This window comes from Lathyrus oleraceus, chromosome 2, assembly GCF_024323335.1.
Source record: "Lathyrus oleraceus cultivar Zhongwan6 chromosome 2, CAAS_Psat_ZW6_1.0, whole genome shotgun sequence".
In the NCBI taxonomy this organism is placed as follows: domain Eukaryota; kingdom Viridiplantae; phylum Streptophyta; class Magnoliopsida; order Fabales; family Fabaceae; genus Lathyrus; species Lathyrus oleraceus.
Genome location: NC_066580.1, coordinates 237,563,838 through 237,635,926, shown reverse-complemented (window position 1 = coordinate 237,635,926; position 72,089 = coordinate 237,563,838). Strand labels below are relative to the sequence as shown.

The 72,089-nt window shown below is 35.8% G+C and overlaps 2 protein-coding genes across 5 annotated transcripts; both read left to right on the top strand.

Moving 5' to 3' along the window:
* Positions 1–27,744: 27,744 nt before the first annotated feature.
* On the top strand, positions 27,745–46,535 carry LOC127122728 (uncharacterized). The gene is made up of 5 exons (XM_051053022.1): positions 27,745–27,922; positions 28,072–29,213; positions 29,466–29,916; positions 30,173–30,261; positions 46,041–46,535. The coding sequence occupies exons 1-5, from the start codon at positions 27,745–27,747 to the stop codon at positions 46,533–46,535; spliced, it is 2,355 nt and encodes a 784-aa protein (XP_050908979.1).
* Positions 46,536–58,768: 12,233 nt separating this feature from the next.
* LOC127119008 (CRS2-associated factor 2, mitochondrial) lies at positions 58,769–62,525 on the top strand. Of its 4 annotated transcripts, none has more exons than XR_007802543.1 (4): positions 58,769–59,809; positions 59,891–60,018; positions 61,221–61,448; positions 61,831–62,525. XR_007802543.1 is itself a non-coding variant. In XM_051049218.1 (3 exons), the coding sequence occupies exons 1-3, from the start codon at positions 59,044–59,046 to the stop codon at positions 61,311–61,313; spliced, it is 987 nt and encodes a 328-aa protein (XP_050905175.1). In that variant the 5' UTR covers positions 58,769–59,043; the 3' UTR covers positions 61,314–61,520. The 4 variants fall into 4 exon arrangements, 2 of the variants coding, with proteins under 2 accessions (XP_050905175.1, XP_050905176.1); XR_007802544.1 differs by lacking the exon at positions 61,831–62,525 and adding an exon at positions 61,561–61,622; XM_051049218.1 differs by lacking the exon at positions 61,831–62,525 and having other exon boundaries at positions 61,221–61,520.
* Positions 62,526–72,089: the final 9,564 nt, after the last annotated feature.

Genomic DNA, 72,089 nt, shown 5'->3' with positions numbered 1-72,089 from the left:
TTCTCAATGAAGATGTGTTATACAAGAGAAATTTCGACATGGTTCTTCTCAGATGCGTGGATAGACACGAAGCAGACATGTTAATGCAAGAAGTTCATGAAGGATCCTTTGGTACTCATGCCAATGGACATGCAATGGCTAAAAAGATATTTAGGGATGGTTACTATTGGCTGACAATGGAATCTGATTGCTGTAAATATGTGAAGAAGTGTCATAAATGTCAGATTTATGCGGATAAGATTCATGTGCCTCCGGTGCTTCTCAATGTTATTTCATCCCCCTGGCCTTTTGTGGGGAATTCATATGATTGGTATGGTTTAGCCTAAAGCTTTGAAAAGACATTGTTTCATTCTGGTAGTTATTGATTACTTCACCAAGTGGGTTGAAGTAGCATCATATGCTAATATGACCAAGCAGGTTATGGTTTGATTTATCAATAATCGGATTATTTGCCGATACGGTATTCCAAGTAAGATCATTACTGATAATGGGTCAAACTTGAATAACAAGATGATGAAAGAACTTTGTGATGACTTCAATATTGAACATCATAACTCTTTTCCCTAAAGACCTAAGATGAATGGGGATGTTGAAGCTGCGAGTAAGAATATTAAGAAGATTGATCGATAAAATAGCAAATGTACTATTTGCACCAATGTAGTAATAAAAAGGGAGTTATCCCGAGTCTCGATCTCGAGGACTGCGTAGCAAGTATCAATCTTTATAATAATTCAATTGAACAAAAGTTCATATGGGGTTTGATGATTGTTTTCACAAATAATAAGAAATAAAAATATAAAGCGTATAAAAACAGTTTAACCGATATGAGAAATGATGCTAGGGCCAGATGTATGAATTGCTTTGTATTACACTTCTTCCATATCATATAACATTTATGTTATCATAATTCAAAACCGTTTCTCAAGAGTTGTTTTCTCTAATTCCTTAGCCAAAAACCATTAACAGGCAATTTCAATCCTAATTCCTTAGTTATTCAAGTTGATGTTATGAAATACTTAGTTCATCAAGAATTAACAGTAACCACTATTTGATCCCCATTCCTAAGTGATTAAACGCGGGTTTTATTATACAACAAGTGATAAGGCGGTTTGTCCGACCTAAACCTTAACCAGAGATCAGAATTTCATTTGTCCGATAAAATTAAGTATTAAGCGCGTTGTATAATAATTTCAATTAAGAAAACATCAATGATTATACGAACATGGATAAAATATTCATACAATAGCAATTCAGGGACACCCCCTAGCATTGGGGGTTTTAGCCTCTCATAATATTCAAAGATAGTAGATTACAAATTAAAGACATTACAAGTTGTTGGTGATGAAGGTTGATCTTCAATTTCTTCCGATCTTGAAGATCTCTTCTCCTCTGAACACTTTGCAAGCTCCTTCTTCTTTCTGTGAACCTCTTCTTTTTACGATCCAAAATCCCTTTTCTTTGTGCCCAAATTCAAACTAAATAGCTTCCAAACAACTAAAAACATTGTGAAATGCCCAAACTGCCCTTTGGACGTCTAAAGGGGTTAAAACATGAAAAATCACCAAATGGGGCGAAATGGCCAACACGGGTCGTGTCAGGTGACACTGCTTCCCGTGTTGGCTCCACTGTAAGTCCAACATGCAATCCCTGCTGACACAGGCAGTGTCAGCTGACACGGGCACCCGTGTCAGCCCACTGTTTTTTGGGTTTTGGTTGGCTGGCTCTGCACATGCTGACACGGGCCATGTCAGCTGACACGGGCACCCGTGTCAGCCCCCTGTTTTGTCTATTTTTCGCTTTTCATTAAGTCTCTGACCTCCATTCTTCCGGGATGCAACTTTCGAACTTGTTATCTGACCTGGAAACCAAACAGTCTACACAGAAATGCATAAAATGCGACAAAAGGAGAAAAACTACTAATGCAACATAAAACAAGCGGAAATTCATAAAATGCAATAAACTAAAGAAATCACTAAAATAAAGATGTTACCGATTCATGAAGATTCAATGCTGGGTAGATGATGAAACTGAGTGTAAATGGTGACCGGTCACAACCCCAAACTTATCTCATTGCTTGTCCTCAAGTGATGCAAGAGACAACGCGGAGGTCAACCATGGATTCTATTATCTCCACAACACAGCTGATGTTATTCGCAACTTGGCTTTCTCCTTCCCGATTAAGCTTCTGGTTTACCCATTCGAACTTCTCCACTGCCTTATCATTTCAGAGAGTTCTTTTACCTACAAGCTTCTTCACACTACTCACCAAACCTCTCGAGGTTAAGGTGTTTAGCACTCAATATATCAAGGTATGCAATATCAACTCTTACTTTTTGAATAGATTCTACGTCAACTACACAAACACAATTCACACACTTTAAGGGGTCTTCAGGGTTGTAACAGGGCTTAGGTACGGTGGGAGAGTAGACAACAATATGGATTACAAATGGTTTTACAACTCGGCATTCATGTTGTTGTTTTTCCTTGTGCAAGAATTTTTATTGGGGTGTCGTCCAATCTTGACTCTTTTTCGCTCAAATTCACATTAATGCATGAGTCTATTTCTAAGGCAAGTGCTTGTTCTTCATTTATATATATATATATATATATATATATATATATATATATATATATATATATATATATATATATATATATATATATATATATATATATATATATTTCATTTCTTTTTCTCTTCTTTTTTTCGGTAGAAGCGGATGTTTCTACACAGTTTCCTTTTTCTCATCTTTCTTTTCCTTGCACTTGCCCTTTTTCAACATTTCTTCTACGGATTAATATCCCAAACTTATCTTTTTGCACAAATTTTACACTACAACAGTCATGTTGAGCGAGGGTAGGAAGTGTATGGCTTATGGTTAACATGATGGTTTACACAAACAAAGGGGTACAAGCTCAACGGGGTTAGCAACGGATGAAAACAACATTATGGGTGGCTAGAAAGGCTCAAAGAATGAAAACAAACAACGTGCCTCAGTGTGCGTTTTTGTATCGTGTTGTATCAGTAGAACTTACGAAAAATTAGAGAGATAAAGTCATACCTGAATGTGCTCTTTTTGTGTTTGGTTAAGCTGAAATCTCACCATATTGGATAAGCTTGTAGGCTCCAAACATTCTTTGTGACAGACAGCTTCTTTATCAGCTTGGGCTTACCTTCTTCTCTTTCGGTCTAGATTTTCCAAGTTGCGTCCAACCTTTTGTTTCTCAGCTGTATCACCTTCCCGGTTGCCTCGGGAGAAAATTCGGGGTTGCCTCTTTCACTCACTGCCCACTAGTCTATCATTTCTCCAACATAATCAACTTTCATCTGTAACTTAAAGAAAAAAGAAATAGAAACAACCACACAATGACAAACAAAGTAACACAACATACACCACAAAAATAAAAATAAAATATAAAGTAATTAAAACCTCCCCACACTTGAACCAAACATTGTCCACAATGTTTAAAGTCAAGATAAGAGGGGTACTTACAGCTTTTACTGTGGAGGTGGTGGCGGGTACGGATAATGCAACATCATGCGTTGCATCATCGCGTTCATCTCATCCAAAATCGTCCCTTTACGGTGTTGTTCGACTCCAAACCTGGTGAGCTCCTCACCTTGCCTGGATTGCTCCGTGCGAAGGTGGCCTATCTCATCCTGAATCCAACCCCATTGGTCTTGCGGGATGGAGTAGGATCCGGAGGCTTGAGTCAGTTCTGGCGGTTGCTGGTAAAAAGGCTCCTCGGTGCTCGATGCACCTTCCATCGGTTCATCTGCAGGCAAAGAGTCAAACAAATCTTTGTCCCCATCTTCCAGGTCGGGACAGTCATAGAGCCAGTTAGCTTTGTTAGTGATACTGATGAAATCGTAAGCAGGTAAATCAAGAACATGGACTTTTTGGCACATAAGAGAGTAATAGTCTTGTTTTACCATAATCATGCCTTGTTGGATCAAGGCGGCCATGTCCAGTTTGTTTTCACCTGGCACCTGTAGAGAGTCGGCGAGAGCAACACCAAATCCAAAATGGTCGGCAATCTGAGTAATCATGTCGCCAACAGAAATGTCGCCTGAAGTAGCGCGACCAACTCTCCCTAAGTAGTCAGCTGCAAATGCTGCTACGTTGATTTGAGTCTGGGATGCCATATTGTATAGGAAGAACAGCTCCCTTTAGTGGCAACACCGGTGTTGTCTCCGTGACCAAACATGGTGTATGCCAATGCCTTTTGTGCGTACCTGAAACACCGGTTATGGATACCCGATGCCTTTGCCCCTTTGGAAACATATTTAGTGTTATCTGTTATGGCGGTCCAAAATTCCGCCGGGACAAACGTATCGGGCACCGCTCCAGGGCCTACGATTGGGAGTTTTAAGATCCTCCCTAACTCCTCCACAGTCAATTCCATATCAGTATTAAATAATCGAAATTGCAACGTACCGTAATATTCTTTTTCCGTTCCATTCCACCTGTTTTTTAGCTTAAATTCAATGGTGCTCATGAATTCAAGCATAATGCGCGCGAAAGTAGGCGCTTCCAGCTGCATGAATTCTAGCATCCCTAAGGTGTGGAACATAAGGTGTACCTCAGCTTGCAATCTCAGTTCCTGCAGAGTGTCATTACACATATACCTCGTGGGGGTTAATTTCCTTTTTAAATGAACCGCATACCTTTTCTGGTGCTCCAGGTTCTCGAACACAATGTCGTGCTCGTTTGGGGTTCTCCTCGCCCTTTGTCGTGGACGGGATGATTCCGCCGCATTTTTGCTTTTTTCGACTCGGCGAAACATATTGTACCTACACACAACAAAAAGAAACAAGAATTTGAAAAGAGAGATTAGGTGAAAATATTACCGTAGGAGTGTTAAGGGTGGAGAATGGTGAAATTTTTGTGAAGACGGATGGAGAATCGATGGAGATATGCGGTGAAAGGAGATAGCTTTGAGTGAGAATAATGGAGGTTTTAGGTATTTTTGAGAGAAAGAAAGATGAAGATGAAAGAGTATGAAGGATATATGGTAAATGAGGAGAGAAGTGGGGATAAGGTGTATTTATAGGGTGAATTTCGTAGGTGGGACCCTCCTCCAACGGTCAAATTTTCAAAAAAAAATCACCACTGCGCGAGCTGACACGGCCGTGTCAGCGCAACACTACCCCGTGACATGGGCCGTGTCATTCACAAACGCGCTTAAAACCAGCTTATTTTACCCAGGGGCTGACACGGGCGGCCGTGTCAGGCCCCTGTTTTCTCCTTTTTCTTGGTTTCTTTTCTTGTTCTGTGCACGGCTTTAGCTTCCGACTTTTCAGAGATTTGTTGCGACCACTACCTTTAACTCCTCTATCAAATATTATTAAACCAGCGAGTAAATAACACACAACCAAACAAAGAGAATGATTAGATACAAAAGCGTGGGTTGCCTCCCACGTAGCGCTTCGTTTAACATCGCTTGGCTTGATGGTTGCGCATCTTATCAGACAAGATGAACAACATCAATTTGGCCCACAGCTTGCCCCACATTGTACGGCTTCAATCTCTAGCCATTCACTTTTAAAATGTCTCCATTGGAAGGATTTTTTATTTCAACTGCTCCATGGGGATATACCTTGTGCACCACAAACGGACCCGACCATTTCGATCTCAATTTTCCAGAGAACAACTTCATCCTTGAATTGAACAATAGTACCATCTGTCCTTCCCAGAATTCCTTCCTTTGGATTCTTCTGTCATGCCATTTATTCGTTTGATCTTTGTAGATCTTTGCATTTTCATATGCCAGGTTCCTAAATTCTTCCAAATCATGGAGTTGAAGGATTCGGGATTCTCCCGCTTTCACAAGATCCAAGTTAAGGAATTTGGAAGCCCACAAAGCTTTGTGTTCAAGTTCCAAGGGTAGATGACATGCCTTACCATATACCAATTGATACGGGGACATACCAATCGGTGTTTTGAAAGCAGTACGATATGCCCAAAGCGCATCATCAAGCTTACTCGCCCAATCCTTGCGAGAAGCATTAACCGTCTTGTCTAGGATTTGTTTCAACTGCCTATTTGACACTTCAACTTGACCACTTATTTGCGGGTGGTATGGAGTGGCTATCCGATGTTTCACAATGTATTTCAAGAGTAGCTTCTCCATTAGGTGATTTAAGAAGTGCGTTCCTTCATCACTAATAAGAGCTCTTGGCACTCCAAACCTGACAAATATGTTTTCTTTCAGGAACTTGACCACCACCTTTGCATCATTTGTTGGTAGAGCAATTGCTTCTACCCACTTGGATACATAATCCACTGCCACAAAAATGTAATTCTTTCCAAATGAAGGTGGAAACGGTCCCATAAAATTAATACCCCACACATCAAAGAGTTCAACTTCCAGCATGGGGTTTTGCGGCATCTGATTTCTTTTCGAGATGCTTCCTATCCTTTGGCATTTATCGCACTGTTTGATCACTTGTTGAGCATCTTTGAAGAGTGTCGGCCAGTACAAGCCTGACTGGAGGACTTTGGTAGCGGTTCTATCACCACTAAAGTGTCCACCATAGTCCGAATCGTGACAAGCTTTCAGCACATCCCTCTGTTCTTCTTCTGGAACACATCTTCTGACCAACCTGTCTACTCCCTTCTTGTACAAGAAGGGGTCGTCCCACAAATAGAACCTGCAATCATGAACAAACTTTTTCTTACGGTTAGAGTCAAATTCACTCGGGATCACACCGCCTACTAGATAGTTCACGTAGTCTGCAAACCAAGGCATTCCAATAACAACAAGGATGTGTTCATCAGCAAACTCATCCTTTATTGGACGCTTTTCCTCATTCTCTTCTATTAGCGACATCCGGGAGAGGTGATCTGCCACAGTATTTTCGCACCCTCTTTTGTCCTAGATTTCCACATCAAACTCTTGGAGGAGCAGGATCCATCGCAACAGTCTTGGCTTCGAGTCTTGCTTAGCAAACAAATACTTCAAAGCAGCATGGTCAGTATAAACAATGACTCTAGAACCCAACAGATATTCCCTGAATTTATCAAAGGCATAGACCATAGCTAGCAACTCCTTTTCGGTAGTCGCATAATTCATCTGTGCAGGGTTCAACACATGACTGACGTAATATATGACATGCAGAAGCTTATCTCTATGTTGCCCAAGAACTGCTCCCACTGCGATGTCACTCGCATCGCACATGATCTCAAAAGGTAGAGACCAATCAGGAGCAATGACAATAGGTGCCATCACCAATTTATTTTTTATCGTTTCAAAAGCAACGACACACTCTTTATCAAAAATGAAAGCCTTGTCCTTAACCAACAGGGTAGTTAAGGGTTTAGCTATCTTGGAAAAATCTCTTATGAACCTGCGGTAGAAACCTGCATGTCCTAAAAAACTTCTTATACCTTTTTCGTTCACAGGAGGTGGTAGCTTTTCTATTACCTCAATCTTGGCTTGGTCCATTTTTATCCCTTTGTGAGAGATTTTGTGACCCAAGACTATTCCTTCTCGCACCATGAAGTGACATTTCTCCTAGTTGAGAATTAGATTAGTCTGTTGGCATCTTTCTAACACAAGGGAAAGGTTAGTTAAACAATTATCAAAATAAAAACCAAATACCGAAAAGTCATCCATGAAGACCTCCATATGCTTTTCGATTATGTCCGCAAAAATGGAGGTCATGCATCTTTGGAATGTGGCTGGAGCATTACATAACCTGAAAGGAATTCTTCTGTAGGCAAAAATACCATAGGGGCATGTAAAAGTTGTCTTCTCTTGATCTTCTGGTGCAACAGCTATCTGGTTGTATCCAGAGTATCCATCAAGGAAACAATAGTACTCATGACCTACCAACCTTTCCAACATCTGATCAATGAATGGTAACGTAAAATGGTCCTTTCTGGTTGCCAAATTCAACCTCCTGTAGTCGATGCACACACGCCAACCCGTGACCGTCCTAGTAGGGAGTAACTCATTTTTCTCATTCCTTATAACTGTAGTTCCCCCTTTCTTCGGGACCACATGAACCGGACTCACCCAAGAGCTATCGGATATGGGATAAATTAACCCAGCATCTAACAGTTTAACAACCTCTTTCCTAACCACTTCCTTCATCACGGGGTTTAATCTTCTTTGTGGTTGCACCACCGGTTTGTGACCATCCTTCATGAGAATTTTATGCATACACACCGTAGGGCTAATTCCCTTCAAATCTTCTATTGCCCATCCCATGGCACTTTTGTGTTTCTTCAAAACCTTGACAAGTTTGTCTTCTTGAGAAACCTCTAGATGAGAGCTTATAATAGTCAGGCATTTCCTTTCGGGGTCTAGAAAAACATACTTGAGATTGTCAGGTAACTGTTTCAGCTCAGCCACTTTCTTGGTCTCATCTTTCTTTTATTCAACTTGAGGTTCCCTTAAGTTTTCCCATCGGAGTGATCGGAATCCCTTAAAGGGCGGTTGTGTTGCCATCATAGTTAACACTTCCATCTCCTTGTCATCAACTTCTTGAGTGTCTTCAGATATTGAGAGACTTAGAACTCTCTCCAAGGGCAATTTTTGTTCACCTAGAGGATTTTCTTTTAGAACCATTTGATCAATAACCTCTATGTGTTGACTGGTGGCCACATCATCTTTGTATTTCATAGTGTTGCGCACATCAATTTTTAACTCTTCGTCATAAACTTTTAGAGTCATGGTGCCTTCTTCTATATCTATCAAACACCTCCCGGTCTCCAAAAATGGTCTACCAAGAATGAGCGGTATCTCTTCATCTTCCGGCATTTCTAAGATCACAAAGTCTATCGGAAACACTAACTTATCAATCTTCACAAGAACATCTTCGACCACTCCATAAAGTCTCTTCACAGAGTGGTCAGCAAATTGAAGTGTCATTCTGGTATCCTATACTTTTCCAATCCTCAGCCTCTTGTAGATGGATAACGGCATGAGGCTCACACTTTCCCCCAAGTCTATAAGGACCTTCTTGAAAGATCTATCCTCGATAGTGCAAGGGTTAGTTATCGAGCCTCGATCTTTTTTCTTTACCGGAATCTTCATACCCTACAAAATAGCACTGCAAGTTTCGGTTAGTACAATAGAGTCAGTGTCAGTGCTCCTCCTTTTTGAAATAATATCTTTCATGAATTTAGCATAAGAGGGAATTTGCTCAAGTGCCTCCAAGAACGGAATGTTGATTTCAAGCTTTTTGAACATCTCCAAGAATTTCTCGAAGTTCTTCTCATTTTTCTCTTTCTTCTTATTTCTTGTTGGGAAAGGGAGTTTGACAACCGGCTTTGATTCACTAACTTTTTCTTTAACCACAGGTTTAGATACCGTCACCTCTTCACTAACAACCTCATTTTATTTTATCTCCAAATCAACTTCAAGCAATTGGTCCTCTTGTTCATCATCTTTTTCAGAGACTTCTTTTGCCTTACCACTCCTTGTAGTTACCGCACTCACATTATTATGCTCTCTTGGATTTGTAATTGTAGCACTCGGTAATGCACCTGGTGTTTGCGAACCCGCGAGTTGTTGAGCAATCTGACTCATTTGCACTTCCAGATTTTTTATTGAAGCACCAATGTTTCTCAGATTACTTCTAGTCTCCTCTTGAAATTGTGAACTTTGAGCTGCCATTTTTTCAATGGCAATTTCCCAATCTGCTTTTCTTGGAACCTGTTGTTGAAATTGTTGTTGGCATGGGTGAAACTGCTGCTGCTGGTAAGGTTACTGTTGTTGTGGTCGATACTATTGTTGTGGTTGGCTTTGATACTGGGTGGGCACGTGCTTCTGAGCATTTCCTTGCTGGTCCTTCCAGGAAAAATTTGGTTGATTTTTCCATCCAGGATTATATGTATTTTAGTAAGGATTGTTCTGCTTCAGAAAATTAATCTCTTCTACCTGTTGAGCAGTTGCCACACAATGCATGGCGAAGTGAGGACCTCCACAAATTTCACAACTAATAGCTTGAATAGGTTGGACCGGTTGCACTTGTGCCACCGTTTGAGTGTCAAGAGTCATTTTCTTGAGTCTTCTCTCTACTTCAGCTGTTATTTGATCTTCCATCTTCACAACTTGATTTGCTAGTTTGAGATCAATGATACCTTCAGGTTGACTTACACTGCGGTCATAGAGTTCCAGATGCTCATTTGTTGCAATGGCTTCAATGATTTTCTTTATTCTAGTGGCTGTTGTAAAGTTTGTTGAGCCACCGGCAGCTGTGTCTATGAGTTGCTTAGTCTTCATTCTAAGTCCATTCATAATATTTTGCATATGTTCAGTTGCATCCATGTTATGAGTAGGACATGCAACCAACAATCGCTTGAACCTCTTGTAAGCGTCTCCGAGTGACTCTCCTTCCTTATGTTTAAAATTAACAATATCATATCTCTTACGGATATACACAGAAACAGGGAAGTACTCATTCAGAAATGTTGTCTCCATTTGTTGCCAAGCTGTTATGCTTCCCGCGGGTAAAGAGTAAAACCACTCTTCGGCATCTTCCGACAGTGTAAACGAGAACATCACCAACTTTTTAGCTTCCTCTGAGTGTCCCTCAATTTTCAACGATGTCGCCATGGTCAGAAATCTTTGTAAATGCTTGTTGGCATCTTCATTGATTTTTCTTAAGAACGGTCTCCTCTCGAATTGACGAATCGTTGACGGGTGCAGCTGAAAGTGATCAACATTTACCGGTTGGTTCATAATTGTTAACCTTCCAGTAGGAGCATTTGCACCCTCATAATCACCCAGAAGTCTTTCTGCAGGAGGTAGTGGGGCTTCAACCTGTGGTTCAACCATTGGTTCAGAAACAGCTTCGGAGTCTTCCGAATGAACTGAAACAGCTTCTTCTTTTTCAGACTCAAAAACAATAGGGGCTGATTCTGAAAGTTCCAGCCTAGCTTTTTGTCGTCTTGCACGCAATAATCTTTCAGGTTCTGCATCAAAAAGAAATTCAGCTGAGGCCTTACCTCGCATACACAGATTAGACAATTATTAGAATAAACAACAATACAGAAAATTTTTAGCTGTAGAGCAACAAAATTCCAATTGAATTATTTTTCAACTTATACTTTTGGCAGTCCCCGGCAACGGCGCCAAAAACTTGATCGGTAAAATAGCAAGTGTACTATTTGCACCAATGTAGTAATAAAAATGGAGTTATCCCGAGTATCGATCTCGAGGACTGCGTAGCAAGTATCAATCTTTATAATAATTCAATTGAACCAAAGTTCATATGGGGTTTGATGATTGTTTTCACAAATAATAAGAAATAAAAATATAAAGCGTATAAAAACAGTTTAACCAATATGAGAAATAATGCTAGGGCCAGATGTATGAATTGCTTTGTATTACACTTCTTCCATATCATATAACGTCTATGTTATCATAATTCAAAACCGTTTCTCAAGAGTTGTTTTCTCTAATTCCTTAGCCAAAAACCATTAACAGGCAATTTCAATCCTAATTCCTTAGTAATTCAAGTTGATGTTATGAAATACTTAGTTCATCAAGAATTAACAGTAACCACTGTTTGATCCTCATTCCTAAGTGATTAAATGCGGGTTTTATTATACAAGAAGTGATAAGGCGGTTTGTCCGACCTAAACCTTAACCAGAGACAGTAGATTACAGATTAAAGACATTACAAGTTGTTGGTGATGAAGGTTGATCTTCAATTTCTTCTGATCTTGAAGATCTCTTCTCCTCTGAACACTTTGCAAGCTCTTTCTTCTTTCTGTAAACTTCTTCTTTTTACGATCCAAAAGTCCCCTTTATCTGTGCCCAAATTCAAACTAAATAGCTTCCAAACAACTAAAAACATTGCGAAATGCCCAAACTTCCCTCCGGACGTCTAAAGGGGTTAAAACATGAAAAATCAGCAAATGGGGAGAAATGGCCAACACGGGCCGTGTCAGGTGACACTGTTGCCCGTGTTGGCTCCACTGTAAGTCCAACATGCAATCCCTGCTGACACAGGCCGTGTCAGCTGACACGGGCACCCGTGTCAGCCCACTATTTTCTGGGTTTTGGTTGGCTGGCTCGGCACATGCTGACACGGGCACCCGTGTCAGCCTCCTGTTTTGTCTATTTTTCGCTTTTCATTAAGTCTGTGACCTCCATTCTTCCAGGACGCAACTTTCGGACTTGTTATCTGACCTGGAAACCAAACAGTCTACACAGAAACGCATAAAATGCGACAAAAGGAGAAAAACTACTAATGCAACATAAAACAAGCGGAAATTCATAAAATGCAATAATCTAACACTAAAATAAAGAGCAAAATGTTACTAATTCATGAAGATTCAATGCTGGATAGATGATGAAACTGAGTGTAAATGGTGACCGATCAAAGATCATCTAGAAACTGGTTGTGACATATAAAGATTGGCATGATATGCTCTCATTTTCTTTGCATGGATATCGTACATCTATCCGCACTTTAACAGGGGCAACTCATTTATCTCTTGTGTATGGCATGGAAGCAGTATTTTGAGTTTAAGCCTGTTTCAATCCACTTTCTTGATTCCATTTGCTCTATCGGCATTCTCTAAAACTTCTGCAACAATTCCCAAGCTCTGAGACCTTCTGAATTGCTCCAACCAGTTCGAACTTCATCAACTTCTGATCACCATTTGAACAAGGTAGTTTTGAGCATCATTTGGATTCAAACAAGTTACCACAATGTAGTCTTTCATTCTCTGATGCTTTCCTCTAACTTATTTGGTGTTGATTGATCATGTTCATCTTTTAATTTTACTTTTTGTGTTTTGCTTGTTTCTGAAACTTCTTTGAAATCCCCTTTGCTTAGTTCACACAAATGAATTTGAAGCATAAGGTTGAATTCGGGATGAGAAGAGGATCACAATGGTGGTGGTCTCGTGTCTTGAAGTTACCAAATGATGAAACTCCGGTGAGAACTCACCGGAGTAATTCTCAGGTGGTCTGAGTTTAGACCAAACACGTTGGCATTTTGAAATGTTTTGATTGGTTAGATTCAAACCCGATCATGTGTTTGGCTTGCAACATGTTCCATCGTATTTCTCATCATTTAGAGTGTTGGATCTGCCACGTCAATTAATGAGGCGTAATCCAACGCTCCTGGTTTTTTCTGATTTTAATTATTTTTCTTTTATTATTTTAAATTGCTTTTTATTTAAAAAATTCGTAGTAATTTCATTTTTTATCCAAAATATCCCCAAATAATTTCTAAAATTCTCTTTTATTTTTCTTCATTTGATTTTAATGTTTTCACATTTTATTTATTGATTTTCTATTTTTCATGATTTTTGTCTTTTTTCCCTTGTTTTAATTGGTTTAAAAATACTTTTATGCATTTTTATATTCTGAAAATTTTCTTTTATGGTTCTTATTTTATTTCCAACCTTCCATAATTTTCTTGACCATTTATTTGGTGTTTTGAAGGACTTTGTGGATTTTCCATTTTATTTCTATTTTAAAAATACCTTTAATGCATTTTTATTTTATTTTATTGCATTTTAAATTTGTTTGACCTTGTGGACTTCTGTTGGCCTTGAATCATGATGATTTTGACTTCAAGTCTCATCAAACTCAATGGATATTAGGTGTTGATGGGATGAAAACCCTAATCCACCAAAATGGATGATTGATTTTGATGATGCCTTGATCAAATTTGTGGTTCAATTTGGGTGTGTCTTCTCTTATCCCCTTCTTCTTCGTCTCCTTCTTTTCCCTTTGATCAATTGGATGGATTGTCTCCATCTTGTTCATGATGTGTGGATTGGTGCTTGATAAACTTTCATCATTTCAAATCTAGCTTCTGAGTGATCATGAATCATTTAAGGTATTTTGGATTGATGCATAAGTTTTCCTAAGCATCATGAAATATGGATTGAAGTAATAGACCATCCTCCTAGCCTTTGTGCTTGATCATCCCCTTTATTTTTCTTTTCTTGTGTGGTATGGCTTTAGGAGGATGATTTACATATCATTTCTCTAGCATGTATTAACACAAACATTATTATTGACCGGCCTCAGATAGTTGTGACTTCTACATAAGTCCAATTACGATTGCTTAACATAGCGATAAATTTGTCCCAAAGGCAATGGAATTTTTATAAGTGAGATTGTAAGTCTCATATTCCTCATGGTATTGTGTGATAATATTGCTCCTTTTCCATTTATGAGAGCTAGTGGCATACTTGTTGATTTTTATCCAAGTTGGAGCCCTTCTCATAAATGATGTATATGCTCCTATTTTCAGGCTTGTGAGTGGATGGTTGAGTGTTCTCTAAAATGTGGCCAAAAAATCTTTTCATCTTTATTAACATCTTCTACTAACACCTTACTTGTATTAACTTTTACTTCAAAGTCATTTACCTTTATGCTTTTTATTTTATGCCATTTACTTTATACTTTATGTTTAGCATTTCATATCATATTGTTTGTGATTATGTCATTTGTTCTTTGTCCACTTGGACTTTACTTTTATATCTTTGTAAAGAAAACACTAATAAAGAAAAAAAAACTAGAAAAAAAACTTTGTTATCCTTATTTATGGACTTGTGGTTACTATCTTTGACATTTTGTGGAGTTATGGACTTAGAATTAGGATCTTGACCTTTGTTTTGGGACTTGTGACTTGAGACCCTGGAATTCATCTGATACCTTTGACTATGGATTTCTTTGTGAAGACTTGGCTTTGTTACTTTGGTTTCATCTGACACATGGATTACTATTTGCTTATTACTTGCTTGCTTCAAGCTTAATCCAAATGAGGGAGTTCTTGCTTGACTTATGTCATAAAGCTTGTTATCTCTTGGTTAGATATTTCTTCTTTAGCTTTTACTTTATGATTTAAGATAGTCTCTTCTTCTCCTCCCCTTCTTTGATTTTCAAAATCTTCCTTCTTTTTTAAAACCCTCTTGTTTTAAACTTGGACCTTTTTTTATTAAACCTTAAATTATATCAAGTAATTTTCAAAACTTTTTTCTTAATAAATGCCAATTCACATGAAGCATACTTAGACCAATTTCAAAATACTAAAAGGGTCTAACTCATTCAAACCATTTTGTGCCCTTGTGCGTTTTTTCTTTTAAACTTTTTTCTCAAGGCATTAGACATGAGTCATTTCCATAGTTGAGTTATAATTCTTCTATCTCCATAGTATTGATGATAATTCTTTTCCATCTGTGGGAGCTAGTGACATACTTGTTGATCCTTATCCAAGTTGGAGTCCTTATTGTGATGATGCAAAGTTCTCATACTTGTGGGTGACTAGTTGAGTATTCTCCTTAAAATAACAAAATCTCTTCTCATTAAAAATGAATCAAAACAAACTCTTTTGTTATTTTTACCATGAACTACGAGGTTTTGATCCTCCATTACACTTTGTTGGTACGTAGGCATGAGACTTTAAAAGTCTTGGCAAACATCAAAAATAAAGAAAGTGCTTCTTTTCCCATCCCTCAAATCTTTTGCAAACAACACCCTTTTTCAAGCTAAAATATGCACAAAATTCAAAAAGGTTCCCATGGATTGCCATGGATGTTTAGGGTGTCAATACTTTCCATTTGCATAACTAACCCCCGGACCTCTGTTCTCTTTTGTTAGTTTTGTTTTAAAACTTCCTCGGACTTTGTCCGTACTTTTTCCCTTTTCCTTTGGAAACAATAAAAGTGCGGTGGTGACTCTTGCTTTGCAAGTTAAGTTAATCAATATCTTAATCTCAAGTTTTTACTGCTACAGAATGATAGCACTACATTCCTCTATGAGCGCCATTATACAAATGTCATCACACTTTAGCTTATTTGACAAGATTTCCTTCAAGAGTTTGTCATAAGAGGGCATTTGAGATATAACTTCAGTGAAGGATATATTGATATGGGCTTTATAAGTAGCTCAATAAACTTCTTAAATTGTTCATCGATCTTTGATTTTTCGAGCCTTTGTGGGTACAGGATCGAGGGCTTATATGGAGGCGGAGCTACATATGGCTCTTCTTTTTCTTCATTAACTACCTCATTCATATGTGGTTTTGGCTCACTCTCTATTCCGGGTGGTACTGATTTGCTATCATTATCCTTTCCTTTATCGCTTTTGTCGGTAATGGTCTCTAGCTCTTTGTTGCTATGTAGCTTAACATTGTTTATGTGTCCCTTTGGGTCTGGTTCAGATTGCCTTGGAAAAATTCCAGATGGGGTAGAGGTAGATGCTTGTTGTTGGGATACTTGAGAAATTTGGGTTTCCAACATTTTATTGATAACCATGACGTCAACTTTAGACGCAAATTGCCTTAATACTTCATCAGTGTGAATGTTTTGGTCATTGAAGTCCTCGTTTTACCGGGTTTGGATTATAATAAGATTTTCCATCAACATCCAGAGTAGACATGGCAATATAACCCATACCCGCGGGTACCCGCCTGAACCCGCCCTGAATTTGACGGGGAAAACCCGCTTTGAGTGGGTTTGGGTTTGGGTTTTTCTCGATTTTAACATATGGGGACGGGGCGGGTAATGGGGGAGCGTATTACCCACCCCGAACCCACCCCGTTTATTATTATTATTATTATTATTATTATTATTATTATTATTATTATTATTATTATTATTATTTATTATTATTGATATTATTATAATTTAAGAAAACCATATTTATTTTTAAAAACTCATACATTATATTTTTAACCTTTCCACTTTCTCATTGCATTTATGGTTAGTTATATCAAATAAAATACTTTTAACATTCCAAAAAAAAACTTTAATGATTCAGTTATGTTATGTCTCTTCCACTATTTCAAAAATCTCACTATGAGAGTCATTGAATTTTTCTTTTCACGTTTCAATTAGAAGCCATTATTGACATCACCAATTCACCATCTTGAAATCCTCATCAATATTATTTTTACTGTAAGTTTTATTCTTCTTATTTTCTTATTTTTAATTCTAAATCTTAAATCTTTATTGTGGTTGTAGAAGAATTTTAATGTTGTAAGCAATACATTCTTCTTGATTTTTTAATATAGTGTTTAAAATCTTAAATATGAATTAGAAATATATGTATGAATTTTCAATATGAAGTGTAGTTCAGCAAAATTATTCATACTGTAATGCAAGGTCATAGGTGTATATAGCTCTTGAGAGTTGAGATATCATTACTTTCTATGTGTGTATGCTATAATCATCTCCCCATAACCATAAGTCCCTACACCAGACAGAAGCCACATATCAAATGATTTTATGTAATTACTTTTGTTTAGCTTTATACTACAAAAGTATACACCACAAAAACAATATCATATGACATTCTCTACTGTAGATTGTTTGTTTAATTTTTGGTTTTATTTAACTAAAAGCTTAATTTGTAGTTTAATGTCGTAGATTGTTTGTTTAATAAGTTAGTGTTGATATACATTGTATTTAATTGATTTTGTAATTTGAACAACTCAACAGAAGATAAACATGGAAAATATTGGTAACGTTGACCTACTTATTTCACAAGATAGTGCACACCAACTAGCTCCCGGTATGGAAGAAAGTTTCAACTCTTCGCTTAATTGCCTGACACCATCTAAGGAAACAGTTGAAATGCCTAATGATGAAACAATTGATAAAATTGATACATGTGATAATGTAGAGGCATTGGTAGAAAAAAGAAAGGAAAACTTAGGAGTAAGGCTTGGGATCATTTTATTAAGGTGAAAGTTAATGGCGAGGATAAGACTCAATGTAAATATTGTAAGAAACTTCTTGGTGGAAAATCAAGGAATGGAACGAAACACTTGCTTCAACATATGAAGACATGCATTCATCGCAAAATTCATGAGAACAAGACTACAAAAGGACAAACATTTATCATGCCAAAGATCTTGCAAGGAAAGCAAGAATTGGGAGTTGGTACTTATAATGCTGAAAAATCAAGGAAAAAGCTTGCATGTGCAATAATTATGCATGAGTATCCACTTTCAATTGTAGATCATATTGGTTTTCGATGATTTGTTGCTTCTCTATAACCATTATTTCATGTTCCTTGTAGAAATACTATTAGGAAGAAGATATTTAAAGTGTAGGAGTTTGAGAAGACAATAACTTCAAAGTTATTAGATAGTCTTCAAACAAGAGTGGTGATTACTTCAGACATGTGAATTTTAAGTGATAAAAAAAAGGGGTATATGGTTATTACTGCATATTATATTAATGGAGCTTGGAGTTTGCAGAGTTGCATCTTAAGATAATTACAATTTTTTATGTCTACTTTAAGCAAAAATATAATATGCTAACTTTATTTCTTTCATATTTTGAATTTTATTATGTGTTAGGTTCATTTATATTCCTTCTCCTCATTCAAGTGATAGATTTTGTGCTGCTTTAGTTAATTGTTTAATGGACAGGAATATCGATACAAAATTGAAATTCTGGTATCAGATATAAGATGTCGAAGGTAATGACACGACACTAATATCTGGTAATAAACAATGGATAAACAAAACAGAATGGTAAAGCGAATAACACAAGCAATTGTTAACCCAGTTCGGTGCAACTCACCTACGTCTGGGGGCTACCAAGCCAGGAAGGAAATTCACTAAAATAGAATTAGTTCAAAGACTCTCCGTACACTTCAACAAGTTACAGTCTTTATCACCTAATCTATACCCGTGCAACTTCTACCTAAGCACTCTTAGATATGAGAACCCACTCACTTCCCTTACAATCACACACCAGTGATTTTAAACAACAATCCCTTGTGAAAAGAAAATACTTTTCAATTACACACTCTTGATTTTACTTCACAGTTTCAATCAAGAAGACACACTCTTGATCTTGCTTCACAGCTTTGATCAAGAAGACACACACTCTTGCTTAACAGCTTTAGAGTGACAATTTACAACCACAAATCAGTCCAATTCAATCATCAATGGATGACTTGAATGACCTACAAGTCTTACGACTAAACAGACACAAACCCTAGCTCTCTCTCTATATTTTGCTCAGTCTTGGTTGTGTGTTCAAACAGGTTTTCTAAGTCCCTTTTTATAGAAGCATCCAGCTGGGCTTGGACATCTTGAAAACCCTAAATCTATTTTCCAATCAAATCTTTTTATAACAATTGTTTAGATCTCCTTGGAAAATAAGTAAATCTGGTTGTAATCCATGATTGAATGCGCTAGCTAGCCATATCTTCAATCATCCAAAGATTGCCATTAATTGTGCAATCACAAAACACCAGACATTCATACTGAATGTTCTGTGTACAGGATGTCATGACATTGGGTCTGACATCCTGGAAAAATCCTGCATAATCCAATAATTCCTTTTATTACTTCCAGCAGGTACAGCCATATCAGATGTCATGACCTTGTGTATGTCATCTGAAATAATCCTGCATGAACATGTCTTTCATTTAAGCTCCAGCAGGTACAACCAATATCAGAAACCATGGCATTGTATGTGGCATTCTGAAACAATCCTGCTTGCACATGTTCTTGAACTCCAGCAGGTACATAGGATATCTTATGTTAAGACATCACATATGACATCTTGTGAACACTCTTTGTTTTACCAAAATTGCTGCCAACACTTAGAATCAACAAACTCCCCCTTTGGCAAATTTTGGCTAAAACATATATCTGTCCTTTTTGTTCACAAGGTAAACTATCAGCAGTTAAACAACTTAACAGTAGTTTAATCAGCAGCAGAAGCAAAAACAATTACTATCTATGACTACTAGTAATACACACATGCACAAGGGTACTTCTCCTCCCCCTAAATCTATGCAACAAACAACAGAATTACTAGTTATGGATGCAACTAGTAAGACACACAAATACACAATGCACAAGGGTACTCCTTCTCCCCCTAGGGTACTCCTTCTCCCCCTAAATCTGTGCATACAACAAACATAACAGCTACTTATCTCCAGTACCTGTACCACCCAGAATGTCATATTGACATCTGCTTCAACATCAACACCTGTGCACCATATCAGACATCCTTTTTGACATTTGTAACAAACAGAATTACATTCTGTTTTAGCACCTGTGCACTCCTTTCAATAATAGTTGTCCTTCTGTCCAGCCACATCCAACTTCCACAACAGCTTCCATATCAAGCACTTCTCCCCCTTTTTAGTCAAAATTGACCAAAGGTGACCAATTAGACAAAATAAATGTCTATTAGCCTAGCAGAGAATGTTAGATTAGATGTTATAACATTAAGCATGTTAAAACAAAATATTCAGGAAGTACACGCCATCATTATACACAGCTGAAAGCTGAGATAATGAAAAAATTCAAGGAACTCATTAAGAGCCCTAAATATTACATAACAGGCATCAATAAGGACTGCCACAAAATACATAATCAAAAAAACAATCAAGACAACAGCCTTCCAAACAGCAGCCCAGCTACCACCACACCTCCCAGTTTTCAATTCAGGCAGGAACCATTAATCAGAAGAAGAAGTATCACCTTCACCTTCATCTTCATCTTCAGAACACTCAGAGCTTCCAGAGCTGCCACCGGATTGTGCTTTTCCATCTGAATCCTTACCAGCCTTCTCTAACTCTTCCTTTTCCAGGCTACAAATAAGAGCTTCCAAAGCTTCTTTTCTTGCCTTGGCCACCTTCATACCCTTCTCCAATTCCTTGCAGGTATCTTTCAATTGATCAATTAGGCTTCCTTGAGATGCAGGCTCTCTTCTGTCAGATGTCATAACAACATCATTTATATGACTTCCCTCAAACAGCTTATAATGAATGGATAGAGGGGTTTTTCTTCTGCTTGGTATGTCATTTGTATTGAGTATGCCTGGTTGTTGACTTAAGATAATACCACAAATAATGGATGGGAAGGCAATGGGTAACTTCACAGCATTTTTGGAGGCATGTTTGATGGTTTGGTCAAATAAAAACTTTCCAAAATCATAGTTTATCTTGGTTCCAATTGCATGAATAATTCTTCCAAGAACAATGGAGATGGTAGAGACATGATTAGTAGGAACCCAATTTGCTGAACCAATCTTGTGCAGAATGGCATATTTAACAGTGAGTTTACTAGCTGATAGATGTTTCCTACTAGGCCATTCCTTAACTTGGCCAGCTGTAATAATTCTACAGACCTCATTGTCCGTGGTCTCTAGATCTACTCCTCCATCAGTTCGTCTCCCTAGGAACTTATTGATGATGGTAGGTGAAAGTTTCACACACTTACCCCTTACAAAAACTTTGCAGACCTCCCTGTTGTTTTTTCCATAAATCTCCTCAGGGATGTTAACAATGAATTCTTTGACCAAGCCCTCATAGCACTGGGGCAGAGCAGTCACAGTTTTCATAAGACCATCAGCTTTAATTAACTCCATGACTTCCTTTACTTCACTTGCCTCTTTTCCCAATTCTCTTTCAACTGCTACCCTTCTTTGAGACACAAACTTCCATTTGGCAGCACCATCTTCTACGTGAAAAGAGATATTGTCAAGATGAACAGCAGCCACTTTGTTTAGAGACTTCTTTATAGACTTCCTTTTAACAGGGGGGATGTCTGAGACATTGTATTCGACATCCTCATCAGATTCAGAACTCTCACTTTCTTTCTTCTTCCTGACCTCTACTTTACTCCAAGATTTGGAGGGACCTATACCAGCAACCCTTTTCTCTTTCCTACCTGTCCTTATCTCAGCCATACTCTTCCTTTTTCTCAGTCTATTAGCTATACTTGTTTTCACAAGATTGACCAACGTGTCATCTTCTTCCTCAGACCTTTCTTCCTCAATGTCCTGAGCAGTATCAGGGGACATACTAGGTAAGTTTTTTCCAAGAGAACATAGTCCCTCAGCAGCTACTTCCTTTTCTGTTTTAGATGAGTTATCATCTTTCTCATCTTGGGTTTCCACCTCAGGAGAGGGGTCCCTTCTGGACAGAGGGGTAAAAATGTCCTTGACTCCATGCTCTTCATTCAGTATCCTAGTAACTAGGTTTCTTATGATGCGATCAGTAGAGTGCATGTCCTCTTTATCAGGCGATTTTTTAGGAGTGTTACCTTGCTTAACTCCAGCCATGGAAGGGGAGCCTGGAACGTCACCTGGTATCATACGCAGAGGAGTTACGTCCATCAAAAATTCATCTAAAAATTCCATGGAGGAAGTTCTAGTATGAAAGGGTTTTGAGCTAGATGTTGATGGATGTTGAGACATGTTGTTGAACTTTTGAGAAAACTTTCTTTGCCCTAGTAGAGGTTCTCTGAGTAGTTTGATGAAGATGGAAAGAATTGTGTTCAGGCAAAGTGTGCAAATGAAATAGATATTATTTCCAATACTAGGAGATGATTCATTATTAATGTGGCTTTTTCTTTTCATTGGGCAGACAATATTTTTGTTACCTTTTCCACTCCATATTAATTGCCATATTTTCTCAAGAAACCAAGCCCCTAATTTTCCCTTTTCATATTTCAGTTGGACATCATACAAATCCCTTGCAGTCTTGTTGGTTAGTTGCATTTCATGCTGTAGAACTATGAGTTTGTTTTCCACATATTTTCTACATGAGTGATGAAAGCAAATAATGTACTTGGTCCAGCTGTGCTGAATATGGTCATTGGACATAGGTGTACCATATAGGTTGTCATAATACAATGTCATAGCATCGAGTGTGACATTGTATATAATTATCAGTAATTTCATCCAACCTGGTTGAGCATTGTTGCTTTCATCTGATATCTTTTCTATCTCAATTTTCTTTGCACACATAGTCCCTTGTGTCTCAGTTCCAGCAAGGCTCTCACTACCTTCAGACTTCATACCACCAGTCATATGTTCAAGTGTTTGGGCCATCATGACCTTCTCTTCCTTGAGGTTCGGTCTTAGCTTTTGGTGTAACATCCTTGTCTGACATTTTTCCTTTCCCTTTAAGGTTCTTCTTTCAACTGTACTCATCTTAGAGGGGTCATCCATTTGAGAGCTCCACATGTAGCAGTTGTTTTTGGTCCTGATTCCTTTCATAATTACTTCACTGTCTTTGTTAACAATCATACATTCAGTTTTAGTGAAGATGATATTCAGACCTTGATCCCCTAGCTGACTGATGCTTATTAGATTTGAAGTTAAGCCCTTGACCAGTAGAATATTGTCAAGTTTAGGAGCTCCAGGACACTCAAGCTTGCCTATCCCCTTTATTTCACCTTTTTCTCCATCACCAAAGGTTACATAGCTTAAGTCATGAGGGTGAAGATCAGTTATCAAGTCTGAGTTTCCAGTCATGTGTCTAGAGCATCCACTATCAAAATACCACTCTTCTTTGTGAGCTGTTAGACTTGTAACATTAGTCTTAGGAACCCATTGCTTCTTGCTGATAGGCCTGTGTTGTTTGGGTCTGGGTTGATAGTGAGTCTGTTGATGAACAGGGGTAGGGTAACCATGCAGCTTATAGCAGAAGGGCCTTGAGTATCCAAATTTCCCATAATAATGACATCTCCATCTTTGATGTTTGCCTTTCTGCTGTTTTCTCTTCTGTTGGTGTGACATATGATGTGACATCTTAGGACTGCTCTTACTCTTGCTGTATTTAGGTTTAGCTTGAGGTTTGCAACCAGTGTAACTACTTTCAACCTTAGATTTATGGTATCCTATTCCAGATTTGGCTCCTGTGATTAGTCCAGATTGGAGAATCTTGTCTAAGGAGTCAGATCCATTGTTTAGCATCCTTACATACTTGGTTGTCTCTTCTAGTTTTGAGTTTAAGAGCATGACTTCAGTTTTTAGCTTGAAGATGGTTTCCACCTGTTCTGCCTTTTCATTCTCCAGTTGTACTATCTTCTGGCTCTCAACTTGTTGACTTTCATCTAGCTTGTCCTTCAGACCCACAACTTCTGTTTTCAATTTGGAGATGGTTTCCAAGTATTCTACCTTCTCATTTTCAAGTTGAGTTATTTCTTTCTTCTGGTTTAAAACCTGCTTGCTCATCTCTACACTTTTATGACACAGCTCTCTGTAGGTAGAGGCCAATTCCTCAAATGTAACTTCACCATCACTTGAGTCTTCATCAGATCCCCATCTTCCTGTCAAAGCAATCCCAAGATTTGCAGCCTCCTCTGTATCACTTTTATCTGACAAGGTGGCAACAAGACTCATCTTCTGCTTCTTGAGGTAGGTTCCACATTTTGTTCTAATGTGTTCATACCCATCACATTCATAGCACTTTACTTCTTTTCCTTCTTTGGGCTTCTCTTCTGGCCTTACTCGTCTTCCATTGTTGATGTCAGATGAGATGTTCTTGACATTTGTCTTGGATCTTACATCCATTTTCTTTAACAATCTGTTAAACTGTCTCCCTAGCATTGCAACTTCATTGGCCCATTCTTTATCCATATCTTGACTGTTTTCCTCTTATGTGTTGGATATGAAGGCAATGCTCTTGGTTTTCTTTTCAGTTCCATCATTCAATCCCATGTCAAAGGTTTGGAGGGATCCAATTATCTCATATACCCTTATGTTGGAGATGTCTTGAGACTCTTTTATGGCAGTCACCTTCATTGCAAATCTCTTAGGGAGTGACCTAAGTATTTTTCTTACCAGTTTTTCATCTGTCATCTTCTCTCCCAGGGCTCCTGAAGCATTAGCAATCTCAAGGATACTCATGTGAAATTCATGAATGTTTTCATCTTCTTTCATCCTTAAGTTTTCAAACTTGGAGGTGAGCAGTTAAAGTCTAGACATCTTTACCCTAGAGGTGCCTTCATGAGTGGTCTTGAGAATGTCCCAAGCATCTTTGGCCACTTCACAGTTATTTACCAGCCTGAAAATATTCTTGTCTACCCCATTGAATATTGCGTTCAAGGCTTTAGAGTTTCCAAGAGCAAGATCATCCTCCTCCTTGGACCATTGTTCTTCAGGCTTCTTCTCAGTGGTGGCTTCTCCTTCCTTAGTAATGACAGGATGCACCCATCCTGTTAGCACAGCTTTCCAAGCCTTGTTATCAAGGGATTTTAGAAACGCTACCATTCGAGGTTTCCAATAGTCATAGTTAGAACCATCCAAAATTGGTGGCCTATGCACAGATCCTCCATCTCTCTCCATCGTACCAGAAAGTATTGCCCCTAGATCTCACCCAGAACCAGAGCAGGATGCCTGCTCTGATACCAATTGAAATTCTGGTATCAGATATAAGATGTCGAAGGTAATGACACGACACTAATATCTGGTAATAAACAATGGATAAACAAAACAGAATGGTAAAGCAAATAACACAAGCAATTGTTAACCCAGTTCGGTGCAACTCACCTACGTCTGAGGGCTACCAAGCCAGGAAGGAAATTCACTAAAATAGAATTAGATCAAAGACTCTCCGTACACTTCAATAAGTTACAGTCTTTATCACCTAATCTCTACCCGTGCAACTTCTACCTAAGCACTCTTAGATATGAGAACCCACTCACTTCCCTTACAATCACACACCAGTGATTTTAAACAACAATCCCTTGTGAAAAGAAAATACTTTTCAATTACACACTCTTGATTTTACTTCACAGTTTCAATCAAGAAGACACACTCTTGATCTTGCTTCACAGCTTTGATCAAGAAGACACACACTCTTGCTTAACAGCTTTAGAGTGACAATTTACAACCACAAATCAGTCCAATTCAATCATCAATGGATGACTTGAATGACCTACAAGTCTTACGACTAAACAGACACAAACCCTAGCTCTCTCTCTATATTTTGCTCAGTCTTGGTTGTGTGTTCAAACAGGTTTTCTAAGTCCCTTTTTATAGAAGCATCCAGCTGGGCTTGGACATCTTGAAAACCCTAAATCTATTTTCCAATCAAATCTTTTTATAACAGTTGTTTAGATCTCCTTGGAAAATAAGTAAATCTGGTTGTAATCCATGATTGAATGCGCCAGCTAGCCATATCTTCAATCATCCAAAGATTGCCATTAATTGTGCAATCACAAAACACCAGACATTCATACTGAATGTTCTGTGTACAGGATGTCATGACATCGGGTCTGACATCCTGGAAAAATCCTGCATAATCCAATAATTCCTTTTATAACTTCCAGCAGGTACAGCCATATCAGATGTCATGACCTTGTGTATGTCATCTGAAACAATCCTGCATGAACATGTCTTTCATTTAAGCTCCAGCAGGTACAACCAATATCAAAAGCCATGGCATTGTATGTAGCATTCTGAAACAATCCTGCTTGCACATGTTCTTGAACTCCAGCAGGTACATAGGATATCTTATGTTAAGACATCACATATGACATCTTGTGAACACTCTTTGTTTTACCAAAATTGCTGCCAACACTTAGAATCAACAAAAATTGTCAACTACCACTTTAGATAATTGTAGTATAAATGATGATGTGATGGAAAAAATTAAGGAGAAGTTGCATTTAAGTACTTTGTTGAGGGATGGATCTTTACTTCATATGCGTTGTTTGATGAGGACGTAATCCAAGACATAAATGATACAATGCAAAGCTTAGGACGTCCTATGACAAGGGCACGTGCAAGAAGAGTCAATGATGCTTTAGTTCACTTCATGATCAAGTCAATCGAATGCATGGGCCAGATTGAAGAAAAAGAGCCCAAGTTTATTCTTATCATCCAAGCATGTGATAAAAGGCCCAATAATGCATAAATAAATAAAAATAAAGGAAATACCAATAACCACACTATAATGGACGAAAATTGCAAGAGAAGTGGTAAATAAAGAATTGTCATTATTCTGCCCTTTCAAGAACCTCACTATCTCTTCTTTATTTTGCACTTTCTTTGTAATAACTCAACCCACTATCATGATAATTAGTGGCTGAAACCCTTTTGTTTTCTTAGGAGTTAATTTTTACTTATTTCATCATCTTAAGCCATTCCTATATAAAGGAGGCGTGTATCTTCTTTTTGGACCAATGAATTTTGTCAAGTTTACACATTGTGTAAGTGAGAGTATTTGCTCTTAGGTTCTGGATTGGACCAAAATTGATCTTATCAAGAAATCCTTTTCTTGTGGTGATCCTCATCCATAGGCTTATCATTCTCTCTTGGATTAGAAAGAGTGTGGTGCCCCTTCTACTTAATTCCATTTCTTATTTCTCATTTATTTCATATCAGTCTCGTTTATTTTATATGCATGTATCAAATTCTGTCATTCTTTCAATTATAAGGCAGATTACTTCCTCTGAGTCACAAAAGAATTAATATTCCAAAAGTTAACAAAGTTGTTTCAGGAATTTTGAAGGAAATGCATAATTCTCAAAAGTTAGTGCATATCAAGTGGTAATCAGAGCATATTCCAAAAAAAAAACGGGGGGCCGAAATGTGGTAAATTGTCTATATTCTTGTTCTTCATTATTATCCATTTATCATTATAAAAAAAATTGAAAAAAAAAAGGGTATAAGAAAAAAAATTGAAAAAAAAAAGGGATCTGATTGTTAAAGATTGTGATTCAAAAAAAAAATCTATTTTTTTTCTTGCCACACTCTGAAAATTCTCCTGGTTTCCTTTGTTTTAGAGTCTTTTTTTTTTGTTTGCTGTTTTTTTTAAGTTTTTGTGTGTTGATTATCATCTGAAATTGATTTCTTTGTGTTGATTCATTTTGGCTTCTCTAAAGAACTAAAAGAGCAAATTGAGTGGTAAAAGGCAGAGTGTTTTTTTTATTAAAAAAAAGCCAAAAAAAATTAAAAAAAATTGAGTGTAACACGAGTGATTGAGTCTAAACACGTGAGTAGAGTGGTGAGGTCCATTTTTAAAACACTTGTTCCTAATTTCACAAGTATGTCTAGTCCACCTTCACCTAGAACAACAGCTTTAATTGTTCAGATCGCAGCCATGTGTGACAATTTTGAAAGATTGTTAAGAGAACAAGGTGAACAACTTCAACAAAGAATTGATGAGTTGGAAAGGAGGCCCCAAAATTCTAATGATGGTAGTGGTGATGAGGAGGAAAGAAGACGTAGAAGGAGACAAGGGGAGATAATTTGAGGGGCATAAAAATTAAAGTTCCATCTTTTGTTGGGAAGAGTGACCCAGAGGCATATCTAGAATGGGAGACTAAACTTGAACAAATTTTTAATTGTCACAATTATTCTAATCTTGAAAAAGTGCAGGTTGCTTCTATTGAGTTCAAGGAGTATGCCTTAGTTTGGTGGGATCAATTGACCAAAGATAGAAGGAGGTATGCAGAACGACAAATTGATACATGGGAAGAGATGAAAAGAATCATGAGGAGAAGGATTGTTCCTTCCTATTATCATAGGGAATTGCACAACAAATTGCAAAGACTCACTCAAGGTTCTAAAAGTGTTGAAGAATATTTCAAGGAGATGGAAGTTCTCAAAATTAGAGCTAATGTAGAGGAGGACGATGAAGCAACTATGGCTAGGTTTCTCCATGGTCTAAATCATGACATTAGTGACATAGTGGAACTTCATCACTATGTTGAAATGGATGAATTGGTACACCAAGCTATCAAAGGGGAACAACAACTCAAAAGAAAGAGCCAAGCAAGGAGAAATTCCACCATTTTCAATTCTCAAAGTTGGAAGGACAAAACAAAGAAGGAGGGTGCTTCATCATCTAAGGAAGCCACGGTTGAAAACAAAGGTAAAACTATTACATCTTCTTCTTCAAGTGTTTCAACTAACAAAAGTGTTAAGTGTTTCAAGTGTCAAGGCCAAGGACATATTGCATCTCAATGTCCAACAAAGAGAACTATGCTTATGGAAGAAAATGAAGAAATTGTTGAAGAGGAGGATGGTGATTATGATGAGGAGTTTGAAGAAGAAATACTTAGTGGAGATTTACTCATGGTGAGAAGAATGTTGGGAAGCCAAATAAAGGAGGAGGATACAGGTCAAAGAGAAAACCTTTTTCATACAAGATGCTTTGTGCAAGGAAAGGTTTGTTCTTTAATAATTGATGGAGGAAGTTGTACAAATGTTGCAAGCACGCTTCTGGTTTCTAAACTAAAATTGGAAATAAAACCTCACCCTAAGCCTTACAAACTCCAGTGGCTTAATGAAAGTGTAGAAATGCTTGTTAATAAACAAGTTGAGATTTGTTTTAAAATTGGAAAATATGAGGATGTAGTGTTGTGTGATGTAGTACCAATGGAAGCTAGTCATTTGTTATTAGGTAGGCCTTGGCAATTTGATAGAAAAGCCAATCATGATGGGTACTCCAATAAGTACTCTTTTATGTATCATTATCAAAAGATCAATCTTGTACCCTTAAATCCTAGTGAGGTGAGAGAAGATCAAAGAAAAATGAGAGAAAAATATGATCAAGAAAGAAAATAAAAAGAAAAAGAAAAAGAAAAAGAAAAGAATGAAAAGAAAAGGAATGATAAAAGAGAAAAGAAACAAAGTTTAATTGCAAAAAAAAGAGATGTGAAAAAAGCCATTGTGTCACACCAGCCTGTGTACTTGCTCTTTTGCAAGGAGGTGCCTTTGCTAACCACTATTTCTAATGAAAAAAAATTGTCAAATTGTGTTTAGTCTCTTTTGCAAGAATTTAAAGAATTGTTTCTGAAAGAGGTGCCAAGTGGTTTACCACCTATAAGAGGAATTGAACATCATATTGATCTCAATCCAGGAGCATCTTTGCCTAATAGGCCAGCATATAGAAGCAATCCACAACAAACTCAAGAGATACAAAGGCAAGTTGCTGAATTGATAAGTAAAGGATGGGTAAGAGAAAGTTTAAGTCCTTGTGTTGTCCCTATTATTCTAGTCCCTAAAAAGGATGGTAGTTGGAGGATGTGCACTGATTGTAGGGCCATTAACAATATTACCATTAAATATAAGCATCCTATTCCTAGACTAGATGATTTGCTTGATGAATTGTTTGGTGCATGCTTATTTTCTAAAATTGATTTGAAAAATGGATATCACCAAATTAGAATAAGGGAAGGGGATGAATGGAAAACTGCTTTTAAAACAAAATTTGGTTTGTATGAGTGGATGGTTATGCCTTTTGGATTAACTAATGCACCTAGTACTTTCATGAGACTAATGAACCATGTGTTAAGGGAGTTCTTGGGTAAGTTTGTTGTTGTGTATTTTTGATGATATTTTGATTTATAGCAAGAACTTAGATGATCATTGCATTCATTTAAGGGTTGTTTTGCAAGTGCTAAGATATGAAAATTTGTATGCCAACCTAGAAAAATGTGTCTTTTGCACCGATCATGTGATTTTTTTAGGTTTCATTGTGAGCTCTAAAGGAGTCCACGTTGATGAGGAAAAGGTGAAAGCCATTCGAGAGTGGCCTCCTCCCAAAAATGTAAGTGAGGTAAGAAGCTTTCATGGTTTGGCTAGTTTTTATAGGAGGTTTGTGAAGGACTTTAGTACCTTGGCAGCACCCCTCAATGAAATTGTTAAAAAGGATGTTGGCTTTAAATGCACTACGCCAAAAACTGGAATAGACAGCGCCCCTTAGAGGGCGCTTTATTACAAAAGCGCACTCTAAAGTGAAGAGAAAAAATAAGGAGCATACTATTGGAATAGACAGCGCACTTTAGAGGGCGCTTTTGTAACAAAGCGCACTCTAAAGTGAAGCGAAAAAATAATGAGGAAATGGAGGGACACCAATAGAGGACGCTTTATTGAAAGCGCCCTCTCAGGGTAACCTTAGAGGGCGCTTTTAAAAAAGCGCTCTCTATGTCCATGTACATTTCCAGTTTATAAGGCGCTTTTGGAAAGCCTTAGAGAGCGCTTTTAGAAGCGCCCTCTTAGGCCCCCTTTAGAGGGCGCTTTTATAACAAAGCGCCCTCTAAAGTGAAGCCAAAAAAAAATAATGAGGAAATGGAGGGACAACAATAGAGGGCGCTTTAGTGAAAGCGCCCTCTAAGGTTACCCTTAGAGGGCGCTTTTAAAAAAGCGCTCTCTAAGTCCATGTACATTTCCAGTTTAGAAGGCGCTTTTGGAAAGCCTTAGAGAGCGCTTTCAGAAGCGCCCTCTTAGGCCCCCTTTAGAGGGCGCTTTTTTTACAAAAGCGCCCTCTAAGGTCCCCTTTAGTAAACATTAAAATTATAACATATACTGCATGTCTCTTTATTTTCCCTCTCTATAAGCTATTTCATTTACGTAACTGGGTTTTCTCTCTACTGAGATTACTCTCTACTGCGATTACTCTCGTCCTCCGTTCGTTCTCCCTCCCTCACCGTCATCGTCGCCGTCGCCTTTTTCTACTGCTGCGTTCACGTTCACTGAGTTATCTGCGTCCACCGTCACTGTTCACTTTCTTCTCCATCGTTACCGTCACCTTGAAGGTATTTCTCTTCTCCATCGTTACCGTTCACTTTCTTCATGTGTTTGATTAGGGCATTTTCTAAACTTAGTTTTACATTTTGTGCATTATGTTGATTAATGTTGTTTAGGGCAAACTGAGTTTTTTATTTCTGATTGAAAACTGATATCATTTGAAGTGTGTTTGAGCTTGTGCTTGGAAGTTTGATGATTATGGATGCAAGTTTGTTCATTTTCCAAACACCATAAGTTTGCATTGGTCTTTTGCATGCAGTAGGTGTGTGTGAGTTTGTATTCAATAAGGATAAAAAAAAGAGTTTAGATTGTTGTAACATGAGAGAAATGGAAGGTATATGAATGTGTTCACGTATTGAATCATTGTCTTACTTGGGTCTTATTGAATCATTTCTATATTACAGATAAAATGGCTAACCAAGACGATACCCATGACGCGAATGGATCACGTAACAATGTTGAAAAAGAAATCAAACGAGGATTGACTGTTATGAAGTCAATCATTCGTGCAAGAGACAAGGGTGTAAAATTTGAAGTACATTGGAGTGCTGAAGACCAACTAATTGAGCCTAACGGTTCAATATTGGCAAGTTACATTGGTTTCCTTGTTCGACAATATATTCCGATTACATGTGATAATTGGAGAAGTCCGGACTTGAAGGTTGGCAAAGAAAAAATATGGTCCGAGATACAGGTACTTACCATATATTGTTATATGTTTTTTTTGTTGACTATTTGTTGACCATATATTGTTATAATATTACTTTATAATAACACACTCCATGTGTATGTTTTTTAGAGATCCTTTCACATCGATGAAAGCCGGCAAAAATATTGTATTCAATTGGCCGGAAAAAGACTCCGAGGATTTCGATCCTTTTTGTCCAACAAATTTCTCAAGGATGGGGAAGGAAAATTTGTTGAAGCAAAACGGCCAATGAAGTATGCCGAGATTATTTCAGCCGATGAATGGGATAACTTTGTCGCCAAACGAAGAAACGAAAAATTCCATGTAATGTCTATTAATTATGGTATTATACAATTGTTAAGTTACTTGGTTCTAATATGCCTTAAACTTTTTTATCTAGGAAGTAAGCGACAAAAATCGGAAAAGGGCATCAAAACCCGCGTATCCGTACAAAAAAGGGCGTACGGGATATGCACGGTTACAACAAAGAATTGTGAGTATATTCAAATGCTATGAGCTTATACATTGTCACAATATGTTATAATTGATGATCTTATAATCTAATTCAATGTGTAGCTAGCCGAGGAGAAAAGTGACGCAACATCTCTTCCGGAGCACGTATTATGGAAGGCTGCTCGGGTTGGGAAGGATGGGGCTGTCGTTGAAGCGGTCCAAAATGTTTATGACGAATGTGTAAGTATATGTAACATTATTTCTTTAATTATATCAAAAAATTTGTTAGACATATAATTCATTTTTAATCTCCTCTAATAATATTTCAGGAGACTTTATCCCAAACCTTACCTTCAACCGAGGTCCAGGATTGCAGGAGCGTACTTAGTCGAGTACTAAATGTTCCTGAGTATTCCGGTCGTGTGAGGGGTAAGGGTTTTGGTGTGACTCCGTCGTCATTTTATAAAAAACCAAAAACAAAAAATCCTACCAACAAAGAGGTGATGGAGACCTTGGCGGAGTTAAGGGCACAAGTACTCCAACTGCAAAACGAGAATGCAAGGTATAGAGAGGAAAGGTGCGCCTCCGAGGCAAAAGATACTAGTGACCGAGCTAGTATCAATTGTCAACCGAAATTTCCCGAGGTAATTATATATGTTATTATGAAATTAAAATAACACTTTTTTACTTGACACATATACACGTTAACAATAACATTTATTATTGGTTTAGGGCATTTCACCTTGTCAGCTGTATCTATCGTCACCAACTTATCGCATGGTTGGCAAGGGAAAAGTGCACAACACTTCGGGTGAATTACTTCACCATAATCCCCTCCCGGTGGGATATATGAAAGTTTCGGTTGACCTTGTATTAGATATCGACGCGCTTCTACCATTACCTGACGCTGTTTCAGAGACAACGTTGATGCGAGAAGCAGTCGGATCCTTTGTTGGATGGTCGTCAGATCTAATTTTCCCAGATGCCGAGGTATATATGTTCTAAATGATTATGAATATTTAGTATTCACATTTCAATTCAGCTACAATTATGATATTTAATCAATCCTTATTACATGGTAATGTTCCTACAAGACCCACGCATAAAGCTGGTAAAGGGATTTCAAGACGCATCGAGTCGGTTGCATTTCAAAAAGAGGTACAAATATATATACCCATTGAATTATATACGCAACGATTCTGTTGCATCACAAAAAGTCATGATTTAATTTATATGAATTTTTAGGTTCCCGGTCGAAAGTTGAAAAAAGCTGGTAACGATATTCCTCCAACGACGTCCGGGACAAAATCTCAAATTATGATGCGTCTTGAGAAAATGGTGGAAGAGTCCGATATTATACACGGCGCCATCCGTAGTGTAGATTTTGATGAAGGTGTTTTCGGATTTGCTCATTCCGAAATAATTGCAAAGGAGGACATGCAACAACTTTTTGAACACGAAGAATTGGGCATCGCTGTCATTCATACATACATATGGTACTCCGATCAATCTATTATTTACTTAGTTGAACAATTTATTTACACATTTCAATGAGTAGTCTAATGTTTATTATGTTTCTATTTAAGGTATATGTATGTAACATTGATGCGGGGAACTGAATTGTGTAACCGATTCAATTTTATTGCTGCTTCCCGTATCAACACAACGCTTATAACGAAAAATCCAACATCCGTAAAGAATGAACTAGTCGATAGATTCATGGCGGCCGGCGATAATACTACACCCAGTTTGTATTTTTTACCGTTTAATTCTGGCAACGGGTTAGATTTTCTTTCTAATAATTTCATTCTAATCTATGTATATCTTTTACGTAGAAAATTTTCATGCATCTAAATTTTTGTTTTATTTTATAATGGTCACTGGGTGTTGGTTGCTATGGATCTTTCGAGACTAATTGTATATTATCTCGATTCATTATCGGGTGATTGGAGTAAATATCCGAGTATGAAGAAGACGGTTGACGCGTAAGTGAAATTCCCCTAAATATTCGTGTGTATTTGTATATTTAATTATGTCTGTCAGATTGATCTCAATATACGTTTTTATTTTGTTAGGGCAATACTAAAATTTAGATCGAAAAAGAATTACCGCAATAGGAAGGACATTACCTGGTTCAGAGTTCAGGTATATATTAAGTATCTTATTTTTGCTTATAATAGTGTGAAGGTGAGAAAAACAAGAAAGGGGGGTTTGAATTGTTTGGAAAATAAGCGCTTTTTCAAAATGAAAACCACACAATGATTTTATACTGGTTCGCTTATAACACAAAGCTACTCCAGTCCACCCGGCCAAGGTGATTTTGCCTTCAACAAGGACTTAATCCACTAATCTTGAAAGATTACAAACAACGTCTAAGAGAAAGATCTCTTAGTCTTCTCAAGTATACAGACTACACAGAGTCACTTGAGGAAATAAACAAACAATAGATAAAAGATTTATGTAATCTAGAGTGCTTCTAAGATAAGCAAGTATTACAATAGTAAGAACAAAGTGATTCACGTTATAAGCAAAAGCTTCGTGAAGATTTAGAGAGCAAGAGTATTTTCTTGAGCGTTGATGTTTCAGTATAATTTTTCCTTGTATGTGTAGTATGCTGAATGTTGATTTGCAGTCCTTTATATAGATCAGTGAGGTAGTAGTTGAAACTGATGAGTAATAAGATGATTTTACGCTATAACATAAATAGCTTCTGCAGGATAACTTTCTCTCCTTGAGATGACTACTTACCACATATAGTATCTTCTTTATTGAAATTAAAGATTAACGTCTCTTTCTGTTTTAGGAAATCCATTTGCAAATCTTTACTTGACTTTAACGTTACTCTTTCATGATTAGCAATTCCATGATCAGAGTCTTTGTGTATCTGAGAATCTTGGAGTCTTACTTCTGATGTTGATCTCTTTTGGATTCTGATAGATTCTTCAGATAGCGCTGATAAGTTCTGGAGTTTAGAGATAGCGTTGATCAGAGTCAGAACTTCTAGAGCTTACTTCTTGTTCAGATGCTTCTGATACTTTGCTGTTTTGCTCAGAGTTAAACTTTCTTGAACATGTTTCTACTTCAGATGCTTCTTATCTTCTGATAATTTGTATCTGATCTGGTTCTGTATCTGATTACATCATCAGATTTGTTCCTTCTTTCTTTAGAACCCTGCACACTTAGAAACTTTTCGTTAGGGTGCCATTTTTGGTTTCATCCTTTGTTATCATCAAAATCAAGGAATCTGTTGTAGAACAATTTTTGTTCTTACAATCTCCCCCTTTTTGATGATGACAAAACAATCTTAATTAGCAGATGAAACATATAAAATATCAGATCAGATAGACAAGAGCTCCCCCTGAGATAGTGCTAGGGAGTTCAGAAGTTCTTACCAGAGCTTCTAAGTAAAGAGGTTTCTTGATACCTTCTGCAATTTCTTAAGTCCAGGTTAGATAAATTTATTTTTAAGAAAAATATGTTGCAGAATGCTTAAGGTATTAGACAATATTTTCATCAGAGCTATTAATGACTTCTCCCCCTTTTTGTTAGAATCAAAAAGACATAGCAAAAAAATAAATAATTGAAGAGAAAAACATTGTATTCAGATAAAAGCACAAAGACAAAAGGAGCAGGAAAACATCAGATTCAGAGAAAGCAAAACAAAACAACAGGCAAGCAAGAAAAAAAATATCCTAAGTGCCTAAGGGTTCGGAGGCGGAGGCATTCTCTGAAGCAACATAGCCAGCATGTTCTGAATGTTGTCGTTGACAGTATCTTGCTTATCCATTCTGGCACGGAGTTCATTATGATCTTGCTTAAGTTCTTTCAGAGTCTGGAGAACCATCGGGATAACAGAAGAAGACTCCCCCAGAGTCAGAGCCTGCTGTGCTTCAGCAGCAGCCTGCGCTTCAGCTTCAGCAGCAGCTTGAGCTTCTGCATCCGCCAGAGCCTTAGCTTCAGCTTCCTTTATCCTTAGGATTTCAGCTTCCCTTGCTCTTTCTTCTTCCAGTCTTCTTGCTTCCTCTTCAGCTTCTCTAGCTAGTCTCTCTTCTTCTAGCCTTCTGGCTTCAGCTTCTCTTGCTAATCTCTCTTGGAGTCTTGCCTCAGCATCTCTGATGTAGCCATTTCTGACTTGTTCAGAGATGTTCTTCAGTCTAAAAGCCTCAGAGGTCATCCAGCCAATGACTCTGTTCCAGTGTGTCCTTACAGAGTCAGGATCATCACTGACTTCAGAGTTAGTGGTCAGAGACTTGACCTTTTGTACTGAAGCCCCTGCAACCAGCATGATGGCTTCCTCAAGGGTAGGTATAGAAAGGTCAGGTTCAGAGGTATGAGGTGGAGATGTTGGAGGGCTGAGATTTAGAGTTAGAGGTTCTGGTTCAGTTTCTGATTCAGGTTGAGGTTCAGATCTTTGGGGTGAAGCGTAAAGAGGGTTTAAGTCTAATGGTTCAGATTCAGCGGAGATGTTTGAAGGTGGGATATCAGAGGTGTGGAGGTCAGAGGGTTGAGTTTCAGAGGGTTGGTCTTCAGAAGTAATGTTGGTTGTTTGTTCTGGTGGAGGTGAAGTTGCTTCAGATTGTGTTTGTGTTTGTTGTTGTGAAGCAAGGTTTTGAGCGTGAATTTGGGCTAAGGTTGGAGAGTCAGGGTCAGAGTAATCTTGGTCAGAGGAGATAGAAAGGTATGGGGGTGATTCTGGTTCTGAGGATGATGAAGAGGAAGTGCTTTGGTTCATTTGTTCAGGTTCAGAAGGAGGTATGAATGTACGGGCGATATTTAAAATTGGTGAAGATTGTGAAGTTCTGGTGGTTGAAGGTGGGATTTCAGAGGTTGTGTAAATGGGTGGTGTTGGGAGAGGATTAGAGGAAGGAGTAGAGGAAACCATCAGAGGTTCAGAGGAAATAGGAGGAACAGACGTACCAGTAGAAATTTTCAGAGGAGCTGGAGATCTGCTTCCAAAAGATTCTCCAAGTCTTGCCTTCTTAGCCTGTGATGTTATCTTCTTCTCAGAGAGACCTCTCTTGTATCTGACGAAGTCTTCTTCTGAATCTAGACAATCGTCGAGGCTGAAATCAGATATGTCAACACCTTCATCCAGCAGACGATTAAGATAGATAGCAACCGCATCTTTGGGTTCATTCTTGTAGAACCTAGCAAGACCATGAGGCAGCTTCCTCTGATCTTTCAAGGAATCCCAGGATGTGTCTAGCGTGGGTCTGACTTGAATCTTCTTTATTATTCCCATACTCTTGAGATTTCTGGCATTTAGAGGCTTCCCAGTATCTATTGCCAGATCTAGCATCAGCTTGGCCTTCTCCAGATGATCCACCAGCCCATTCTCGATGAAAACATCAGATAACAATCTTCCCAGAGGGATGTAGGATCTGGGCTTCATGTTGTTTCTGGTCTCCCTGACAGAGTCTCTTAGGTATCTGAAGAGTAGTGCAGGAAGGCAGATCTTCACACCCTTGTGAATGCAATAAAGTATGCACTTCTGATCTGCATTGATGTAATCAGAGGAGTTAGAGGCTGGACGGTGGTGAATAGTTCCCAGAATGATCTTGAGCCACACTCTGAGGTTCTGATGCAGCTCTTTGTTCTTTGAAGGATTTCCTTCAGTGTTGGGTTTGAAGATTGTTGGATTGATTACTTCAGCAACGCGCCTTGATCTTGGGTTGATGTTGTAAATCCTTTTTCCTCCATCTTTTTCCATGTTCAACAAGGAAGCAATTGACTCTTCAGTGATAACTATCTTTACCCCCAAAACATAGGAGACGATGAAATGGTCATCAGCATCTGCAAATCTCCAGAACTCCTTGATGAGAAGTGGGTAAACAGGACCATAGAGCCTTTGGAAGTAGTTTCCCCAACCTTGTTGACGAAGTTCTTCAGTAAGATCCACTCCATTTCTTCTCAAGTTGTCAAAGTCCACCAGTGTTTCACATAACACGTCCAGTCCTTCAAAAGGGGTTGCTAGGTTTATATGGGGTTCACGGTCAAGAACATGAGGTTCTTTGTAAACAGGGGTGATGGAGACGCCTGTAACCGTTGGAGTTGGAATGCTTGAAGTTTGAGCAGTTGAGCTTGATTCCATTTGTTGAGAAAAGTTAAAGACTTCTTGTTGTTGAGCGTCCATGGTGAATAAGAAGATGAAGATTGATGAAGATGAGGAGTTTTCAGAGAATGCTTCAGAGAGGTTTAGGGTTTTAGAGTGAGTGAGAGTGATAAGTGTGAAAAGTGAGAAAAGTGTTTAAATACCCTAAGTTAAAACACATGCAAAACGACACACAAAATTGTGTTAGCACAGAGCTCAAGTAAGCACGCTTGGGGAGAAATGATTAAAGCTAATTAATGAATGTCTAATCCCAACAGTATGCACACTGCTCGAGGATATCTTTAAACGTCTGACCTTTGATTATCTTCTGGACAGCTGTCTAGAAGTTCTAAAGTTTAGACACTAAGTGCTCCACGTGTTGATGTATCTGATCTTCAGGAATACCAAAGGATTGGTTCCTGGAGATTTCTAACTCAGATATCTTCTTAAATTGTAGAAGTATCAGAGTCAGAGGCAGAAGAACATTTGTTTATGTCAGAGTCTCATTTTACATTTTCAGAGCCACACTTCATTCTGGGCAATTTTGAATGTTCAGATTTTCTAGGATAAAAAGAAATCTATCTTCAGCTAGAGGCTTAGTAAAGATATCTGCCCATTGATGATCTGTATCAATGAACTTCAAAGTTACTATCCCTTTCTGAACATAGTCTCTGATAAAATGATGTTTTATTTCAATGTGTTTAGCTCTGGAATGTAGAATGGGATTCTTACTTAGACAAATGGCAGCAGTATTATCACAGAAGATAGGAATGTTACTCTCAAAAATTTGCAGATCTTCTAACTGATGCTTCATCCAGAGCATCTGAGTTGTGCACAGTGATGCTGAGATATATTCTGCTTCTGCAGTTGATAGAGCGATAGTTGACTGTCTTTTGCTAGCCCAGGAGATTAGATTGTTTCCCAGAAGCTGGCAATTTCCAGATGTGCTTTTTCGTTCTAGTCTATCTCCTGCATAATCTGCATCACAGTAACCAGAAAGTCTATACTCTGATGTTTTCTTATACATCAGGCCCAGGTTAGGAGTTCCTTTCAGATACTTAAGAATTCTCTTAACTGCTGTTAAATGAGATTCTCTAGGATCTGATTGGAATCTGGCACAGAGACAGACACTAAAGAGGATATCAGGACGAGTAGCAGTCAGATAGAGAAGAGAGCCTATCATACCTCGATAGAGCTTCTGACAAACCTTTGAGCTTACTTCTTCTTTTTCAAGAATGCATGTTGGATGCATTGGAGTTTTTGCAGAGTTGCAGTTAGCCATGTCAAATTTCTTCAGAACATCTTTAATATATTTGCTTTGATGAACGTATGTAACTTCTGAAGTTTGGTTAATTTGAATTCCCAGAAAGAACTTTAGTTCTTGCATTAGGCTCATTTCAAATTCTGCCTGCATTAACTTAGAGAATTCTTGACAAACAGAGGCGTTAACTGAACCAAAAATAATGTCATCAACGTATATCTGGCATATCATGAGATCATTGTTAAGGTTCTTACAGAAAAGTGTGGAGCAACTTTCCCTCTGATAAAATTGTGTTCCAGAAGAAAATTGCTTAATCGTTCATACCAAGCTCTGGGAGCTTGTTTAAGTCCATATAAAGATTTTTTAAGTTTAAAAACATGTTCTGGAAAGTTTGGATTTTCAAAACCTGGAGGTTGGTTGACATACACTTCTTCTGATATATAACCATTAAGGAATGCACTCTTGACATCCATTTGATATAATTTAATAGAATGGTTAATAGCAAAAGATACAAGAAGACGAATAGATTCTAACCTTGCGACTGGAGCAAAAGTTCCATTATAATCAATACCTTCTTGTTGACTATAACCTTGAGCTACTAGTCGAGCTTTGTTTCTGACGACTTCTCCTTTCTCATTCAGCTTGTTTCTGAATACCCATCTGGTTCCAATAACGTGAGTGCCTCTGGGCTTTGGAACAAGATCCCAGACATCATTCTTTGTAAATTGATCTAATTCTTCTTGCATGGCTGAAACCCAGTCGTTATCTTGAAGTGCTTCATCACAGGACATAGGCTCAATCAGAGACACTAGTCCCAGAGGAGTATCTTCAGAGGTCCTGAAGGTAGATCTGGTTCTGACAGGTTCGTCCTTGTTTCCCAGAATCAAATCTTCAGATACGTTGATACGACTTTTAAATTTCTTTGGGATTTCTGGGGTTTTAATTTCTTCAGAGTTCTGAGTGACAGTTGCTTCTGGAGTTTTATCAGATCCTGCAAGAGTGATTTCTAAATCTGCAAAATTTTCAACTAGCTTTGACTTTTCAGGGTCAAGCTTATCATCAAATCTGACATGAATTGATTCTTCTACAATTTTGGTTTCTGTGTTGTATACTCTGTAGCCTTTAGAGCGTTCTGAGTATCCTAACATAATACCTTTCTGTGCTTTGGAATCAAACTTGTTCAGATGTTCTTTAGTGTTTAAAATAAAGCAAGAACATCCAAAAGGATGAAAATATGAAATGTTTGGTTTTCTTCCTTTACACAGTTCATAGGGAGTCTTTTCCAGAATAGGTCTTATAGAGATTCTATTCTGAATGTAACACGCTGTATTTACAGCTTCTGCCCAAAAGTGCTTTGCCACATTAGTTTCATTGATCATGGTTCTGGCCATTTCTTTGAGTGTCCTATTCTTCCTCTCTACAACTCCATTTTGTTGTGGAGTTCTAGGGCAGGAGAAATCATGGGATATTCCATTAGAGTCAAATAACTCTTCAAAAACTTTGTTTTCAAATTCTCCACCATGATCACTTCTGACTCTAACAATTTTAGCATCAAATTCTTTTTGCACTTTGGAGCAGAAACTAGTGAATACAGAGTGAGACTCACTCTTGTGCTTTAGGAATTTTACCCATGTCCAGCGACTGTAATCATCAACAATGACTAGTCCATACTTCTTTCCATTAACTGATGCTGTTTTCACAGGACCAAATAAGTCAATGTGAAGAAGTTCCAGAGGCTTAGAGGTAGAAACAACATTTTTCTTTTTAAAGGATGTTTTTGAAAATTTTCCTTTCTGACATGCTTCACACAGAGCATCTGAAGAAAACTTCAGTTTAGGTAGGCCTCTGACTAACTCGAGTTTAGTTAGCTGAGAAAGTTTCCTCATGCTAATGTGGCCCAAGCGTGTATGCCATACCCATTGCTCTTCGTGAACCGACATCAGACATTTAACATTTTGTTCTTTTAAATCAGAAAGATTAATTTTATAAATGTTGTTTTTCCTCTTGCCTGTGAAAAGGACAGAGCCATCGTTCTGATTAATGGCTTTACATGTTTTTTGATTAAAGATTACATCATAACCGTTATCACTTAATTGACTTATGGATAATAAGTTATGCATTAATCCTTCTACATAAAGGACATCAGATATAGAGGGAAGAGTACCATTACCAATAGTTCCGGAGCCTCTGATCCTTCCTTTCTGATCTCCTTCGAAGCCTACAAATCCAGCGTCTTTAAGTTCCAGACTTTGGAACATAGACTTTCTTCCCGTCATGTGTCGCGAGCATCCAGAGTCCAGGTACCATGACTGGTGTCTGAACTTTGCTGCATAGGATATCTGCAACATAGACAATCTTATCCTTTGGTACCCATAATCTCTTGGGTCCTTTCAGATTAGTTTTCCCAGAGTTTCTTATAACTTTGGGTTTTCTAGCATTTTTAAATTTTTGTTCTTGTGTGTGTGTAATGATATGAAAAGGGAGATTTAAGTTGGTTACTGGTAGAAGTTTTATCTTCCTTAGGATCATACCCAATTCCCTTTTTATTGTTCTGACTGACTCCATAAATCATGGATGCCATAATACTCCTACCTATTCCATTTTTCAGAAATTCTTGAAAGGCTTCTTCGTATTCAAAAATAATTTTATTTGAAGTTTGTGGTGCTTGAGACAACGCTTCTTCTAATTCTAAGCTTTTTCTTTTTGCTCCATCTCTTTCTAGTGTTAAAGATCTGATTGTATCTTCTTGTGCTAGAATTGTCATCTCAAGTTCACTACATTCTTCAAATTTTGCTTTAAGACAGCCTTTAATGTTTTTAAACTTTTGTTTTAATTTCTGATATGAGCTAAGAGTTTCTGACAAACAGGATTCTAGATCAAATCGAGAAAGTTCAGAAAATACCTCTTCAGATTCTTTATCTGAGCTACTCCTGGATGTGGTAGCCATAAGTGCCACATTGGCATGTTCATCAGAGTCAGATTCTGATGATCCAGATTCACTATCATCCCAGGTAGCCATCAGTCCTTTCTTTGTCCTGAAGGTATTTTTCTTGAAGCTTTCTTTTCTAGAGTTGTCTTTCTTTAGCTTGGGGCATTCATTCCTGTAATGACCTGTTTCTTTACATTCATAACAGGTAATATCTTTGTTAGATTTACCTTTTGAAGTTGATTCTGATCGATCCCCTCTGGGTCTTGGTCTTCTGAAGTTGTTGTTCCTCTTTTTCCAGAGTTGCTTAACTCTTCTGGTTAGTAGGGACAATTCTTCTTCATCATCAGAATCTTCTGGTTCAGAGTCGTCAGCATCTTCAGTTTCTGCCTGGAGAGCTTTGGTTCTATCAGGTTTGCGTCTTTCAGGTCTGGACTTCAATGCTACAGACTTGTTCCTTTTCTGAGGCTCATCTTCCTCTAGTTCTATCTCATGGCTTCTGAGGGAACTGACAAGTTCTTCAAGACTTATATTGTTCAGATCCTTTGACAGCTTTAGAGCAGTAACCATGGGTCTCCATTTCTTTGGCAGACTTCTGACTATCTTTTTGACATGGTCTGCAGTTGTGTATCCTTTGTCTAGAACCTTGAGACCTGCAATCAGAGTTTGGAATCTAGAGAACATTGCCTCTATGGCTTCATCATCTTCCATTTTGAAGGCTTCATATTTCTGGATAAGCGCCAGAGCCTTTGTCTCTTTGACTTGAGAGTTTCCTTCATGAGTCATCCTTAGAGAGTCAAGTATGTCTTTGGCTGTTTCTCTGTTGGTGATCTTTTCATACTCGTTGTAAGATATAGCATTTAGGAGTATGGTTCTGGCCTTGTGATGATTCTTGAAAACTCGTTTCTGATCATCTGACATCTTACTTCTGGGAACTTCATCTCTATCTTCTAAGACTGGAGGTGTGTATCCATCTGTGACAATGTCCCAGAGGTCAGCATCATAACCCAGAAAGAAGCTTTCAATTCTATCTTTCCAGTAGTCAAACTTCTCTCCATCAAAAACAGGAGGCTTAGCATTGTAACTATCTTTTTCATTTGAGTGGGCCATAGTTTTTCTCGTACTGGATCTCTCTACACTGTTAAGTGTTTGATTAGAAAATCAATAACAGAGCCTAAGCTCTGATACCAATTGAAGGTGAGAAAAACAAGAAAGGGGGGTTTGAATTGTTTGGAAAATAAGCGCTTTTTCAAAATGAAAACCACACAATGATTTTATACTGGTTCGCTTATAACACAAAGCTACTCCAGTCCACCCGGCCAAGGTGATTTCGCCTTCAACAAGGACTTAATCCACTAATCTTGAAAGATTACAAGCAACGTCTAAGAGAAAGATCTCTTAGTCTTCTCAAGTATACAGACTACACAGAGTCACTTGAGGAAATAAACAAACAATAGATAAAAGATTTATGTAATCTAGAGTGCTTCTAAGATAAGCAAGTATTACAATAGTAAGAACAAAGTGATTCACGTTATAAGCAAAAGCTTCGTGAAGATTTAGAGAGCAAGAGTATTTTCTTGAGCGTTGATGTTTCAGTATAATTTTTCCTTGTATGTGTAGTATGTTGAATGTTGATTTGCAGTCCTTTATATAGATCAGTGAGGTAGTAGTTGAAACTGATGAGTAATAAGATGATTTTACGCCATAACATAAATAGCTTCTGCAGGATAACTTTCTCTCCTTGAGATGACTACTTACCACATATAGTATCTTCTTTATTGAAATTAAAGATTAACGTCTCTTTCTGTTTTAGGAAATCCATTTGCAAATCTTTACTTGACTTTAACGTTACTCTTTCATGATTAGCAATTCCATGATCAGAGTCTTTGTGTATCTGAGAATCTTGGAGTCTTACTTCTGATGTTGATCTCTTTTGGATTCTGATAGATTCTTCAAATAGCGCTGATAAGTTCTGGAGTTTAGAGATAGCGTTGATCAGAGTCAGAACTTCTAGAGCTTACTTCTTGTTCAGATGCTTCTGATACTTTGCTGTTTTGCTCAGAGTTAAACTTTCTTGAACATGTTTCTACTTCAGATGCTTCTTATCTTCTGATAATTTGTATCTGATCTGGTTCTGTATCTGATGACATCATCAGATTTCTTCCTTCTTTCTTTAGAACCCTGCACACTTAGAAACTTTTCGTTAGGGTGCCATTTTTGGTTTCATCCTTTGTTATCATCAAAATCAAGGAATCTGTTGTAGAACAATTTTTGTTCTTACATAGTGTTTGTTTTTTTGCTTATAATAGTGTTTGTAAGAAATTAACTATATATATATTGTTTGTTTTTCTGTGTAGTGTCCTCAGCAAAATAATTCGGTCGATTGCGGATTTTTTGTATTGAGATTTATGAGAGATATCATTGCGTTGAATCGTATAGACATCCCAAAAATGGTATGGAATAATAACTTAGGGTTTATTTTAATATTATCGGATATTTCATCTAATTTGTTACTAAATCATGAATATGTTTTTTGTATATTGTTGTACATATATGTATGGAATGTTGTTGTTGTATATATGTTGTATATTGTTGTTGTACTTTTACTAAATCATGAATATGTTGTTGTATATTGTTGATCAAAGAATCATATATTAATGTTGTATATATGGAGGATTAATGTTGTATATAAATGGATTCATGTTGTATATATCAATGGATTAATGGTGTATAACATTGGATTAAAGGATGAAATCAATATGAATTTTACACTTTTGCAGCATGCGAACAGGTTACCAATTAAATATCCACTGTTTTTCAAACAAATTTTTTTAAAATAACTAACACTTTAGAGGGCGCTTTGTCCAGAAAGTGCCCTCTAAACACTTTACATTGACAACTTTAGAGGGCGCTTTTTCCTGAAAGCGCCCTCTAAACACTTTACATTGACAACTTTAGAGGGCGCTTTTTCCTGAAAGCGCCCTCTAAACACTTTACATTGACAACTTTAGAGGACGCATTTTCCAGAAAGCGCCCTCTAAGGTGTCCCTTTATGGACCACTCCAGAGGGCGCTTTTTTCTGAAAGCGCACTATAATGTGGCCCTTAAAGGGCCACTTTAGACAGCGCTTTCTCCAGGAAAACAAAGCGCTGTCTTTACCTATGCCAGCGCCACTTTAGAGGGCGCTTAAAAGCGCTGTTATAGGCCAAAATAAGCGCCCTCTTTTCCCTTATTTGGCGTAGTGATGGGGTGAAAAACAAGAGCAAGCCTTTGCTTCCCTAAAGGAAAAGCTCACCCAAGCACCAATTCTTGCATTGCCTAATTTTTCTAAATCTTTTGAAATTGAATGTGATGCATCTAATGTGGGAATTGGAGTTGTTTTGTTGCAGGAAGGTCATCCACTTGCTTATTTTAGTGAAAAGCTAAAAGGGGTTGCCCTTAATTATTCTACATATGATAAGGAATTGTATTCCTTGGTGAGAGCTCTACAAACTTGGCAACATTACTTGCTGCCCAAAGAGTTTGTCATTCATAGTGATCACGAATCCTTGAAACATTTGAAGGGACAAGGTAAGTTGAATAAGATGCATGCCAAGTGGGTTGAGTTTCTTGAACAATTTCCTTATGTAATCAAGCATAAGAAAGGTAAATCTAATGTTGTGGCAGATGCACTCTCAAGAAGACATGTCTTGCTTTCTACTCTTGAAACAAAAGTTTTTGGTCTTGAGCATATTAAAGATTTGTATAAAAGTGACCTTGAATTTTCTTCAAAATTTTTAGCTTGTGAGCATACTGCCTTCAATGGGTATTTTAGGCATAATGGCTATCTATTTAAAGAAAAAAACTATGTGTGCCTAAAGGTTCCATTAGAGAATTACTTGTAAAAGAGGCACATGAGGGAGGACTAATGGGTCATTTTGGGGTTTCTAAAACTCTAGAATTCTTAAAAGAACATTTTTATTGGCCTCACATGAAAATTGATGTCCAAAAGCTTTGTGAAAGATGCATTGTGTGTAAAAAGGCTAAATCAAAAGTTATGCCTCATGGTTTGTATACTCCTTTGCCTGTACCTGAATTTCCTTGGATTGACATTTCCATGGACTTTGTTTTGGGGCTGCCTAGAACAAAGAATGGCAAAGATTCTATTTTTGTAGTTGTGGATAGGTTTTCAAAAATGACACATTTTATTCCATGTAAAAAGGTGGATGATGCGTGTCATGTTGCTGATTTGTTCTTTAAGGAAGTGGTGCGTCTACATGGCTTACGAAGGAGCATTGTCTCTGATCGTGACTCCAAGTTCTTAAGCCATTTTTGGAGGACTTTGTGGGGAAAGGTGGGTACAAAGTTATTATTTTCCACTACTTGTCATCCCCAAACAGATGGACAAACTGAAGTAGTAAATAGAACTCTTTCTACTCTTCTTAGGGCTGTTCTTAAAAAGAATTTAAAAATGTGGGAGGAATGGTTACCTCATGTAGAGTTTGCTTACAATAGGGTTGTCCATAGCACTACACAACATTCACCTTTCGAGATTGTGTATGGTTTTAATCCTTTAACACCTCTTGATTTGTTACCATTGCCTAACACATCTATTTTGGAGCATAAAGATGGGAAAGCTAAGGCTGAATTTGTGAGAAAATAGCATGAACAAGTAAAATTGCAAATTGAAAAGAAAAATAAAAGTTATGCAAAAAGTGCAAACAAAGGGCGAAAGAAAGTTATTTTTGAACCCGGGGATTGGGTTTGGATACATATGAGAAAAGAGAGATTCCCATCACAAAGGAAGTCCAAACTTCAACCTAGGGGAGATGGACCATTTCAAGTACTTTCAAGGATCAATGACAATGCCTACAAAATAGAACTTCCAGGTGAGTATGGGGTAAGTACTACTTTTAATGTGGCTGATTTATCTCCTTTTGATGTAGGTGATGATGGTCTAAATTCGAGGTCGAATTCTTTTCAAGAATGAGGGAATGATGAGGATGTAATCCAAGACATAAATGATACAATGCAAAGCTTAGGAGGTCCTATGACAAGGGCACGTGCAAGAAGAGTCAATGATGCTTTAGTTCACTTCATGATCAAGTCAATAGAATGCATGGGCCAGATTGAAGAAAAAGAGCCCAAGTTTATTCTTACCATCCAAGCATGTGATAAAAGGCCCAATAGTGCATAAATAAATAAAAATAAAGGAAATACCAATAACCACACTATAATGGACGAAAATTGCAAGAGAAGTGGTAAATAAAGAATTGTCATTATTCTGCCTTTTTAAGAACCCCATTATCTCTTCTTTATTTTGCACTTTCTTTGTAATAACTCAGCCCACTATCATGATAATTAGTGGCTGAAACCCTTTTGTTTTCTTAGGAGTTAATTTTTACTTATTTCATCATCTTAAGCCATTCCTATATAAAGGAGGCATGTATCTTCTTTTTGGACCAATGAATTTTGTCAAGTTTACACATTGTGTAAGTGAGAGTATTTGCTCTTAGGTTCTGGATTGGACCAAAATTGATCTTATCAAGAAATCCTTTTCTTGTGGTGATCCTCATCCATAGGCTTATCATTCTCTCTTGGATTAGAAAGAGTGTGGTGCCCCTTCTACTTAATTCCATTTCTTATTTCTCATTTATTTCATATCAGTCTCGTTTATTTTATATGCATGTATCAAATTCTGTCATTCTTTCAATTATAAGGCAGATTACTTCCTCTGAGTCACAAAAGAATTAATATTCCAAAAGTTAACAAAGTTGTTTCAGGAATTTTGAAGGAAATGCATAATTCTCAAAAGTTAGTGCATATCATTGTTGCACACACATATTAAATTTGATAGTAAGGGATGGTTTAGAAGTAGTGAAAGATAGAATAGAAAAGATTCGGGATAGTGTGGCTTATTGGACTGCAACTCCTAAAAGAAAAGAAAATTTTGAGGAGACATCTAAACAATTGGGAATTTCTTGCACTAAAACTTTAAGTTTAGATTGTTCAACTAGATGGAATTCCACTTATAAAATGCTTGACATTGTTATTTTGTATGAGGATGTATTTAGTCGGTTAAGGATACGTGACACTCAATACACTTGTGTTCCAACTAGTTCACAATGGAAATTTGCAAAAGATGTTTGTGAAAGATTGAAGTTATTCAACAAAATCACTGAAATCATTTTTTGGCACTAAGTATCCCACTGCCAACATGTTTTTTCCTGAGATTTGTAAGATTAAATTGGCAATATCTGATTGGATTAACTCTTCCAATTTATTAATCAAAGAAATGGCTAACAAGATGTTTCAAAAATTTGATAAATATTGGAGTGTCACCCATGATATAATGGGAATTGCTAGTGTTTTGGGTCCTAGATACAAAATGGAGTTACTTGAATACTGTTATGAAAAATTGTATGAATAAGACTTTTTTGAGCAAGTTAAGAGGATTCAACAACTATGTTATGACTTAATTGTTGATTATCAATTGAAGTTGAACCAAGAGAATTATGGTGACTCACCAATGTTGGAATCTAGTCATGTGGCTAATGATGGTTTAGATGATTATGATGCATATGTTCGGAAGAAAAAAAATCTAGAATTTCATTTGTTAAAATAGAATTAGATCATTATTTGGAAGAGGAAGTTTTACCGCGAAGTCCTGATTTTGATATTCTATTGTGGTGGAAGTTAACTGGCATCAAATATCCAACACTCCAAGAAATTGCAAAAGATATTTTAGTCATTCCTATTTCTACCGTAGCTTCAGAATCCGCATTCAGTACTAACGTTATATTTTAAGCCCGCATCACAGTCGACTTCATTGGACAACTTTAGAGGCTTTGATGTGTGCTAGAAGTTGGTTATGAAGTACTGAAAATAGTGGTATGTTTTTATATTATTCTATCAATTTTTATATATTATAAAATGAGATATAATTATGTCTTTCATTACTCTCTACTCTCTTTTTTTATTATTCTATGTATTTGATTTATATGTTTCCTCTCTATTGTACACGATGTACGTTACCATTCTTCAAAATTTTGTGATCATGGGTAACTACTGTATGACTTGGATATTTGAAGATAAATTGTCATTTATACAATCGAAAGGTTTGAATACTGCTTCTAAATAAAAGACTTGTAAATGATATATATCAATGTTAATTTTGTCAAGTTTGGACTTTAACGGTATAATTTTGTATTTGTTAATTGATTACTATTGATATTATATTGTGTTTCATATTTTTATGCGGTATGAGTTCTAAGTTAAGCAATGACTACACTACTTTACTCGATGAAATAAAGCCCGATGAAGAAGGTAAAAATTTCCTGTGATTTATTTATTATTAATTTTTAATATGGAGTGTGAAGTGACTTATGTATTACGAGTTTCTTCTTGCATCTATTTCTTAATTTTTATTATGAAGTGTAAAGCGATTTATTTATTACTAATTTCTTGTTAGTAACGAATTTGTTATTAGAATACAAGAGTAACTAAGTTTTGACTTGTATTATTATTTATTATTAATGTTTGTATTTTAATTTGTATTTTTTGTATAGGTGAAATATTAACTAGTGGTATAAATTCCCTCTTTGAAGATGGAGAATAGCATTTAGAGAAAGAGAAAGAAGATAATATTAGTGTTGACCACTTATCCATTTTTGTTAGCAATTTTCATAGACAATGATGCTGAATATTTTTAGTTATGTGGTTGTTTTGTTGGTATTTTGGAATGTAGAATATTTTTTACTATGTGTTTATTTGGATGGTAGTTTGGAATATCAGTTTGTATTTTACTATTTAGTTTTTATATTTTGGATTATTAGGTTTTGTTAATTTGAAATATTAGTTATATGGTTAATAAATTAATAATTTTATTTATATTTTATTATTCGAAATATATGTTTAAAATTCTTCGAAATTGTATTTTATTTTTGTAATATAAGTTAAGATTTGTTCGGATTGAGGCAGGTTTTGGGTTCGGGGCGAATTTTAGGTTTGAGGAATTTTTTGGATTTGAGGTAGGTTTTGGGTTTGGGGGCGGGGCGAGGATCCCCGAACCAATTTGGGACAAGTCTGGGGTTCAATTATTCATCCCCGTCGGGGATCGGGGCAGGGAACATGGATTTATCTAGGATTCAAGTTTGGGCTTGGGGAATACAAAAGCTGTCCCCTGCCCTGCCCTGTTGCCATGCCTAATCCAGAGGTTTGACTATCAAGGAGCGGCAGAGGCATCCTTTTGTCCTTGAAATTCTGGTGGTATTATATTAGTTTTTAATGTTTAAATTTGAAACAAAGAGAAGTCAAAGTTAAAAAACTTATTTCTTTTCTCTTTGGAGTAAGTATCCCCTTCCCCTTTCTCTTTGTCCCTTTGAAGATATTATCATTTTTTTTTACTTAAGTTACACACACACAAAAAATGTTGCTACACAACAAAGAAAGCAAACTGCATTTTTCAGAAAAATGAGAAATCCCTTTCTCCCATCTTTAAACCTAGCAAAAACCCTAATTTTCATAAAAAGAGAACTTTATCATTCATGAGAAAAGACTTTTTGAGAGGTTTAGAGGCTGAAAAGAAGCTAAAAAAACATAGATGAAAGAGTTCACAAAACCACTATTCATCATCTTCAACCTCACAAAAAACCACCACTTTCATAATACACAAAACCTCAAGCTTTGTCTTCATAACAACAAGAACTCACCATTTTCAACTTCTTATCATTCATTTTGGAGTTTGTAAGTTGTTATTGTTTATTAAAATTATCTACGTTGTTCTTGTAAGTTTATCATCATGTTAACATACCCATGTATGATGTTGTTGTATTTTTATGCGTTGTTTACAAATATTCATGTATGATGTTATTATAGTTTTAGTAGTTTGTTTTCATGTATGATGTTATGCTAATTATGTATGTTGTTTGAAAATATCTATGTATGTTATTGTTGTGTTGGATGAATGAGAGGGAAAGAGATTTGACAACTATAAAAGTTCAAAAAATGCAAGTCTGGAGCCACTGACGACCATCATCTAGCCCGTCACTTGTCCTTGTGTTGGATTGGCGCACATCGTGCACCTATGACGACCTTCATTTGGTTAGTTCTTGTGACAATCTAGTTTTCACCCACGATGATGACTGTCACATGGGCAAATTTTGCCCCTTTCTGTTTTTGCCTTTAAAAATAAATAAATAAATTTTCTTTTTCATTTTTATAATTAGTTATTTATTTTTTATTACTTTGCACTTTAACGTATGATTTTTATGCAATTTTTAGTCATGATTAAGTCATAAGAACAATTAAGTAGGTATGCAAACTTTCTTCTTCTTTCTTGCCGAAATAAAAAGGAAATAAATGGATGCCCATCCATTTATCCTCGAGTAAACGAATGCAAAACATATTGTTTAAATTTGAATATCCATATTCCTCATAAAAAATTAATAACTCGTGCCAAATACCACTTTGTCATATTAAGCTTCCCTTGTTCCTTTAATGAATTAATAATTAAAATATGAAGCATAAAATCGGTAAATAGATGTACATGTATTTTAACTATTGAGTTTGCGAGACGCAAGTTGCACAACTTGGTAGTTTTCATTCTCATTTTTTTCTTAAAATAAAACTTGGATTAAAAAGGAATAATTGAATGCGTATATTTCTATTCTCGAGTAAGCGAACGCAAGACATACGTCTTATCTTAATTCGAATACTCGTCTTCCTCCTATAAACAAAGACAACCAACAAATTTTTATTTTTCCACTTTAGCACGAGCCAATTCCTTTTATTTTTAATTGACAAACCCTTTCTGCCTCTGCGCGATCAAATCTTATTTTATTTAAAATCAATCAACACACAAATGTTTTCTACATGAGAATTATGTAGTTTTGAATTTTTCATCGCACTTAGGGATACGTAGGAGCAAGATTCTACATTTTTTCAAACACCCTAATAAAAAAAAATCCCTGTAGATATGCCTTAGTAATTAGGACTATAAAAGATTAGACTAACACTTTTATCCAAAAAATTAATCAAAGGTAATCATTGCTTTCAATGGATGTCGTTGGGTGCTAATACCTTCCCCATGAATAACCGACTTCCGAACCTAAATTTGGTTGTGATGATCATATTTTTGTTCTTTAAGGGTTTTATTTCCCTTTTTTAAAAAAATAAACTTCAGTGGCGACTTCAGTATCATTCGAGCGTTTTCCTGCTCGGATATTTTTCGCACCAAGACAGTTATCATTTGTGAAATTTGATGGGAATAGTGATCCTTAAGAATACATCGCCTCAATCAACACAAATGGCGATCCTTGTCGCACCTGATTCTTTAAAATGCAAGCTATTGTACAACACTTTCATGGAGGCATCCCTGAGGTGATTCATGAACCTCCCTCGCCTCTTAGTGACCAGTTATCAGGATCTCTCCATGAAATTGGTCTACCAATTCTCAACAAGCAAACACCAAAAGTGTCCACCGTTAGCTTGTTCAATTCCGCCAGGGGAATTCAGAGTCGTTGAGGGAATATCTCTCCAGTTTCAATTAGGAAATTATCAAGCTAATTCATCCAAACCAGAAAATGTTGGTAGGAGCTTTATAAAACATTTTAAGAGATGGTCATTTCATCGGGTCACTCACCTAGAAGCCCACTGCCTCCATAAAGTGAATCATGGCAGATGTTGAATGTTACATCAAAGGCAAGGAGATAAACATCTAGAAGAAGTCCAAAGACATCAAAAAGTGTGCCTTAGGTGTATCCGACGCATTATAGCAATAAGGCAAGAGTCATTATACCTCGTTTGTCAGAGACATTAGGACTTTCAAGCGGAGTGGGAGGCCCATTGACATTTCACCTCAATACTCGTCGAGAGCAAATCTAACGTGAAGTGTTCCACACTCATGATATTCCACATCCACCAGACTGTAAGACAAATATAATGGGGTATGAACTCAAAAGATGGTGCAATCACCACAAAATGAAGGATCATCACACTGATGTTTGCTATCAAGTTAAGAAATAAATCGAGCGGCTTATACAAGAGGGTTACCTGAAGAAGTATGTTAGGGAAAACTCTCAACAGACTAGGGGTGATTTGAAAACCTAGGGGCGTAATCATACTAGAAGCCATATGTCTAGGAAAGAACTCGGGAAAAGAGAATAGGACCAACCAATCTACCATAATTTTAACACAATAGCCAAAGGGTTTGCTGGAGAAGGAGATCCTGGCCCCTCTCGTAGAGGATATGCCTGCCAAGTCATGGAGGTAGAAAACTCGCTGACTAAATCTAAGGCAGACTCGAAGAGCGGTCCAGACCCATAAATCTTTTTCTTCTAAAAAGACGTTGTCAGGATCCTCCCCCATGAGAATGGCCTTATTGTTAAAATTGTGCAATGTGACGAATGAGAGATCAAACGAGTGTTGATCAACCTAGGAATTTTGACTGTCGTCTTATACCAAGACGACTTTGATAGACTAAAACTAAACTCAAAAGAGGTATGGGTGAGTGCATGTAGCACCAAGACTTAAATGAAGTAATCCAAAGGAAATCCTATAAAAAAAATTATATGAGAGTTAATGGTGCCCTAATACAATTTGTGACCTAACCTAATGATAGCAAATGACCAATTAATAGGAAATGAGCCAAGACTTATCATTTTGATCCAAACTAATAAAGAAGGCACGACTTATGGGCTTGGTACCCCATTTTAATATTTTAATTAATCATGTTGTAATAAAATGTGTAAGGTCCTAAGCTATCCAATTTTGACCCAAAACACTTTTATCTTTTTTGTGTGTTTTAACCATTTTAAAGCTTCCAAGGATATACAATTTTGTGCATTTCCCCTTTCCATTCAAATAATGATATGAATAAAGGAAAAACCAAGGAAGTGAAGAAGGAGGAAGAAATATTTATGTGGGGTTGCATTGATAATATTGGCTATAAATTACTATTATTCATCAAAACAATGAATATCCTAAGACATTATTGATAAAATAGTGGACTGAATTTGTATCATTTCATGAGCTATTATTATAAAATTAGCAAGCTACCTTATACCTATAAATAGGGATTAGGGAGTTAATCGTGAATAAAAATTCAAGTTGAATTTTGTTAAGCAAATACATTGTGTGAATTTAAGAGCTTTGCTCCTTTGGTTATGGATTTGACCAAGTTTTTTTTATCTTATCATGAAATCAATTTTCTTGTTATGGTCTTCATTTATGCTTATCATCCTTTATAATTCCTAGAAAGAGTTTGGCACTACATTTTCTATTATTTCCGTCATTTTCTTTCTAAATTTTATGTTGTTACAATTTTGTCCCAATTCAATTATTTCTAAATTAGTGTCCTTACTCCATCTTATCACATTGTTTCTTAAAGTGTTTTAACTAACAAAAGTGTTAAATTTTCCAATGGCATAGTGAAAATGCATGATGCTTGTTACTAAACAAGTCGAGGTTTGTTTTAAAAATGGAAACTATGAGGATCTAGTGTTGTGTGATGTAGTACCAATGAAAACTAGTCAGTTGTTATTAGGGAGGTCGTGACAATTAGATAGAAAAGTCAATCATGATGGTTATTCCAGTAAATATTTTTTTATGCATCATGGTCAAAAGTTAATCTTGTGCCATTAAATCCTAATAATGTGAGAGAAGATAAAAAGAAATAAGAGAATAAATTATCAGGAAAGAAAATAGAAAGAAAAATAAAATAATGAAAATGAAAAAGAAAAAGAAAAGAATGATAAAACAATAGTAATAAAAAGAAAAGAGAGTTTAATTTCAAAAAAGGAGAGAATAATAATGCAATTGTGTCACGCCAACCCCTATACTTGCTTTTTTTGTAAAGAGGTATGTACCTTTAACAACCATGATTTCTAATGAAAAAAACTGTCAAATTATGTTGAGTTTTTTGTGTGTGCAGGAATTTAAAGATTTGTTTCCAAATGAGATACCGAGTGGATTACCACCAAAAAGAGGAATTGAATATTTTATTGACCTTAATTTTAAAGCATATTTTTCTAACATACCAACACATGAAAGTAGTTCACAACAAACTCAAAAGAGTTAAAGACAAGTGGTTGAATTGATAAGTAAATGGTGGGAAAGAGAAAGATTAAGTCTTTGCATTGTCACTATAATTTTAGTCCCTAAAAGGATGGTAGATTGAGGATGTGCACTAATTGTATGGTCATTAATAATATTACCATTAAATACAAGCATCTCATTCCTAGACTAGATGCTTGATGAATTGTTTGGTGCATGCTTATTTTCTAAAATTAATTTAAATAGTGGATATCACCAAATTAGAAAAAGGAAAGGGAAAAATGGAAAACTACTTTTAAAATAAAATTTGGTTAGTATTAGTGGACGATTATGCCTTTTGGGTTAACTAATGTACCTAATACTTTCATGAGATTAATGAACCATGTCTTTAGGGGATTTTTGGATAAGTTTATTGTGTATTTTGATTATATTTTAATCTATAGCAAGAACTTAGATGATCATTGCATTCATTTAAGAGTTATTTACAAGTGCTAAGACAAAAAAAATTGTATGTCAACCTAGAAAAGTGTGTATTTTGCACAAATCATGTGATTTTCTTAGGTATCATTTTGATTCAAACTCGTGAATATAACATGACTAGTAAGTTTGTCACCCCATTTTATTGTTTTAATTAATCATATTGTAATAAAATGTTTAAGAGCCTAAGTTGTCCAATTTTGACCCAAAATACTCTATTTCTTTTTAGTGTGTTATATAACCTATTTAAAACTTCCAAGGCTTTGAAATTTCCGTGCATTCCCCTTTTCATTTAAATAATAAGATGAATAAAGAAAAAACCAAAGAATTGACGGAGGAGTGATATATATATGATATATATATATATATATATATATATATATATATAGTTGCATAGGTACGAGTACGTACCCAGTACCCAGTACGAGTACTGGTTCGGAGTACGACATTTTTAGAAAAACTAAGGTACGAGTACTTTAATATAATTTTTTTAAATACAATTATAAAAACAACAAAGGTGTTATATTGTTTAAATAACAACAAAATATTAAAATTACAAAATAATTTACTTAAAAAAAAGTTAATATTTTGCGCAATAACATAAATAAATTACACTTAAAAAATATTCATAAATTATGATATCATTAAAAAGAACGGCTTCTAGTTCAGGTTTATCGAGAGAAAAACTAACAACTTCAAAAATATCAGTTACATCAAATAAATCTCATTCATCTCCATCAATATCCCATATTTTTGTTGCTCCAATATTATAAACATTAACATGAGAAGACATAGATTTGTATGAACAAAAACTAAATCCTTGATCCTCTTTGAATTGAGCCTATTCCTTCTCAATTAGTGAATAAATTTAATTGTGTTCCAATTTCTCTCGACAGAAGATGAAGAACTTGGTTGTGAAAGAACTTTTTTATTTTTAAATAGAATAATTAACCTAATTTTTACTTAGGAAAAAAAGTCCAAATTATACCCTTCAAAAAAATTTATAAAATTTGAAATTTGGATACGTGGTACCAAATGTGTACCAGTTGGTGTTCCAACTTAAAAAGAAAACAAAAAAAATTGGTACGGCTTTAGTGCGTACCGTACCCAATACCGATACTTTATCTAAAATGAAGTACACGTGCTTCAGAGTGTATATATATATATATATATATATATATATATATATATATATATATATATATATATATATATATATATATATATATATATATATATATATATATATATATATATATATATATTGGGTTGCATTGATAATATTGAATATAAATTAATATTATTCATCAAAGCAATGAATATCCATCCCCACCACCTTCTTTTAACATGTAACCTTTTGACCCCAAGCCATTATTGATAGAATTTTGGGTTGAATTTCTAGTGGTTCATGAATTATATGGTAAAATCAACATGATACCTTACATCTATAAATAAGGAATCATGAATAAAAAATAAGTTGAATTTTGTTAATTGTTAATCAAACACATCGTGTGAATTTAAAAGCATTGCGCATTTGCTTCTAGATTGGACCATGTTTTTGATCTTATCAAGAAATCAAGTTTCTTGTGATGATCATCACTTAAGCTTATCATCTTTTTTAATTTATAGAAAAAATGTGTCGCCCTATTTCTATAATTTCCATCGATTTCTTTCTAAAATTTCAATTGTTACAATTTTGTCCCAACTTTGTGTAGTTACTCAACTTATCATATTAAAAATACAAGTTTTATAAATTTATCAAAATATGAAGAAAAAAAATATTCAATATCAAATTGGTTAGACATCAACTCCAACCTTTCATAGGCTGTTTGATGGATTTCTCATGTGAGCATGTCTAGGTGAAAGACTATATCATACTAAAGAGTGTTTGGATTTAAGGAGAATGTTAAGATAATTTAAGTTACATTATATAAGTATGAGAGACAATTTAAAATGGGGGAATTAGATTTAATGTTTTTTTGTATGCAAAACTTCTAATCTTTTAATTTTTTTCGAAAAGAAGTGATAGTAAAAAAATAGAGTGATTATAATCTATATTAAACACAAAAATCAAAAATAATTTAAAGATAGAAAATTATAATAATAAATTTATGAAAACACCGTAGAAAAATTACACAATATACAAAAATTGAAATATTAGAAAATTTTAAAAATTTAAATAAAATTAAAAATATTTTAATAAATATAACAAAAAAATTTAGCATCAAAATTCACATTTTGGCTTTCCTCCTACTCCTATTCCAGAGTCACAAAAAGTGTGATTTTGAAAAAATTTGTTCCTCTTCTAGTCGCCTCTCCTAAAACTTAAGTGAAATGCTAAAATGATACTAGAAAGATACACCAATACCGTATATAGATACGGTTATATATACATTTGTTTTTTTAATAATTTTCTTTTGCTTTGGTTTTTGTGTCAAATTGTCAATGATTAAATGCTTTAAAAAAAGTTATGGTGTAGATAAGGTATAAGAAAATTGAGAAATGATACTATTACACCCAATAATACACTTACACCCTAATTTCTACCATAAATACATGCTCATCATTTTTTAATATTTTTTTTATCTCATTTTGAAAAACTAAAACAAGTGCATACATAAGGTGTGATGGCATACGGTGTAGTAAAATGGTATACCATGGCCGAAGAAAATTGAGTGTAACCATAGCACACCTCAAAACTTAATCCATCATATTATTATTGTCTCGGCTCACCTCCTTTCCCATCAATCTATTTCGAAGCAAACGCATGGTAAGTCACCATTGTTATTTGGTTAACTGTAACACACTGATGTTGTTGTCTTGGTAATTTGTAGGAGAGGTCCCTTACTCCCCCGTTTCTTGAAATCAAGAATACTAGTCTGAATGAGGAACCAGTCTCTGTTTTCCTTCCCGACCCGTTGTCATCGCTTTTTCTCCCAATCCGTTACCCACGACCTATACGACCCGCCGTTCTCTCCCTTTGGAAAAGGAGATGGTTCCGCGAATCTACCTCTCAAATCGGATCTTCCATTCCACTTCAGATACTCGTATTCAGAAACCGACCCCTCCATTAAACCCATCAGCTTCCGCGAATCGCCCAAATTCTCTCCATTCGGCCCATCCCGCCTGGACCGCAAGTGGACTGGTACCTCTGCCCCGGTCAATCATCCAGTCGACCTCAACAGAATTCAAGAGGAGCGTAACAGGATTCTGGGAGCCCCGCTAGAGGACCACGAGGTCTCCCAACTGGTGGAACGCTACCGTCACAGCGACTGCTCTAGACAAATCAATTTAGGGAAGGGTGGAGTCACTCACAACACCTTGGATGACATCCATAACCATTGGAAGAAGGCCGAAGCTGTGAGGATTAAGTGCTTGGGTGTGCCAACTCTAGACATGAACAATATTTGCTTCCATCTTGAGGACAAATCTGGTGGCAAAATCATCTACAGAATCATCAATATACTCCTCTTGTACAGAGGACGTCATTATGACCCCACTAAACGTCCACTCATACCGCTAATGCTGTGGAAGCCTTATGCACCGATATATCCTAAACTCGTCAACAATGTCATCCAAACCCTCACGCACCATCAAACTAAACAATTGAGAAATAAGGGATTCAACTCTCATCCTCTCATCAAACTCAGTAAGTCCACTTTACAATTTCATCCTTTTCCCATTCACGGTCTTATCATTCAAATTGCTAATTTATGATTTTCATCTTCAGCAAGAAATGGTGTTTATGTGAATGTAGTGGAGAGGGTCAGGGAGGCTTTTAAGACTGAAGAGGTTGTTAGACTGGACTGCACTCATGTTGGTACAACTGACTGCAAAAAGATTGGAGTCAAGCTAAGGGTATGTCTATCAACCCTCACCTTCTCTTTCTTTAAATTAAATTAGTTTCATGGTGTTAGAGACTTAGACTACACTATCTAAAGCTATTTGCCTCTTTAAATATTCATTTATCATTTTTACACCATCAACATTGAAACAATCTCTTTCACTTTCTCTCTACTTCAATACTAGCTAGCATCAGCCATCCAGAAAATAGCATTTCCATTTTCCGCTTCTTCTTCCAATCAATTCTCGACTTGCCATGGCATACCAACATAATCTCTATTTCATTCATCACAATCATCATGCTGGATTAACCATTGTTTCTCATCATCTCAATGGTGAAAACTTAAATTCTTGAAAACCTGCCATGAAAATGGCTTTGATTGGAAGGAATTGTCAGAATCAAATCCAAATATTTATTATTAGAGGTGAGTTTAGTCCGACTTAGACAACACAAAACCAATCACACACACCATGCTCTACGTTCTGATCATGTAGCTAGTGGGGTTTATGCAGCCGCCGCCGGAAAAAAATTCCGTCAAGTTCTATCCTTTTTCAGTGCTTCAGCATCTCTTTTCTGCAAGCCTCCTAAGCAGTCTATTATTTATTTGACACTTTTCCGGCTTTTCGCAACGACATATTTTCTCTGGGGGACCCTTCTTCCACGTGTATCATAAGTTACCACCGACCCTTCTCCGGTGAGACTCATTTTCTAAACCACCATAGAAACATTCATAATCCTCGGACGAGCATAAATGTCTTTGCTACAATGACCTCCGGAAGCTCTACAAGTCTACAACTATCCGGCAACAGTTCTTAACTATTTTTTCTCTAATACATCCACCCATTGTAACAAGCTTAAAACTTTGTAATATTGAACATTCCTTGATTTTCCTCATGGGGGCTTATTGAGTCCTTCTGTCAATTTCGAGGACAAGTACTTGTTATGGATCATTTTCATCCATTAATTCCGTTTTGCTCCTACACAGGACACAGATCCCACACCTATACCAGATAGTTCATTCAGCATTTTTGCTCCTACACAGGACACAGATCCCACACCTATACCAGATAGTTCATTCAGCATTTTTACTCCAGGAATATTGAATCAATTTCTTTCACTTGAATAATGTCTATAAAGTTCAATGCTCTTAATTTAGATTGAAAAGAAAATGTGCATGCTGTGCCTAATGTATTTAAATTTATTCCTATTAGCACAGGATTTAGTGCCATGTGTCCCTATCTTGTTCAAGGATGAACAGATAATCATTTGGAGAGGAAATTTAGATCAAGAACAGCCTTCAGACCCATAATGGAGATAGACTAGAATTAAGAGTTGTTTTCAAGATGGTGTGCTATTGACATTTTGATTCAGTCTATCATATGCACGTCTCATATATACGCTCAGCAGACCTTGGCAGGAGAATGTTACTTGACTATAATGCAAAGTTAGTATTCATTTTTAATTGAAATTGCTGTATGGTACCATTTCCTTGACTAATAAATTTGGTTTAGACAGAGTTTGTTAGTCATTATTTGTGTTCATGGAATCATAATCAGGTGATCTGCAAGAAGGGAAATTCATTGGTTCATAATTAAAATCACTCTAATCAGCTTGCTACCGATCAGGAAGCCTTTATGGCTTTTATTGTTCATTTGTTTTTTGAAATGATAAATGTTAGTCGTTGTTAATTTATAAGTCATTTTGTCAAATTTTTTTGTCCCAAATTATAAATCATCTTACTTAACATTAATGACATTTTTCTTAATATACTATTATATCATTTATTACTATTTTTTCTTATAATTTTTGAAATTTCTCTTTCATAGGTAATAAATGAAGAAATATTGTAAAGACATCACATATTCACCCAAAGATTTGGTAAGAATATGTGGCGAGTCTCTCACAAACGTGTTGTTTTAAAAGAATAAGTTTCACAATTTTCAATCCTCCTTAGTAAAAAATTCTCCAAACACATGATATCATGAGTCTTTGGTTTGAGAAAGAATCGACTTATTTGTATCGAAGGTCAACGGCGTCACAAGAGTGATGAGTAAGAAACATTTTATTGAAGAGTATCAACGACGTCACAAAGGCGATGAGTAAGAAACGTTCGCGCGGTACAAGAGTTTGTGAAAGTAAGAAGATCTTTCACTTTAGGGGAACATTGTGGACTCACACACTTGAGGGAGAGTGTTGAGAATGTAGCAAATGTTTATTGAAGAGTATCAACGACGTCACAAAGGTGATGAGTAAGAAACGTTTCGTGTGGTACAAGAAACATTTCGTGCGGTACAAGAGTTTGTGAAAGTAAGAAGATCTTTCACTTGAGGGGAACATTGTGGACTCACACACTTGAGGGGGAGTGTTGAGAATGTAGCAAGTGTGGGGAATAGTCCCGCATTGGTTGAAAATGTGGATAGTTAAGTTTTTATAAGTGAGAGAACCTATCAACCTATCACTTTAACAATATTGTAAAATGCATATTTTTTTTCTTAGAACAAATGCTAATTAAGTCTCATAATTGCTTTGTTTCAAAAGAAATTATACTCAAATATATTATCAAATTGACGTTTAACTCATTAAATACTCTCATGATTGCAATGTTTATCAAAAACAAAAATCAATTAAATCCAACAAATTATTATTTTAAACATAATAACCACATTTTTTTAGTGTTTGAATAAGAATTTTGATACAAAATGACATTTAAAAAATTAAGATACAGGTATGTTTATAAAAAAAATTCTCTATAAAAATATTAATAAAAGATTTTTAAAAAAAGTTGCGGTAACTTATACTAACAAATTAAGAAAATTAAGATACATATACTTTTTTATAAAAAATAAAAGTTTCTCTATGAAAATCATAATAAAGATTTGTGCACTAGATTTATACTGGTTTAGCCCATTCTTCACCATTAGCGCTTAGTCCAGTCTTCAACGGTGAATCATTGAAAATTTGTTACTTCTTCCACTATTTTACAAATTAATATATGAGTTTTTTATACAAGAGACAATTAAGAGAACAATGGACACTTCAAGCTAAAATATGCTTAAGTAAACACATATTTGAATCTAGATTTCCCTTATGTTGTAACAGATAACTAAAAACTGCAAAATTCATAAGATCTTCACTTGATCTTGAGCCAATTGCCTTGCTAGAATCAAAGTTTTGCTCCAAGCTTCTATCAAAAGTAGTCTTCACTCAAACATACCAGAAATCCCTTACCCGAGCCTCTGTTCTAATAAAGGATCTTGGAAACTCCGAACTTAATCCGCAACAACCTTCACTTGGTTCTACCGAAGTCTTCCTTGGAAAAGAAATTAATATTTTTCTTTGTTGGAAAGCAGTCTTGAAACACCATAATCACAAACTGAATCATTAATCTGATACACACAAAAAGTTTCACGTAAAACATTAAATTCCCTAATGTACCTTTGCAACTACCACTCACACTCAATCATTAAAGTTAAGTAACATAATAATGGGGTTTTTGGTTCAAGGTTGAACATGATTAGTTATCTAACGAATCTCACATAACTCTTTATTGGAACTCTATCAATCAAAACTGGTGAGGACATGGAGAACCAAGACTTAAATGAAGTAATCCAAAACTTAGGAGGTAATATGACAAGGGCACGTGCTAGGAGAGTCAATGGTGCGCTAATACAATTTATGAACAAACCAGTGAGAGCAAGGGATCAATTGAAAAGAAATGGGCTAAGACTTGTCATATTGGTCCAAGCTAATGAAGAGGGCATGTCACGTGGGCTTGTTGATCCATTTTTATTTTTTTAATCAATTATGTTGTAATAAAATGTGTTAGGGCTCAACTTGTCAAATTTTGGCCAAAAACATTTTTTGTGGGTTTTAAACATTCTAAAGCTCTTAAAGCTTTAAAATTTCGTGGATTTTATGTTTCTAAATAAATAATGGGCTAAAGAAATAAATAGGTAAAACCTCGAAGGAGGAAGAAAGAGATAGGTGGGATGCATTAATTAAAATAGCTATAAATTGCTATTATTAATCAAGACAATGAATATCCACTTTCTCCACCACCTTTAGTGCGTGACCTTTTATTCCCAAATCATTATTATTAGATTAGTGGGCGGAAGTTGTAGAATTTCTTGAGTTACTATTGTAAGCTACCATTTACCTATAAATAGGGAGCTAATCATGAATGAAAAATCAAGTTGAATTTTGTTAAACAAACACTTTGTGTGATTTTGAGAATTTTGCTCCTTTGGTTATGGATTGACCAAAATTTAGATCTTATCAAGAAACCAATTTTCTTGTGGTGATCTTCACTTAGGCTTATCATCATTTCTAAATCATAGAAAGAGTGTGGCGCCCCACTTCTATCCTTTTCAATCTATTTCTTTCTCAAGTTACTTTGTTTCAATTCTGTCATAACTTTAATACTAAATAAAATTTCGTGATCTCTCACCCATCTTATCACATTAAAATCACAAGTTTCATAAATTAGTCCAATTATGAGAAAAATGGTTGAAAAACAATATGGTTAGTCATCGAGTGATATCAAGAGCACGATTCGTATATGACTATTTCTTTTTGAAATTTTCAATTTCCATTCTTATTATCTTGTATTGAATCATATATATATATATATATATATATATATATATATATATATATATATATATATATATATATATATATATATATAAAATAAAAAAAAATCATAAATTCTAGTTGTGTTAAGCTTGTGATTATCCATATTGCTTTATTTTTTGCCACATTCTAGTTTCCCTTGTTAATTTCCTTTGTCTTAATTTCTCCTTTATTGCCTTTGTTTTATTTCCATTTCCCCTTCATTTCTAGCCTTTTGAATATTTATCATTTGAAATTTATTTTTCTTGTGTGATTGAATTTGGTTTCTTTAAAGAACTAAAAAGAGCATTTGAGTGAAAAAATGCAAGAGTGTTCATTTAAAAAAAAAAGGAAAATTTTGAGTGTAAACACGTGAGGATTATTATTATTATTATTATTATTATTTAATTAACCATTGTTGGAAGCTCTCACAACTAAAATGAGATAGATGTTGGAAGCCTTCGTCGAATAGAGTCTAATAGACTATTGTTGGAAGCTCTCACAGCTAAAATGAGAGAGATATTGATAGAACAAACAGAGGCAATTCATGCAAGGATTTATCAATTAGAAAACCTACAAAATAACATTGATAAGGAGTAAAGGTTAAGGAGAAGAGAGTGGGAAGGCCTAGAGAGGAAAGATTGAGTGGTATAAAAATTAAAGTTCCAACCTTTCAAGGGAAAAAAGATCCAGATGCTTATTTAGAATGAGAAACAAAAATTGAACAAATTTTTACTTGTAACAATTATACTAATGTTCAAAAAATACAAGTTGTCGCCCTTAAATTTACAGAATATGCCTTGGTGTGGTGGGATCAAACAGCCAAAGAAAGGAGAAGATATGAAGATCAAGCCATCAACACATGGGAGGAGATGAAAAGAATTATGAGAAGAAGAGTTGTTCCTTCCTATTATCATAGGGACTTACATAATAAATTACAGTGGCTCCATCAAGGTTCTAAAAATGTTGATGAATATTACAAAGAGATGGAGGTTTCGAAGATAAGAGGCAATGTGGAGGAAGATAATGAGGCAACAATGACTAGATTTCTTCATGGCCTAAATCGTGACATAAGTGACATAGTGGAGCTGCATCACTGTGTGGAAGTAGATTATTTGGTGCATCAAGCTATCAAGGTAGAACGACAACTCAAGAGAAAAGGCATCGAAAGGATAAGCACTACCACTTTCAATTCTCAAAGTTGGAAGGACAAAACAAAGAAGGAAGGTGCTTCATCATATAAGGAAGCCACATTAAAAATAAAGATAAAACTATTACCTTCTTCAAGTGTTTTAACTAACAAAAGTGTTAAATGTTTCAAGTGACAAGGTCAAGGACACATTGCATTTATTGTCCAACAAAGAGAACTATGCTTATGGAGGAAAATGAAGATATTATTGAAGAGGCGGATGATGATTATGATGAGGAGTTTGAAGAAGAAGAAGAAGAAGAAGAAGAAGAAGAAGAAATACCTAGTGGAGATTTACTCATGGTGAAAAGAATGTTGGGAAGCCAAATCAAAGAGGAGGATACAAGTCAAAGAGAAAACCTTTTTCATACAAGATGCCTTGTGCAAGGAAAGGTTTGTTATTTAATTATTGATGGAGGAAGTTGTACAAATATTGCTAGCACATGTTTGGTTTGTAAACTCAATTTGGAAACAAAACTTCACCCTAAGTCTTACAAACTCCAATGGCTTAATAAAGGTGTAGAAATGCTTGTTAATAAACAAGTTAAGGCATGTTTTAAAATTGGAAAGTATGAGGATGTGGTCTTGTGTGATGTAATACCAATGGAAGCTAGTCATTTCTTATTAGGGAGGCGTTGGCAATTTGATAGAAAAGCCAATCATGATGGATATTATAATAAGTATTCTTTTATGCATCATGATCAAAAGATCAATCTTGTACCATTAAATCCTAGTGAGGTGAGAGAAGATCAAAATAAAATGAGAGAAAAAATGATCAAGAAAGAAAGGAAAAGGAAAATAATGAAAAATAAAAAGGAAAAGGAAAATAATGAAAAATAAAAAGAAAAAGAAAAGAAACAAAGTTTAATTGCAAAAAAAGGAGATGTGAAAAATCCCATTGTGTCACACCAGCCCCTATACTTGCTCTTTTGCTAGGAGGTGCCTTTACTAACCATAATTTCTAATGGAAAAAATTCCAAGTTTGTTGAGTCTCCTTTCTAGGAATTTGAAGAATTGTTTCCGAAAGAAGTGTCAAGTAGATTGTCACCTATAAGAGGAATTGAGCATTATATTGATCTCAATCTAGGAGCACCTTTGCCTAATAGGCCAGCATATGGAAGCAATCCATAATAAACTCAAGAGATACAAAGGCAAGTTTCTGAGTTGATAAGTAAAGACTGAGTAAGGGAAAGTTTAAGTCCTTGTGTTGTCCATGTTATTTTAGTCCCTAAAAAGGATGGTAGTTAGAGGATGTACACTGATTGTAGGGCCATTAGTAATATTACCATTAAATATAGGCATCACATTCCTATACTAGATGATTTGCTTGATGAATTGTTTGGCGCATGCTTATTTTCTAAAATTGATTTGAAAAGTGGATATCACCAAATTAGAATAAGGGAATGGGATGAATGGAAAACTGCTTTTAAAACAAAACTTGATTTGTATGAGTGGATGGTTATGCCTTTTGGGTTAACTAATGCACCTAGTACTTTCATGAGACTAATGAACCATGTGTTAAAGGAATTTTTGGGTAAGTTTGTTGTTATGTATTTTAATGATATTTTGATTTATAACAAAAACTTAGATGATCATTGAATTCATTTAAGGGTTGTTTTGAAAGTGCTAAGACAAGAAAACTTGTATGCCAACCTAGAAAAATGTGTCTTTTGCACCGATCATGTGATTTTATTAGGTTTCATTGTGAGTTATAAAGGAGTCCATGTTGATGAGGAAAAGGTGAAAGCCATTCGAGAGTGGCCTCCTCCCAAAAATGTAAGTGAGGTAAGAAGTTTTCATGGTTTGACTAGTTTTTATAGGAGGTTTGTGAAGGATTTTAGTACCTTGGCAGCACCACTCAATGAAATTGTTAAAAAGAATATTGGTTTTAAATGGAGTGAGAAACAAGAGAAAGCCTTTGTTTCCCTAAAGGAAAAGCTCACCCAAGCACCCATTCTTGCCTTGACTAATTTTTCTAAATATTTTGAAATTGAATGTGATGCATCTAATGTGAGAATTGGAGTTATTTTGTTGCATGAAGGTCATCCAATTGCTTATTTTAGTGAAAAGCTAAAAGTGACTGCCCTAATTATTCTACCTATGATAAGGAGTTGTACTCCTTGGCGAGGGATCTACAAACATGGAAACACTACTTGTTGCCCAAAGAGTTTGTCATTCATAGTGATCATGAATCCTTGAAACATTTGAAGGGGTAAGGCAAGTTGAATAAGAGACATGCCAAGTGGGTTGAGTTTCTTAAACAATTTCCCTATGTAATCAAGCTTAAGAAAGTCATGCTAAGTATGAAAATAAAGGTAGAATAAGATACATGCCAAGTTGAATAAGGGACATGCCAAGTTGAATAAGAGACATGCCAAGTGGCAGATGCACTCTCAAGAAGGCATGTCTTACTTTCTACTCTTTAAACTAAAGTGTTCAGTCTTAAGCATATTAAGGATTTGTATACGAGTGATTCTAAATTTCTTCTAAATTTTTCTCTTGTGAGTATGTTGCCCAAAATGGATACTTTAGGCACAATGACTATTTATTTAAGGAAAAAAGACTACGTGTGCCCAAAGGATCCAATAGAGAATTACTTGTGATGGAAGCACATGAGGGTGGGTTAATGGGGGCATTTTTTGAGTTTTTAAAACTTTAGATTTGTTGCAAGAACACTTTTATGGGCCTCACATGAAAATTGAATTGCAAAAGTTTTGTGAAAAATGTATTGTTTGTAAAAAGGCCAAATCTAAGGTGATGCCTTATGGACTTTATACTCTTTTGCCTTATGGACTTTATACTCCTTTGCCTACCCTTGAATTTCCTTGGATTGGCATCTCTATGGACTTTATGTTAGGGCTTCCTAGAACAAATAATGGAAAATATTCTATTTTTGTGATTGTTGACAGATTTTCAAAGATGACACATTTTATACCTTGCAAGAGAGTAGATGATGCTTGTCATGTTGCTGATCTCTTCTCCAAAGAAGTGGTACGCCTTCACGGGCTGCCAATAAGCATTGTTTCAGATAGGGACATTAAGTTCCTAAGTCATTTTTGGAGGACTTTGTGGGGTAAAGTTGGTACTAAATTACTTTTTTCTACAACTAGTCATCCTCAAACGGATGGACAAACAAAGGTAGTCGATAGAAATATTTCTACTCTTCTTAGACACGTTCTTAAAAAGAATTTAAAAATGTGGGAAGAATGGTTGCCTCGTGTGGAGTTTCTTATAATAGGGTTGTTCATAGTACTACACTTTTTTCACCTTTTAAAATTGTGTATGACTTTAATCCATTAACACCTCTTGATTTATTGCCATTGACTAAAACTTATCTTTTGAAGCATAAGGATGGAAAAGCTAAGGTTGACTTTGTAAAGAAATTACATGAGTAAGTTAAAATACAAATTGAGAAGAAAAATGAAAGGTATGCTAATTATGCAAATAAGGGTAGAAAGAAAATGGTGTTTGAACCCGGAGACTGGGTTTAGGTTCATATGAGGAAGGAAAAGTTTCCATTACAAAGAATGTACAAATTAAAGACAATGGGAGATGGCCCATTTCAAGTTCTTTCCAAATAATAATATTAACTTAAGAAATTCTACAATGGGCTGAAGTTCTTTCCAAATTAATGGTAAATATTAATCATTGCTATTAATCATTAATGAAAAATCAAGTTGAATTTTGTTAAACAAACACTTTGTGTGATTTTGAGAATTTTGCTTATTTGGTTCTGGATTGGACCAAAATTTTGATCTTATAAAGAAACCAAGTTTATTGTGGTGATCTTCACTTATACTTATCATCCTTTATAAATCATAGAAAGAGTGTAGTGCCCAATTTCTATCATTTTCCATCTATTTCTTTCTCAAGTTACTTTGTTTCAATTTTGTCCCAACTCCAATACTAAATATAATTTCGTGATCTCTCACCCATCTTATCACATTAAAATCATAAGTTTCATAAATTAGTCCAATTATGAGAAAAATAGTTGAAAAATAATATGGTTAGCCATCAAAAACTCTGAAATTTTTCTATAGACTTCACTTGAGAGAGAAGGTGTTGTGAAAGAAAGAACAATCATGATTTTGTGAGTTATTTATGTTATCTCACTTAATATATATATATATATATATATATATATATATATATATATATATATATATATATATATATATATATATATATATATATATATATATATATATATATATATATATATATATATATATATATATATATATATATATATATATATATATATATATATATATACTCTATGAAAATTTTCTATAGACTTCACTTGAGAGAGAAGGTATTTGTGAAAGAAAGAATATCATGTTTTTGTGAGTTATTTCTGTATACACACACAAAATATGTGAGAATTTAAGTAATTGACTTTAGTTCGATTATACAGTTATGATTTGAATCAAATGAAAGAATTTTGGATCTTTGTGCTTGTAGGTATAATGTATGAACAATCATATGGTCTCAATGATTTTGATAATGACAATACTATAATATAATGTCTTCATCTGAAGTTGATTAAGATGATCAAGTTGATTTTTCTTGTGAGATCAAGATGTCAAAGCCAATCTTTTAAAGGACAACACCGAATGCCAAGCGGCGTTTGGTGGAACCCCTGATGGTCTCTAGTAAAGCAATCACTCTAGTGATGGTGTTTATCAAGAAGTCTTATCAAGCCTCATCAGATAGAAGAAGCCAAATCCTAGATGAAGTGTTGGATCAATGATGAATCTAACAATGTATCTTGAAGTTTCTAGGTTGTGAAATAGAGGAAGTGTGAAAGCTCATCTAGTATGTGTTTGAGTGATCAAAGTCTTGTAAAATATATTAGAGTAATTCATAAATTTCTAAGGCAATGTACACACTCACCTATTAGTATTTCTAACCTATCTATTTGATAAAACACCTTAAAATCCTTAAAGGAACCATTAAGCTGCTTTTGTGATTGATAAAGGATCTTTGTAAACTCTTGGGAAGCTTATATACACCACCTAATCGATTAAGGCCCTTTTCCAATCGATTAAAGCAACAAACAAAGCTTCCTAATCGATTAAGAATACTTATAATCGATTAAGAACACTCATAATAGATTAAGACACTAGTCGTTGTAGGTTTTCCATTTTGGCAATTATGGTTGTTATTTTTTAGGAGCTCATAATCGATTAGACCTATGGTATAATCAATTATGACATTTAAAGACCCATGGATAATTTTCCTTTTTGAGCCATATTTTTTACCTATAAATATATGACTTCTCCTCACTTTGAAAACACACCAGAAAACATATTTCATGATACTTTCTCACTCTCTACTATCTCATTTTTCATTTGTTTCTTTTTCACTAAATTTCCTTAGTTCTTGGAGAGTGAAAAATATTAGTGAGGCATTTCTTGTATGTTTTGACGCTGGGGTATTATTTTAATTTACGTAACACAAATTTATCTGTTGTGCATTATCTTTTGTTGGAAGTTGATGTTTGGTTTGTGAGCTTAGCCAATAAAATCTCTCAGTTGGTTTGTGAGATTGTCTGTGAAAATCTCCATTTGGTTTGAGAGCTTTGCCTATTATAAAATATCTCATTTGGTTTGTGAGATTGTTGTGAAAATCTATGTTTGGTTTTGTGAGTTAATCCTAGTGTAAAAGCTCTCTCTTGGGTACGAGATTATCCTAGTGTAAAATCTGGTGTTAGGTTCGGATGATAGCTAGTATAAAACTACAGTTTGTTGTAAGAAGGCTTGTGGGCATAACTTATGAAAAACTCACATCTATAGTGGAGATGAGTATGTCAAGTGGTTAGGTCGAACCTCTATAGATATCTAGTGCAATTCTCTTATCCCTTATCTCTTTTTATTTCCGCTATTTATTCATTTCCAATGTGCTTAAATCTTTTCTTTATTCTAATTTCATTTTCTTTATCTAATCCATCGCATACTCTTTGTTTGATTTATAAGAGTGCTTTAAATAATTTATTTTATCAAATATTTTTCAATTGGATATTGGTTTTCAAAACCATACAATATTAACCCCCTCGTGTGTTTGGAGTCATTTGTCCAACAAGAATGACTTGAATCATGGTGATAAATTCTTGAATCATATGTTTGAATCAAACAATTATCACACAACTAGAGGTAATTTTCAAAATAACTTATTTAGTCATGATTCAAATCTTTTATGAATGTGATTTGTATCAAGGTTTCTTTAATCTAAATCAGACATAACCTTGATTAGAATCATACTCAAAGAGCGAAATTCCAAATT

What these genes read in the sequence shown, in the direction of transcription:
- LOC127122728 (XM_051053022.1), top strand. Translation starts at nt 27,745, where the DNA reads ATGTCTAGTCCACCTTCACCTAGAACAACAGCTTTAATTGTTCAGATC. An exon ending in TACCCTTAAATCCTAGTGAG is followed by an intron (nt 29,214 to 29,465) that starts GTGAGAGAAGAT and finishes AATTGTGTTTAG; the next exon opens with TCTCTTTTGCAAGAATTTAA. An exon ending in TGCTTTTAAAACAAAATTTG is followed by an intron (nt 29,917 to 30,172) that starts GTTTGTATGAGT and finishes TGATTTTTTTAG; the next exon opens with GTTTCATTGTGAGCTCTAAA.
- LOC127119008 (XM_051049218.1), top strand. Translation starts at nt 59,044, where the DNA reads ATGAGGAACCAGTCTCTGTTTTCCTTCCCGACCCGTTGTCATCGCTTT. An exon ending in TCATCCTCTCATCAAACTCA is followed by an intron (nt 59,810 to 59,890) that starts GTAAGTCCACTT and finishes TTTCATCTTCAG; the next exon opens with CAAGAAATGGTGTTTATGTG. An exon ending in AGATTGGAGTCAAGCTAAGG is followed by an intron (nt 60,019 to 61,220) that starts GTATGTCTATCA and finishes CTATTAGCACAG; the next exon opens with GATTTAGTGCCATGTGTCCC.